This window comes from Miscanthus floridulus, chromosome 18 (genome assembly GCF_019320115.1).
Source record: "Miscanthus floridulus cultivar M001 chromosome 18, ASM1932011v1, whole genome shotgun sequence".
NCBI lineage: Eukaryota > Viridiplantae > Streptophyta > Magnoliopsida > Poales > Poaceae > Miscanthus > Miscanthus floridulus.
The window spans coordinates 124292587-124364675 of NC_089597.1; the positions used below are offsets into that span (position 1 = coordinate 124292587).

A 72089-nucleotide genomic window follows, 5' to 3' on the forward strand; every position below is an offset into this window, starting at 1 on the left:
TAACTTGTTATCTATTTCCTTTGGAAGCAAACATTCAAGGTAAAGCTAATCGCACACTATCTTCAAGCATAGCTATTCAAGCAGCATGGAACAAGGCACTTTGTCTAGCTTCACACAGGAAAATAGTGACATCACATTGATCACAAGTTACTTAGCATTAGAACAAGGTGAGGGAAGCATATTTATGCACAAGCACAATCATGATGCATGCTCGTCCTATTCGTCCTCACGAAATTGCCAGCCTAAGGTGGAATCATGTTCTATGTTGGTGGCATAACACGTACTCTCTCGATATATAGCTAGTCGTCAGCTACATTCAATCTACGTATTTGTGGTTAGCGTACCTGCAGGCAAATTCATTGCAGCCCATCCCCATAAGAGATAAATAAGCGCACAATGAAAACAGTAAACTAAGATACCCTCCATATACACATCCCCAGATATATATATACTTCGGTATCCATAGCTACCCGGCAGATATACCCACAATTAAGTACCTTCATATATACATGTGAGTACCATGCAAATATTCCAGTAACCACAGCTAACTCTCCCCTAGACCGCTAGTTGGACGGTCATGCTCTCACAACTCACACTTACCTAGACGTAGAGGCAATTGATCCATACATTACAATCCAAGCGGATGGCATCCATACTATAGCACGCCGTATGGACGACGAAAGTAAAAACCCCCATGTTAGTACTTAGATAGCCACCTAATAGTCCTTAACTGGGCATAAAGGAGGATGTCGCTAGCATAGTTTTGCAAATAAGTTTTGACAAATTTACCTGTAGCTAAAGTTTTAGTTAAAATAGACTTTTTAAAACCAAAACTTGGCTTTTAAAACTATGTACCTGACAGTATTATGCTTAATCTCGCTCTGATACCAGCTGTGATAGAACCGCCCAATTTATACAAGATCAAGTACGGTTGTCCCCGCTAACACGTTGACACACCCATACTTTCACTCATATAAACCCGGTAGTCCGCCGAGTGTCCCAAAAGACCTCGGTAAATCAACATCACAACCAAGATCGCGTGATTAAGCAAATACACATCACATACATCGGGTTATAGTGGAAATAATATTACAAAGGGGTTAACAAATAATAGTACAAGTTTGGGTTTCAAAACCGCTTAGTGAAAACAACATAGCTTTCAAATGATTACATTAATATAAGTTCCAAATATAATGCTAGCATAGTGACATCATCCGACAAAAGCATATAGATGAGAAGTAAGTATAGAATCACCGAGCCCACCAGCGGTTAGCCACCCTCATCAACAGGTCGAGAACATCACCTGCAACAAGGTGGGATAAACCCTGAGTACTCGAATGTACTCAGCCAGACTTACCCGTCTTAAACCAAAATAAAGCGACACCAAGGATTATGCATGGCTTTCTTTAGTGGGCTAGCTGACTTATTTGCGAAAAGCATAAGCTATCATGAAGAAACCATTTTAAGTACATTGCATCATCTTTATTATAACCTATCCATCTAGGTAAGCACCTGTACTATAGCAATCACTTGATTAACCAATAACATCCAGTTACCAATTTAGATTCAGCATATCCCATACCATCCAGATAACCATCATTGTTCCATAATAATTACTATGATGCCATAACTCGAGTCAAGTGCTCACTATCCAGGAGCGATGGCGATTCGAATCGATTCCTAACCAGCTGGTGATTTATTCCTTACACAAACCTCACTCACCCGCTAAAGTGAGGTATCGGTCACCGAGTCAACTATCCAGGAATCTCGAGTTTGCCAGGAACCACATGTACCCGAGGGCCGACCGACTGCTCTTTGGTCTTATCTTCGCGCCCCCGTGTCCTACCACACCTGCTCCAGTACAGTGCGCTACGGACAATCTACTCGGCCCGAATAATCTCCCAGCTTCATGGTCGAAAGGTACTTTATTCGGCCATCTAAATGTAAGGCATGCGTTCAACATGACTTGAGGCCCAACAACGGTCGGTCCTTAATCGACACAGACGGAAACTAACAGCACCCCAGAACCCTGTCTGGTCGCCTCCAACTTTTTTCCGTCCGGTCTCTAATTATTCATCACACATGGTTAATTCCAGGATATCATTCTTTCCATAGCTAAATTCTTCTAGTAATCACCTATAAATGTAGGTGATCGGATATCACCAATCGCTACCGGTCTAAGCAAGGCTAAGCAGTTATTCGATCCCGACCTAACATGGTAATAAGGTAATAAGGTAGGCAAGGATAGTAGTAAATGCATCAACGGTTTCAAGCAACTCCTACAACTTAATGCAACAATATATAACTCATATATAGAAAGAATTGATTTTATAAAGTAGGAGACTTAGAATGCTCCGGGGCTTGCCTGGGATCCGACACAAGTCAGTTCAGTTAGCTTGCACCATCCTCGGGTTCGGCTCCAACATCACGTCCTTCACGTGGTTCATCTAGCGTACCTAAATGAGATGCAAGATGCATGTGTATGAATATGAAGAATGGTAATACAAGAGGCACCACATAAACATTCAAGACAAACACAAGATTATGCAAGACATAGACACCAATAGCTATTTAACTAACCTCACACAACTAACTATAGAGAGCAAGCTATTCACATCAAACCAAACATCGAGATAGCAAGTGCAACAAGCATGTCATATTAGTTTACTTACGTTCTATTCAAATTACTTTAACTTGCCAGGTTTAGACAACCTAATATACAATTGCTCATCTTCAGTTAAGGCTTGGCACCTGCAACTAACAAGTTATCTTAATTAGCCTAGCATCTAAATCATCACATCAACTCATATCAAGCAAACAAGTTATTCACGGCAATCACAGAGTCAAGGCTGCAAACAGCAGCAGCTAATTTTACTCATAACAGGAGTTGTACTAATCCAAAAGACATGCAACAAGACAATCTGGAAAGGTTATGAAATTTTCTACAATTCATCTTTAATCCTCTTAGCATGATTCTCAAGTTAACTAAGTCAATTATACCCATTTACAGAAACTGGTCCACAATTGACAGAAAGCAGCCATTTCTGAAACCCAACTTTAAACAGGCATAACTCACAAACCACAAGGCCAAATACCACCAAATTTTAACAAAAGCTAGATACATGAATTATCTACAACTTTGTTATTCTCATATTAAGATGATTTTACAGTTAGAAGGGTCAACTAATGCAATAATTGCATCTCTGTCCAAAACATAGACAGAAACTGACATGCCACTTTAAATAGCTATAAATGGAGTTATACATGTCCAATAAATGTGGTTCTAGACTTTTTAGAAATATTAGAAAATTATAAACAACTTTGTTGTAAACACCTAAAGCTAATTCTACTACTAAGAAGGACCCACAATAAGAACAAGGAAACCCTCTCTGGTTTTGGGCAGAAACAGCCACAGAGATTTAAGCAAGTATAACTCAAGATCTACTTAGCCAAAAATCATGATATTTAACTTTTTGGAAATCTTAAGAAAAGTACCACAACTCATGTATTTTCACCAAGTCATGATTCATAACTTAACTGAGCCAATTAATTCAAACATGCAGAACTGTTCAGAGTAGAAGCAAAGCAATACAGGGCATTTGTTATTTTTATAACTCTTAAACCATAACTCCTAAACTTCTGAAATTTTTACCAGACAACAATAACCACCTTAGTAGCACTCCACAAAATTTTCACATTTATTTGAGCATAAAAACTGCAGTTATGAAAAAGACAAGACACAACTAGTATTAAGAACCTAACTGCATAAATCTATTTTTACAGCACAATATTTAAACTAAAACATGAAATATTATAGATCTACTGCATAGGAAATTTTATAAAGATTCCAAAAAGTCCTCATTTACTATTTTACGATTTTTCTACTAATTACTACGAATTTTCAAAATGGATCATCCAAATCTGCCAAAAATCCAAAGAAAAGGATGTACATCTTGCACCGAGGACCATGAAGTTTCTACAAATTAAACACGAACAAATGGATCCTTTTTAGCACTGTTCAACTGAGTCACTGATTCATCACTTAACCCCCTCCCTTCTTCCTTATTCGAGCGCGACGTCCTTCATTTCAACAAACGGGCAGCGAGCAGGGGATGGCCGGCGGGGAGTCCGGAATCCGGCCGGAGGAGGGCCGGCGGCGACGGAGAATGGTAGAACGAGCACCACCGAGCCCACGAGCATCCAGGCGACTGCTCGGCTTGGCCCGAAGCAGCCCTAGGTGGCTTGGCCACCTGCGAGCGAGCGGCCGCAGCGGCACAGCACGCCGGCGGCGGCCCGAGGGCGGCAGCAGCTGGCCTCCTCAGGCGAAAAGGAGCGGCGCACACTGGAGAAGACACCACGGTGCATAGGAGAGACAAAGGGGGCTCGAAGGCAGCAGGGATGCGGCGGCGACAAGCTCGGCCAGCCAGCCATGGCGGCCGCGCTCTGGCACGCGCGGCGGGAGCGAGAGAAGGCAGGCAGGAGGCGAATGGAGAGCGGCGAGTGAGCAGAGGAGGCTCAGGCATCCGCATTTGGGGTGCAGGGGCCGGGCGGCGCGTGGCGATGGAGAGGGCGTGCGGCGGCCTGGTGGGGTGCTCAGCTCAGGCATGGAGGACACATCCAGGACACGCGTCACCCTATGAGGCAATTCTCCGAACAGGTGGCGGGCGACGGTGAGGGTGAGGTGGGAAGCCGATTTGGGCCCTCTCGGGTGCGAATTGGACATTGGGCCTAAAACGAAGTTTGAAGCCCACGAACTGCTCTTCATTTTTCATTTAGAGACCAAGGTCATTAGAGCTCTTCAACAGCGGGTAATTAAGCCACAAACTATCAGTGTCAGCGCCTTGATAACGGTCACGGAAATTCACTTTCGGAAGTCAAAACTCGGTCAAACTCAGTGCAACTTTTTGCATGCTCTTCTCCATAATATAACCTTTAACTTTTATTTTTGGACCAACTCAAGTTGCTTAACAAATTTCGGAGAACGCGGAATGCCAACGTCGTTGCTTAGCGAAACTCCAGACTTAGAATATTTCTAAGTGCTGAAAACAACAGCAAATTCGATCTTGTGACCTTGATTTGACTTACTTCCAAGCTGATCTAGCTCTTAGTCCAAAAACAAAGTTTGTTCTACATGATATGGACTACAACTTTCATTTAAGGTCCAACCTCAAAACTGGTATAGAACCTGCTGTTCTACTTTGACCAAAGTAGGATCACGATGAAGCTTAAATTATCCTTTTTGATCCATTGGAGCATTTTCTTGGCATTTGCCCAACATGAACCTTTCATGACTTTTGTTGTAGAGTTCATCTAGAGTCATTTGGGCAAGTTTGCAAGGTTTGGTTGATGACCTACATTTTCATTCACTTAATAGTGCAATTCAAGCACTTAGCAAAGTCATTCCAATAAGGATATAACTTATCATTTCATGTGACTTTTTTATTCCAAACTTCCTGAAACTTTTCCAGTGATCAATATAGATGGATATGGATGTGAGACACATGAAAGAAGCACATTCAACATTACTTAGGTATATATATCTGAAAAGGGCCAATATACAAGCAGAGGTGTAATATCCAAGTTTAGGTTGGGGCTCAATTCCATAGGTTTGACCTTGACATCTTTATCATCACTTAATATGCCATGTTTGAGCTCAAACCCATTGCTTAACTGGTGGCAAACACCTAGGGTGTTACAGCCGCTACTTACCAGCACGCCCTAAGGGGCAAACTCACCGACCAGATCACCGTCCAGCTCCCGCCAGCTGTCAACACGCTACACTTAGGCCGAAGCCCTGGGGCGCACCTCCAGACCATCTCGGAAGAAACTCCGGGCTCCAAGTCTCAGGGTTCTACGGAGACCCTCGCCGAAACCTTCTCCGATCAATTTCTCCTCCCACCCTTCCGGGGTGGTGCAATTTTCAACATCAGCATCGACAGCCCTCCTCGGAACGGCGAAACCGAGGAGGAGCGCGTTGCTCGGGAGAGCCGAAACGTCAACCGCGCGCAGCGGCGAGAGAACAAGGCAGCCATCACAAGGGCCGAGGCTGCTCAGAATAATTGGCTTGACTCTCAAGGAAGACCGCTCCCGCTCTACCGCGACCTCGACGAAGAATTTCTCCGCGTCGACGGTCACGACGTCTTCAAGACTCCAAGCGCCAATTTGGTAGTAGCCGCCAACGAGCTCGCTCGTTTCCCTCAAACGCCCGAGCTCACCAAGATCGCCACCATGCTTAAAGCGGCTCACTGTCAGGTCAATGAGATCCATGAGGATTAGAGACCTTCATGCTCTACGAGAACGATTCATCGATCAGCTGCGCCGAGGTCCAATCGCCGCCCAAGTCAAAGCCGTTTCGCCGACCAGTCATTACCTCTCCAAGGGGGACCCAAGGGGCATCGCGCTGAGCACCATCGCCAACACGACCAGGAGGTCGAATAGGATGCTAGAGTACATCTTAGCAACCTCCGGGATGCGTGGCGGCGTATCGAGCACCGTCGCTTTGGTCGCCACGAAGACGAAGTACATCGCCGCTAGGATTACGAAAGGGAGTACGGCAACCCAGACTCAGCCCTCGAGCCTATCCCCGACCACAACGCCGCAGATTACGGTGTCGACAATCCTGAGGGGCCTCCGGCTTTCACAAAGGCACTCCGAACGCTTCGATGGCCCCGTGGTTTTAAGATCACCGGGGTTGAGCCCTATGAAGGAAGAATCAACCCAACTCAGTGGCTGCAGGCTTATGCCACTGCCGTCTGTGCCGCAGGAGGAGACACCAACATTATGGCAAATTATCTCCCCATCATGCTCACGCCACTAGCCATGAGCTGGTTCACCAGCCTTGTGCCGGACTCCATCGTCTCATGGGAGGAGTTGAAGAAAGTATTCACCGACAACTATATGGCCATGTGTACTCGACCCGGCACGAAGCATGATCTCAGCCGCATCAACCAGAAGCCATTCGAGCTCCTCCGCAGCTACATCTGGCGTTTCTCTGAGATGAGGAACTCTATCCCCAACATCACGGAAGCTGAAGTCATCACCGCCTTTATCCGAGGACTCCACCATCACGAGCTTCGCTCCAAATTCAACCATAAGCCGCCAACCGGTATCGGCGAAATGATAACTACCGCCAACCAGTACGCTGATGCAGAGGAAGCCAAGGTGTGCTTCAACGAGGATGCAGGCACTCAGCGACCACCTCACCGATATGACGATCGCCCCGACGACCGACGTCATAATGACCGCCACCCGACGACCACAGCTATCATCGCGATAGCGGCCGTGATCGAATAGGAGGACACAGGCCTGGCCAAAATTGCCGCCGCCGGCCAAAACACATCTTCACCGCTGCTAGTCAACCTCGCACCAAGCGTAACTATGACGAGCAGTACCAAAAGATACTCGACGGCACGTGCCCTCTTCACAAGAATGCCAAACACAAGATGAAGGACTGCATTGGTCTAGCCAGGGAGTTCCAGGACAAGAGGCTCGACGACGACGCCAACAATGGAACAAGAGGTTGTCGACCGCCTGGGAACAACAACAACGCCTTTCAGGGCCATGATAAGGTGGTCGCCACCATCTTCGAGGGCCTCGCCTCCACTGAGAGTCGAAGGGAATGGAAGCTTGCCGCTCGACGAGTGCTCGCCGTCGCTTCAGAAGAAACTACCGCCGACCCTAGCTATCGCTCATGGTCCGAGATCCCCATCACCTTTAGCAGGGCTGACCAGTGGGCAGACATACCATATACAGGGCGTTTCCCCCTCGTCCTCGACGCAACCATCTAGAAGGTACTATTCAGAAAAGTCCTTGTTGATGGTGGCAGTGCTTTGAACCTACTCTTCGCTGGAGCCCTAAGGGAGTTGGGCCTCGCGATATCAGATCTCACACCCTCGGACTCCTCCTTCTGGGGTGTGGTACCTGGAAGGGCATTCAGGCCACTTGGAGAGATCACCCTGCTAGTATAGTTCGGCACGGCAAGCAACTACCGCATCGAGCATATCAACTTCTACGTCGACGACTTCGACGCCGCCTACCACGCCATACTTGGCTGGCCAGCTCTGGCCAAATTCATGGTCGTACCGCACTATGCGTATCTGGTGTTGAAGATGCCTTCGCCTGCAGGAGTCCTAGCTTTGCAGGCCAACCTTTCCGTCGCCTACGCCTACGAGACAGAGAGTCTTGCCCTTGCCGAAGCCACCGACCTCTCCATCTAGATGGCTAGCATGGTCGCCGAAGCCAAGGCAGTACCCACCGATGACATGGAGATTCCAGAGCTAGAGCTTCCCCGCGCCTCCGCTAAGTCCAAGGAAATCAAGGAGGTCAGCCTCGGCCTCAATGACGCTTCCAAGACCATGAAGATTGGGGCTCACCTTGACCCCAAATAGGAAAGCGCACTCGTCTCCTTCCTACATGCCAACGCCGATGTGTTTGCTTGGAAACCTACAGACATGCCGGGGGTACCACGGGAGAAGATCGAGCACTCCTTGAATGTCTCGCCGACCGCCAAACCGATCAAGCAGAAACTTTGCCGATTCATGCCAGACAAGAAGGAGGCTATTAAGGTAGAAATAAAACGGCTTTTAGCTGCTGGGTTTATAAAAGAAGTGTATCATCCAGATTGGTTAGCAAACCCTGTTCTCGTTCGAAAAAAGAATAAAGAATGGAGAATGTGCGTTGATTATACTAATCTTAACAAACACTGCCCTAAAGACCCCTTCGGCTTGCCTCGGATAGACGAGGTTGTAGACTCTACCGTCGGCTACGAACTACTCTCTTTCCTTGACTGTTACTCCGGCTATCATCAGATCTCCCTCAAGGAAGAAGACCAGATAAAGACGTCGTTCATTACACCTTTCGGAGCATACTGCTATAAAACTATGTCCTTCGGACTCAAGAACGCTGGGGCTACCTATCAAAGGGCCATTCAGATGTGCCTCGACCAGCAAATTGGCCACAACATCGAAGCATACATTGATGACGTGGTCGTCAAAACCAAGACATCCGACAACCTTATCGTCGACCTCAAAGAAACCTTCGCCAATCTGAACAAGTACCGATGGAAGCTGAACCCTTCAAAGTGCATCTTTGGAGTTCCATCCGATATACTGCTGGGCTACATCATCAGTGCTCGAGGCATCGAGCCTAATCCTAACATATTGTCTACCTTACGGTCTTCTTTGTGCCATCGCAATAACTTTGCATGGTCTTTGTTTCTGAACAGACGTTTCAAGCGTGGTATTATAGGAGCATACCACATAATCTTGGTAGGGATTTTCTTCGTGGGATGTTCACCCTCAACATCATAGGGTCATCTGCCTGATCTTATACCGCGATGCATGACATGCCAGGCATGCATCTAACTTCTCGTACTCCTCGCCATGGGAGAGGATGCAGTCATTAGGACATGCATGCATCTTTTGGATTTCTAATCCCAAAGGGCAGACTACCTGTTTTGCTTCGTACGTAGTGACGGGCAATTCGTTATCCTTCGGAAGCATCTTCTTTTGGATTTTCAGTAACTCCCCAAATCCCTTGTCAGATACACCATTCTTTGCCTTCCATTACAGCAATTCCAGTGTGGTACCCAACTTTTTTTGTCCCGCATCCCAAGTTGGGTATAGCAATTTATTGTGATCCTCTAGCATGCGCTCGAACTTGATCTTCTCCTTTTCACTTTTGCATTCTCTTTGTGCGTCACGAATGGCCTGACCAAGATCATCAGTGGGCTCATCTTCTGCCACTACCTCTTCTTCAGCATCCCCATTGCAGTATCATTGAAGGCACCATATTCAGCAATAATGTCATCATCGTCCCATTGTTCTTCTTCACCTTCTTCCATTACAACCCCGGTTTCTCCATGCTTCGTCCAACAAATATAGTTTGGCATGAAACCCGACTTCAACAAGTGTGAATGAAGACTCCTTGAGCTAGCATATTCCTTCAAATTCTTACATATGGCACATGGGCAGCACATGAAACTATCGTGTTTGTTTGCCTCGGCCACACGTAAGAAAGAATGCACGCCCTCAATGAACTCTTGGGAGCGGCGATCAGCATTGTACATCCAATGCCGGCTCATATGCATTACATGACATACATACCATATTAAAACCTAGAACATAATTAGTTAATTATACAACATGCATGCCAGCACACAAGGTATTAATTTATAAAAGTCTCGCTACAATGTAGACAATCCCAACTACCACTAAAAAAACTAAAGCTAAAATGCACTTCAGCAGCATAAGGATTTCGTGACCAATCCCAACTAAAACAGACAGATCATGTATTTGTTCAACATCTATGGGCTTCTTCCGTAGGATCACTGCCTCATCAGCCGCCGTAGCCGCCTGTGCAAGAGAGTTTTGCACGTGTTCAACATACTCTTCCTCCCAGTACTAGCCTGAACATCTAGTGCCATCCCACTGAAATTAAAACAAAAAATTAGAACTTTAATCACAATCATCATAAAAATAAGTATAAATTAATCATAATCATCAAATGCGACAAAATAACTCACATTGTGATCCGGACACTTGTAGAAGATACGGCCCTTGTTGGGACACTCCTTCCTCACTCGGTACTTCATCACAATCTTCTCCTCACACTTGCCGCATGCAATGAGAGGGAGGTCCGGCCTCAGTCGCTTTGGAACCCGATGAGAGGCCAATGACCCGGAAGGAGTTGCCATCTACTCTCTATACTCATTTTTAATATAATATAAATTTCTCATTTTATAAACAAATAAAATTAAAAAAAAAACTCTAAAATTCTCTATATCTCTAAACCATGAAGTGTGCTATACATACTAGAAATGAAAGCTGAATACTAGTTTTGAATAACTACTTCAACCTTCCTTCATCCAAATATGCAAACTTTAAAGTGATTTTGAGCTTAAATGGCTTACAAATAAAAAAAATCCACCATAAAAAATCACATATATCTAGTCCACAAAATGAGATATGCTACTAATGAAACATGAGAGTATAAAGTTGGTAACCTTTAGAACCGAAGAATCAACGGATGAATCGAAGAAATCTTGTGATTACCGGCGATGAGGAAGAAGAGAGGCCGGCGATGAAGCAAGAACATTGAGCTCGAAGTGGCTCGGGCTCGGAGAGAAACAAGGGCTATATAGGAGGGGACCTTTAGTCCCGATTGGAGACAGAAATCGGGACTAAAGGTCCCTTTCTAGTCCCAGACGGAGCCTCCAGCCGGGAGTAGACTTTTACTCCGGTTGGAGGGACAAACCGGGAGTAAAAGTTAACCTTTAGTCCCGGTTGGTAGCTCCAACCGGGACTAAAAGTCCCTTGCAGCAAAGCTTGCCACAGTAGCCGTTGGGTAGGGACATTTAGTCCCGGTTGGAGCTACCAACCGGGACTAAAGGTTTCTCTAGTCCCGGACGCGAAAAATACCGGGACTAAAGCCAAATTTCGAGCTAGATCAAAGGTCGTTTCTCTACTAGTGTCAGAAATCTACAAAAAATATAATGAGAAGTTGTGATGATAAATTTTCATGTCAAAAGTTACGTACATAAGTTGTGAGTACAACTTTTTAATTTTATAATGATTTTTTAAAAAAAGTAAAAAATTGTGTTGATAAGTTGTTCCGTAAAACCTTATGCACATAATTTATGTGTATAACTTCTAACTTTCCAACAATAAAAATTTATGGAAATATTTTTTTCAAGAAAATAAAAGTTCTGATGAAAAATTATGTTGATAAGTTGTTACATAAAAATTTTATGCATACTAGTTATATGTATAATTTTGTAACTTTCCAAAAAAAAGAAAAAAAGTGGGGATGATTTTTTCCACAAAAGGAAATTATGTTGAAAAGTTATGTTTCATGAAATATTATATATAAAAGTTACGTGCATAACTTTGCAACTTTCTAAGAAAATATGGTGATAAATTTTGCACAAAAAGTTATACGTAAAAGTTCTGAGTATAACTTTGAAACTTCCAAAAACAAGAAAAGTTGTGAAAATATTTTCCCCCCAAAAAGTTGATGGTCTGATGGGATCGCTGATTAGCTACCAGTTCGTGCGCGGCAGAAGACGCGAAAAGAGAATGAACGGCGCACGCGCAACACTATCCAAATAGGGAAAGAGGTGGGAATTATTTTTCGGAAAATAGAACTCGTGGTTGTCCGATTGATCATTGATTTAGAATCGAGTGCATGTAAGCCAATTAGCGAGGTCGCCGCCGCAACCCCAGCACGTAGGGCAGCTAGAGTGGGATGAGCTGGGGAGGGGGGGTGCTTGAGGGCTTGAGCCGCCTACTGTTACAACTCTCACCACGGGGGAATCATTGGTCGCCTTTACGAGCCCCCTACCGTGACAACTCTCGCCATGGGGAATCGTTGGTGGCCTTTACATGCGGCGAAACTGGGAACTACACCACAGAGAGCCTCTACCAGAAAAACATTGTTGTATACGTAGAAGAGGCACGGAAGTAGTGTGCACCCATGCAGATATAAAGGGTCTCATTATTTGTCTGTATTAGGTTTAGTCTACATTAGACCTTACCCAGCACAACCTAAGCCAATATAAATATATAAAGTTCCTACATGACCATGTTCAATAAAATTATATTTGTTTGTGTATATTTTATTGCATATAGTCACTTTATATGTTCTATTACAAGCCTTATGTTTATAGTAAAGATAGAGAATGTAAAAAAAAACATTTTCATTTTTGTGTGTTCATTTGCTTATGCAAATCTACATTTTATAATGCGAAAAGATCCGGCATACTCTAGCTAATGTTGTATTTGTATATTTTGAGCACTATGCAAGCCTGCACAAGAGCTTCTGCAAACAACCAGACATTGACAAACTGCACTACACAAGCCTGGATACAGGATAATGTAAGCAATCGATCAGACCTATAAGTACTCCCTCGCTTTAACATAATTCTCATTTTTAAGGAGTCAAATAATTTTAAATTTAACCAAATCTATATACAAAATACTAATGTCTATGATACCGAATAAGGATATATATGGATGCATATAGCTTATTTTTAGCTCTAACTCGTCTAAACATGGGGCTAATGGGTAGGCTAATTTTTTATCCAAGCATTTGTTAGCAAGTAGCTGCCAGCTAGCCAACTCAACTAATTTGGGCTAGTAATTCTTAGCACGAGGTGATCCAAACAAGCCTTAAGTGGTTGTTTGGATCTCAAAAAATAAAGACAAGTTTTTACAGAAACACGTTTTAGGAGAGATTTTAGGAAAAAACAAGTTTTACACAAAGTAATATCAGACAGGACGCCTGGCTACTAATTAAGCAACGTGTATGCTGTGCCCTGATGATTGTGACGAAGAGCTAGCTAACTACTCCTAACTACTTGTGTCCCGTACGTAACATAACAGCTAACAGCACGATCAGCGTGATCCTGCGTTCCTCCAGGCTCCAGTCCACTCGCCCGTGTGCACGTGCTCACTGGCGGAGCCAAGGGGGCCAGGCGCCCCCCCCCCCCCCCCCCCACCCACCCAATGTTTCACAACAAAAAAAACTAGTAGTATGACTTAATATTTTTTATTTATATTAAGAGATATTATATAAAATTATTGTCATATATACCTATTAATATCTTCTAGATAATATAATCATACAAAACACAGCTAGATAATAAAATTATCGCAATGAAAAAGACCGAACCGGCCCCTCTAAGTATAATTCCTGACGGCCAGTCCCCCTGAGTATAAATTCTGGCTCCGCCACTGCACGTGCTCCGTTCCACGCATCATCTTCTTCTTCTTTTCTGACGCTATATCCGTTATGGCAATCGCAGGTGGGGCCGCTGTTTGCTTTTGTCGAGCCCCGGCCCATGAACTCCTGCGACAAAGGCCCACGGACCGGTTGGGCTGTCGCGACTCCGGTCGTGTGAGAGTCTCCAGCCCCGTCCGTCGGTCCGGCGAGGAAAGCCGCCTATCTGCCAAGTAGTTCGGGAATGGTACGTTGGGCCGTTATCGAGGAGCTGTTTGGACAACTGATGGGCCGGTGCTCATTTTCGGCAGACAACTGATGGACGCGGACGGCGGACCTCTCCTTCGTTCCTTCCGAGCACGATGAGTTCCAAGTTCCAACACGCATCCAGCCGGTTAGCATCGTTGTGCCAGGTTGCGTTGCGTGCCATGGACAACATAGCTGGCTCTGGCTTGGCTGATATATCCAAAGCATGACCGATCGCTGAACGCCGCCGCCGATCGAGACGCCCTGTGGCTGTGATCACGGGGCGCCTGCCATGCATATCTGTCTCTTCCCGTTCCTGTAGGCACTAGGCAGCTGCGAGCTCCCTCCCGGCTTTACACGGCGCCCCAGGTCCATCTGGGACAAATCCGGGAGTTCGCTTGGCTTGCTCGGCGTCATGTTCGCTAGCGGCGGGCTGCCTGTAGGAACGGCCGTCAATCCACGAAACTAGTGCACGCCACGCACCATCTGTGAACTGATGAACTCTGTCCTGAGTAACCCAACTCCTGAACGTGCAGCAAACATAAAGTACAAAACAGTAGTGCTACTAGTCTACTAGTATAGGAAACAACTAACACCAAAAGTAAAATAAAATAAAAAAGCAGTGGCCGTGCCCTGAATGCTGTACGCCTGCACGGGCACCGTTTCAGCGCGCGGACGCGAGCCGCCTCCACCGGCCAATGCAAAGAGGCAGTTCGGTTGTCATCTGCCCGTTCGGTGCTCCTCTACATTGCCAATATGTGTTTTTCTTGTTTTGTTTTTTTTTGTAACTCCAGCGTGCGCCGCTAAAGCCTCATCCAAATATCTTCGCCGATCCGTCGAGAAGATATATATATATATATATATATACACGCAACGACGTACATTAGTTTAAAAATGCGTCAGCGAGGCTTAGCCTTTTATGTGCTACCTGCATAATGTTAAGTTCAGGCGTCAGAGAAGTCGCCTCGCCGCCTGTGAACTGAAGTGCAGATAATTCAGAGCTAGCGCGATGACGGACGGACAGGCCGCCCGGGAAATGCACTGCACGGCCACGAGGCCGCTGGCCGCGCGTGCATGTGCATGTGCATGTGCATGCATCCCTGGGTTTGGCCGCCGCGACAGAGACAAGGAACTGGATTTGCTGGAGGTGCCGTACACGGACCCGAAATCATCGACCAAAGATAGAATGATTGGGCGATGACAGCAGCAGATAGGCCTAAAACGCCGACCTTTGCGTAGCGATGCGACAAGGGACAGCAGCAACCACGGGCGGCAGCGGCGCCGCGCCGCTCCAAGACGGTCACAGGGATTGAGGGATTCAGGGACCGTCGATCGCCTGATTACAGCAGGACTCCAAGACAGACAGGCCTAAATGTCGGCACTATGCTCGTGGCCGATGGTTCACGGGTAGCTAGCGTGGCCCGTGCACGGCGGCGGATAATGCGGACGGACACGATGATTGCTGAGCAGTTTTCTGCCGTTCTGCGGGATACTTTTTCTGCTTCTCTCGTGCGACGTCGTTACGGTTTGTTCCATCAGGTGTCCAAACCGAAGCTCACAGGCCCAACAGTGCGCCCGTGCTGCTGCAACAGCTGCATTCAGAGCTGCAGCACCGTGACCCGGGCGGCGGCGGCGGCGACGGCGACTGCCATCTCCCGACACGATCGAGTGCGCGAGTGGCAAATCTCAGCAAAGATAAGAACGTTCCTCGGTGGGCGCGCGAGAATCCAGGAAAGCCTGCGTTGTCACACGCTCGTAAAACGGCTATTGCTTTCTTATTTCTAATCGGATTCGGATTCAAATACAGATAATGTCAACCATGTCGGATAAGATACGATTGGACGTCGACATCAAAAATATGTGATTTAAGTATCTGGATACGGATACGGTATCAAATGTTTAATATCCGGACTCGAATACGTATAGATCCGAATCCCTCTAAACATATTCGTTATTGAATACAGTCTGAAAATATCCGTACCATTTTCGTCCATACACACGGATAGATGGATGGATGGGGCCATCGGCAAGGCACCGGCGGCGCGAGGGAATCCGCTGCGAAGACGACGCGGTCCGGTGGCCCGCCACCAAAGCTCCCCCCGCGCATCACCCGGCCCGCCTGAGTCATTCGCCGCCTTTCTCCTTTGCACGCGGCGCATGGCCGCATGCATCAGGGCGGCGGGCGCCAAGGACGACCGAGATTACTGATTTTACATGACACAGGCCCATCAACGAGCGCGGCCCATCCACCACCGCGTGAGGCAAGCACGATTCCGAACGGCACCAGGTAATCAGGTACTGTACGTGTCTCTTTTTTCCCTTTCTTATTACATTTCTTTTTCTTTTTTTCTTTTCCTTTTATTTTTCTGTTGTTTTTATTCTTATTTTATTTTCTTTATATTTTAAATCTTTCTTTAATTCTTTTCTGATTTTGTTTTTTTCTTTGTTTCATGTTTTCTTTTTTGTTGATGGGTTGTGAGCTATAGACGCATGTTGCATTTATTTTCTTTTTCTTTCATTTCGTCTGTTTCTTTAGCTTGATGGACTGGTTCATTCCGTGAGATGGTGCCCGTTTTCTTTTTTATTCTTTTATTTTCCTTTTTAAATTTACTAGTGGAAATGCACGTGCGACATGCACGTATCTATATCGTGATTTGTCATGCATTGCGATGACAAAATTTTTGTATTAGCGGTGACACATTTATGTGATAAAAAATCATCTTGACCATTTATGACTTGTTCCTTTATTAGGCATTTATCCTGGTATCTCAACAATTAGCATATATCATACTAAATCATAGAAAACATATATTGGACCATAGTGAGATACAGAAGCATTTGATTATGTATAGTAGATAGTCTCTGATGTACAATGAGACAATATTTTTCAAGCAAATTCAACAAATCCTTCACTATTTTAACAGGGCTCCACCAGTACTGAAGCAATCTCAAGTAGTTTTTCTATGCTATAGCCTTTATTTCAGATAACCATTAATTTGTTTTGGTTGCTAAACAATGTTAAACAGTTCGGATAGCCTAAACTGATGTAAAACATTGCCTCCATCTGACATAGAGTTAAAAGCAGGTTTCAAATGAATTCCTTAGTTTCACCCACCTTCAGACCATGGTGACACCGGTAGAGAACAGAGCTTTACTCCCAGTGGGGAACCCCCTCTAGTCCCGGTTCCCCACCCGGGAGCAAGCATCCGGGATTAAAGGGGGTCCTTTAGTCCCAGGTCAGGAACCGGGACTAAAGGAGGACCTTTAGTCCCGGTGGGTAACACCAACCGGGACTAAAGGTGCCTCCTGACATGCCATGATGGCCGGCACCTTTAGTCCCGGTTGGTAATACGAACCGGGACTAAAGGTTTTTTTTTTCTTTTTTTTTTCTTTTCATTTTTTTGTTTTCTTTTCAAAATAGGTTTTCGAAGTCGTATTGTACGCTGCTAATTATACATTTATACGCGCGTATAGTATGTTTCGGTTCAAGCACAATGAACGTATTAAATCACACAATTTAAGCATGCATGCATCATATATATATTTACATGCATGCATGCATATGTGTATTTTACATTATATTATTTTATGTGCATATATTACAAAAGATTGCATTACAGTTGTTGTGATATAACAAGTTTCCTCTCATCCTCTAGCTTGGCTTCCATGGCAGTGTTGGGTCGAAGTAGAACTCGCCCTTGGAATCGATGACCTGCTCATTAAAAAATCCGGCTATAGACTCTTGAATTGCTTTAATTTGGTCTTGCTGTATGACCTTTTTCTCCAACCATCGAGCCTACAGGTTTGAATTAAAGGAAAATAAATTAATATATGTACACATATATATATATATAAAGACATAGTAACACAATCAATAATAATAATTAAATGAATATATAGTGTATTTTTAACGTACTTTGAGTCTCTCTGTAGGAGTTCTTTGGGAGACCACCTTAATAAACTTGCAAACATAGTAACCACAGTAGTTGTTCCCCTGTTCCTGCCTCAGACACCACTTTACGAGAAAAAGATTTGTCATCCAATCTGGTGATCCGATGAAAGCTATATGTTTAATTAATAAAGATGATGCGATTTAAGGGACTTACTTTCAAAGGGATTACATTCAGTGGCGCTTTGCATTTTCTCATGTGTTGCTTCTCAATAAAGGTTTTCCAAACACTGCCCAATAAAAAATTTGCCACGTCATCAGATATAGTTAATCATCATGTTTGTGTGTATATATAGTTGCTAGAGATACCGAAATTACCTCTGGATAATATCTATCATATCTTGGTAGTCTTGTTGTGGTTTTCTCATCGAGTCATAGATTATCAAGTGACTTTTCACCAGATCGATGTCCATCAATATCCAATGATTGCTGCATGTGTTTATAGGATATAACGCATAATACTCATTAATTAACTAGAATCAACATATGAGCCATTAAGGATGATCGACATTATTAACACTCACTTGAAGTTGTAGGGAAAGAGTATATCCTTCTTGTGGCGTTGGTTCACTAAGAAGTTCATGAGGTTACTCTCTGACTCAGACTTCCAATTAGGCTCTGGAGTAACTGGGTCTTTGAATACTATATGGGGATCAACAAAACCAATTTCATTGCAGCCTTACTTTCTGAGCTCTGTCATTGTAAATCTGCATATATATAGTACTTGTTAGGATAATTTATATGCATATACACATATATGATGAGTTTAATAATAGATCGAAAGAATTATTACTTATAGGCAATAGCAGCTAATGATAACTTTGTCCAGAGAGGTCAGGTGGCATAGTTGATGAAATTATGCAAAGTCAACATACATAACATCATCGCCACGGAACCAATGTTCGTCTCTAATTCTGACACCAACGCAGAAGTCTCTACCGGTAGACGCCTGCATGTACCACTTGTTTAGCAGGTACATTTGCGTCCCCAGATCACATAAGGCTTGAGGGTTTTATAGACTCTGGCCTAGTACAAATTTTTTCTTCCAAATATCAACCTCCGCCGCACTCTCAATGTTTCCATCACCAAACATCTGGTAAAGGTCGAGACCAGTCTCTTCAATAAATTCACAAAGGTGATCCAAATCGACATCCGGAGGTATGTTTGCCTGATGCATTAATCCTAAATTCGAACTATATTCATTACCAACAACTAGCGGGGGGACTGATTGGTGCAATTGTTGTCCGAGTTGTGCAACTCCTTTCCCTTTCCGCTTCTTTTTCTATGCCGCCTCAATTGACTTGGTGAGAGTGCGGTCATAGTCCGTTAACGTTGATTTGGACGGCTTACGAGATTCCCGCTGTTGTTGCTGGTAAGAAGCCACCTTTTTTCTTAGAATATCTGGAGCTACGAAGAAGTACGGTTTCTCCGGGTTTCTCCTTGCTTCTTGACCCTTTTTAAGTTTGTCATAGAATCTGGACATATCTTTTTTATATGCATCAGTTACTTCTTCCTTCTCTTCAGATACTATTTTGGGAATAGCCCTTGGTTTCACGGTGGCTTTCTTTGCCGGCGGGGACTGGTTCTTCGTTTGCGGGGCTGGCCTCTTGCTAGTACTTGGCTTCTTGGTAGGCGGGGGTGGGGGAGGCATTGGAGACCTCCTTGGAGGTGGTGGCAGCGGCGTTGGAAACCTCCTTGGAGGTGGTGGCTGCGGCGTTGGAGACCTCCTTGGAGATGGTGTGGATGCAACCTCGCTTTCCAACACAATGTCATCGTACAGAGCACTATGATGATCTGGCGATTGAACAATTGGATTTAGGTTGGAGGAGGATCTGCTACAAAAAAAGGAATGACATATTATTATGAGCAGATTGTTAATTATTTAAGCCAATATAAATTAATGATGTAGTGTTTTCATCCGCACCTATGGTGAGGTAGTTCAGGAGGAGGTGGAGCCGACATCCTGGGAATGATGATGTAGCGCTTGCACCATAGAATGAATGTCTTCTCTGCTTCTCCTAGAGTCTTCTCGCCATCACCTCCAGGAATGTCAAGAGGCAAATCACTAAAACCTTTTTCAGCTTTATCTACCGAGATGGTAGCATATCCTTCTTGGATTATATTCCCATGAATCCTTGGTGTCTTGGTTCGGTCGATAGGATTAACAAGACTGATAGCCACCTTGATTGTGGAATTCCCCTTTGGAATGTGTAGCTCACACGATGTATAAGGTTCAGTGACATCATCCACAGAGAAGCGCAGTCCTGTGTCCCCTTGATTTGGTATCTCCGTGGAAGCACAGCTGCTTTTCAACTGAACAGATTGGCTAATATTGATTCCTGGCTCTGATGCCTGCTTGCTTGCACTCACTGCTATTTGCACTTGCCTTCTGATTTTCTCCTGCATTCTCGCTTCAAGGTTTTTTCCCCGCTCCTGTGCTTCACGCACCGCTTCCTCCAACCTCTGGAGCCGCTGTGCCTCTTCTTCCTTCTTTCTCTAGCGGCTTCTATAGGAAGGTCTGTCCTGAGGGAATCCATGCTCCCACGAGACACTTCATTTGCCTCTAGTTCGGCCACCGTGTTCAATAGTCCCGATGGCGTATGTCAGCTCATCCTTCTCTCTATTGGGCCTGAACGCACCACTAGCAGTAGCTCTCTGAGCATAAAACAATCTTTCTGCTGCTTCTTGTAGTCTTGCACCATAAACGCACTTCCCTGTCTCCTGGTCCAGTGTTCCCCCATGAGCGAAAAACCAATTCTTTGCACGCTCTCCCCACTCGAGTGATTCTGGTGTGATACCCTTGGCAAGAAGGTCTGCTTCCATTTTGTTCCACTTCTGAATGGCAGTCTGGTAGCCACCTGATCCCAAGTTATGGTGGTATGTCTTCTGTTGGGCATTACGTTGGTTCTTTATCACCCGACTCACACCCTCTTTCGATGTCTTGTACTGTACAAACTCATCCCAATAGGGCCTCTGCTTTGAGATTAGGCCTGGGACAGTAAAATCTGGTGCTATGTTCTTCTTGACATACGTCGTGTATAGGTGTTTCTTCTAAGTCTAAAACTGGGTGGCCATCTTCTTTATTGCCCAATCCCTAACTCGCTCCTTCAATTCATCACCATCTATTATATCATCATAACCATCTGTTTGGAGCGTGAAATGTACCAAGACATCTTTCCAAATTAACGTCTTGTCATGATCAGAGACAAAACTGATATGAGGAGCATTGGTCTTCTTCTTCCATTCGCGGATACTGATCGGGAGCCGGTCCCGTACAAGGTAACCACAGTGGTGCACGAATTTCATTTTATTTGCCCCCCCCCCGGTTCGCCTGTATCCACATTGAACTCCGAGATGATGAAGCGGCCCTCCAATGGCTTTTTGGGACCTCGAACATTTTTACTCTTCGTTGTAGTTGTTGATGTCGATCCAGAGGGCTACAAAACATAAACATTATTTTTAATGTCATGAGCACACATAAGACATATGATAATATATATAGCTAATAATAAAAAATATATACTTGGCCAATATGTTGTTGCTCATTTTGTTCAAGAGCTAAGTATTGACTCCCGTCATCTGCATCCTCTTGCACGTTATTTTTAGCACCATCGTCGTCGGCAACTTGAGTGCCAGTGTTGATCAAATTCATCATCAACTCCTCCTCATCCATGTTTCTCGGGTCGGCCATCTAGCTTCAAAAAACAAAACCAATATATAGTACGTCAAATCTTTGCTTACATGCGTAAAATCTACGAACAATATGCATTATTAAATCTTGCCCCTCGGTCACGGACGCAATTCTAGGGCGGCGGTGCTCCGCCGTATAAACCCTAAACCCTAAACGAGTAGGTTTTGGCGGGTGAAGGTTGGTTTGTATGATAAGAAGAATTAGGAAGCGAGTAGGTTTTGGCGGCGGTCCCGCCTGAAACAAAAGGGGGGCGTCGCTACGCATTAGGTTTTATTAAACGGAAAATAGCGAGCCTCGGCTGAAAGAAAGGGGGCATCGTTGCGCGTCATGTTTCTGAGAACAATAAACGATGAGCCTCGCCTAAAAGAAAAGGGGGGCGTTGCTGCAAACCAAAGTGACAACAAAATCGCACTGCATCTTGACTCGTCGAGTAAATAGCTCCAAATAATGTTTACAATGATTGGAACCCTCGAAGAGGTTCACAACAACACGCCAAATTTACAACAAATACAACAACGCATGTTACATCGATACAAAATAGACATCAAGTCGACCCTTGGCGTTGGAACTCCCAGACATCGGGAGCATCCTCTTCAAAATACACCTCGCATGCCATATCCCTCGCCATCTCCATAACTATATTTTCAAGCACACTCTCAACCACTTCATCTGCTACACCCTTCATAGACTCAGCTATATCATCCACAACCACCTGCAAACCCTCACCCTCGCCTAGCCCCTCGACCCTTACAATTGGCTCCCAAAGAACGGGTGCCACGGGAACCAAAGGCAAGTCACCTTCCAAAACCCTCACGTGGTACATATGCCGATGGTCACACTTATCAAGCTCCAATGGCTCAGGCTTCGACACAATATTTAGCTCCCCCTCAGCATCCAGACTCAGGCGCCCTTGCCCAAAAATAAAGTCTATAACATCCTCATCATCAACATCGTCCAAAACCCCCAAAGTAGACCCCGAACCAAAAAGCAAGCACTCGGATTGACGATTCATAAGATCTGCGTTCCGCCAAAACCTACTCGCTTCCTGATTCTTCTTATCATACAAACCAACCTTCACCCACCAAAAATGATCGAACGAGGGCGGCGGAACCCTAAACCCTAGGGCGAACGAGGACGGCGGTGCTCCGCCGTATAAACCCTAAACCCTAGGGCGAACGAGGGCGGCGGTGCTCCGCCGTATAAACCCTAGGGTGAACGAGGGCGGCGGTGCTCCACTGTATACATAGAAACGCATGGCGCTTATAGATGGCGCGTATACACTGGAAATTTTTTCTGTTCCTTTGGCGCTTTCTTTCTTATAATAGTTAGCGCGACAGAGAATAATACATGTCTAAATGCCGTGTGCGACGTGCCATGAAAATTAGTTAAGTATATCCAGTGAAGTGATTAGTACATTTGGGTTTGTGATCGATACACACATTTGTTGACGTACATACGTATGCAAACCAAAGTGACAACCAAACTTTTAGTAGCTACTGTATCAATAGAGGTTTAGGGTTTCATGCATGGAGATGGAATGGAGCAAGCACAGCCTGCTCCTCATCATCGATCTGTTGCGGTCACGATAGCCTGGAGATGGAATGGAGCAAGCAGCGTACCTTGGGAATGGAGGAGAGGAAGCCATGTGCGTTGGCGGCCTCGTCGTCGCGCCGTGTCAACGCGCGAGGGTACGGTATACCAGTGTGGCCCACGCGTCTGGCCGGGGCGGTCGGGCAGCAGCTGGCACCGCGAGGTCATCAGCGCGCGGGGTGGCGTGGGGACCGCGGACGCGCGTGAGGCGGTGGCGACGACCGGCGTTGGGCGGGGTGGCGGCGGCGTCCTCGGTGTGGCGAGCCGAGTGGCATGGGTGCAGGGGGAGAGGAATCGGCGAAGAACGCAAGGAAGAAGATGGCACTGGTATATATATATATATGCCACGCCCCTTTACTCCCGGTGTCATCCCCCCACCGGGAGTAAATATCCTTTACTCCCGGTGCGTGTTACCAACCGGGAGTAAAGGTATACCTTTACTCCCGGTTGGTAACACGCACCGGGAGTAAACTCCCGGTTGGTAATAAGCACCGGGAGTAAAGGTTTTTTTGGCGGGCCACGAAACTGCAGCCCACCTTTACTCCCGGGTGGCTTCCAACCCGGGAGTAAAGGTGGGCTGCAGTTTCGTTTCCCGCGTGTTTTAAGCAAATTTTTTAGTAGAAATGCAATAGTCTTGTTAAATACATAGTAAATTAAATAAAAGGCATAAAATTATTTTGTTAAAAATATGGATTTTCTTTTTCTTTATTGCACATAGGAAAAATCTATAACCTAACTTTTTTTATTTTTTGTTACAATTATAAAACATAATGTAACTAATATTTATTATTTTGTTAATGCAAAAATGTAGTGTTTAATTAAAATTATTAAAACTATTGGTTTTGGACAGGAAATTTGTTTTCACATCATTTTAACGTTAATATTTTAATTTTTCATCACTCAATATCCTAATTTACCTTTTTGAGAGAGAAATCCCACCAAATCAAACATTGATTTAATTTGAAATATGACATAATAAACATCTGAATTCACAATTATTACATAATATCTCAAACACACACTACATTAATCACTATATCATCAAGTGGGCACAGCAGTGAACTTCTTCTTTATGTATGTCCCTTGGTTATGATCGCGTCGTAACCATGGAGTGTCCTCATCATTTACCAAGATGCTAGGGTCTTTGTTCACTTTGAAGGGCGGAATTCGGTCATCCTTTTCATAATCTTCTGACATGTCCGACTTGTCCTCAATTCCCACGATGACTCTTTTCCCTGAAAGAACTATGTGGCGCTTTGGCTCTTTGGTTGAGTCATTATCGTTTTCCCTCTTTTTGGTTTGGTAGACATATCATTGACATAGAACACCTGATTCACATCCTTGGCAAGGACAAATGGTTCGTCTTTATACCCAATATTACTAAGGTCTACTGTTGTCATTCCATACTCGTTGTCTACTGTTACCCTGCCTCCAGTCACCTTGACCCATTGGCACTTGAACAATGGGATCTTCAAAGTAGGTGCATATTCTAGTTCCCATATTTCATCTATGCGTCCATAATATGTCTGCTTATTCCTATTCGGGTCTATGGCATCTATGCGGACACCACTGTTTTGGTTGGTACTCCTTTTATCTTGGGCTACTGTGTAGAATATGTTCCCATTTATCTCGTACCCTTTGTATGTGACGATATGCCATGATGGTTGCATAGCCAATAAATACAGTTGCTCATGGATGCTCTCATCACCTTGACATTTTTTTCGCAAACAACCGCCGAAAGTTTCCATGTGCTTACACGTAATCCAAGCTTCAGTGTTCCCTGGAAACTCGGATCGTAAGAGATCCTTGTGTGTCTCAATATACGGATCTACCAAAGAGGAGTTCTGTAGAACTGTGTAGTGCGCTTTATTGAAATAATCATCATCCATACCAATATATGTTTTCCTCCCTAGTGTCCCCTTTCCGCTTAGTCTCCCCTCATGTCTCGATTTAGGAACACCAATCGAGTCAAGGTCGGGAATAAAGTCAACACAGAACTCAATGACCTCTTCTGTTCCATAGCCCTTGGCGATGCTTCCTTCTGGGCGAGCACGGTTGTGAACATATTTCTTCAGGACTCCCATGAATCTCTCTAAGGGGAACATGTTGTGTAGGAACATAGGACCGAGAATGAAAATCTCCTTGACTAGGTGAACTAGGAGGTGTGTCATGATATCAAAGAAGGAAGGAGGGAACACCAACTCAAAGCTGACGAGACATTGAACCACATTATTCTATAGTTTAGCTAGATCAGTTGGATCAATTACCTTCTAAGAAATTGCATTGAGGAATGCACATAGCTTCACGGTGGCTAGACGTACACTTGGAGGTAGAATTCCTCTTAATGCAACTGGAAGTAATTGCGTCATGAGAACATGACAGTCATGGGACTTTAAGTTACAGAATTTCTTCTCTGGCACATTTATAATACCCTTTATATTCGAGGAGAATCCAGATGGTACCTTGATGTTGTTTAAGTATTCAAACATGATTTTCTTCTCCTCTTTGCTTAGAGTGTAGCTGGCAGGACGTAAGTAATGGCGTCCATCATCTATCTTCTCTGGATGTAGGTTGTCTCTTTCTCTCAAACAACGCAGGTCCTATCGTGCTTCAAATGTGTCCTTAGGCTTTCCATACACACCCATGAAGCCTAGCAGGTTCACACAAAGATTCTTCATCAGGTGCATCACGTCGATCGAGCTGTGGACCTCTAGGACTTGCCAATAGGGTAGGTCCCAAAATATGGACTTCTTCTTCCACATGGGTGTGTGACCGTTAGTGTCGTTCGGAACAAGTTGGCTGCCATGTCCTTTTCCAAAGACGACTTTCACATCATTGACCATATCGAGTACATCCTCACCGGTTCGGTTGCGAGGCTTGGTCAGGTGGTCTGCCTTCCCTTTAAAATGCTTGCCTTTCTTTCTTACAGGGTGATTTGCAGGAAGAAATCGACGATGGCCAAGGTACATGACCTTTCGACATTTTTTCAAGAATACACCTCTAATATCACCGAAGCAGTGTGTGCATGCATTATATCCCTTGTTTGGTTGTCCTGAAAGATTACTTAGAGCAGGCCAATCATTGATTGTTACGAACAACAATGCTCGCAGATCAAAGTGTTCCTGTTTGTACTCATCCCACACATGTACACCTTCTTTATTCCACAAAATGAGAAGTTCGTCAATAAGTGGTCTCAGGTACACATCGATGTCATTGCCAAGTTGCTTCGGGCCTTGGATGAGCACAGGCATCATAATGAACTTCCGCTTCATGCATAACCAAGGAGGAATGTTGTAGATACTTAGAGTAACAGCCCAAGTGCTATGACTACTGTTCTGCTCTCCAAAAGGATTGATACCATCTGTACTTAAAGCAAACCTTAAGTTTCTTGCATCATTTGCAAACTCCAGGAATTCTCTGTCGATTGCTCTCCACTGGGACCCATCAGCAGGGTGTCTCAACATATTGTCTACCTTATGGTCTTCTTTGTGCCATCGCAACAATTTTGCATGTTCTTTGTTTCTGAATAGACGTTTCAAGCGTGGTATAATAGGAGCATACCACATAACCTTGGCATGGATTTTCTTCTATGGACGTTCGCCCTCAACATCACTAGGGTCATCTCGCCTGATCTTATACCATGATGCATGGCATACCGGGCATGCATCCAATTTCTCGTACTCTTTGCCACGGTATAGGATGCAGTCATTAGGACATGCATGTATCTTCTTGATTTCTAGCCCCATAGGACAGACAACTTGTTTTGCTTCGTAGGTAGTGGCGGGCAATTCATTGTCCTTCAGAAGCATCTTCTTTTGGATTTTTAGTAACTCTCCAAATCCCTTGTCAGATACACCATTCTTTGCCTTCCATTGTAGCAATTCTAGTGTGGTTCCCAACTTTTTCTACCCTGCATCACAAGTTGGGTACAACAATTTCTTGTGATCTTCTAGCATCCGCTCGAACTTGATCTTCTCCTTTTTCACTTTCACATTCTCTTTGTGCGTCACGAATGACCTGACAAAGATCATCAGCCGGCTCATCTTCTGTGGCTACCTCTTCTTCAGCTTCTCCCATTGTAGTATCATTGAAGCACGCACCATCAGGAATAATATCATTGTCGTTCCATTGTTCTTCTTCACCTTCTTCCATTACAACACCGGTTTCTCCGTGCTTCGTCCAATAAATATAGTTTGGCATGAAACCCGACTTGAACAAGTGTGAATGAAGAGTCCTTGAGCAAGGACATTCCACCGTATTCTTACATATGGCACATGGGCAGCATATGAAACCGTCGCGTTTGTTTGCCTCGGCCGCACGTAACAAAGAATGCACGCCGTCAATGAACTCTTGGGAGCGGCGATCAGCATTGTACATCCAATGCCGGCTCATCTGCATTACATGACATAAATACCATATTAAAACCTAGATCATAATTAATTATTTATACAACATGCATGCCACCACAAAAGGTACAAATTTATGAAAGCATCGCTATAATGTAGACAATCCCAACTACCACTAAAAGAACTAAAGCTAAAATACATTTCAGGAGCACAAGGATTTCGCGACCAATCTCAACTAAAACAGACAGATCCCCCGATTGTGCAACATCTTTGGGCTTCTTTGGCTGGATCACTGCCTCATTAGCTGCCGTATCTGCCTGTTGTGCAAGATATTTTTGCATGAGTTCAACATACTCTTCCTCCCAGTAGAAGCCTGAACATCGTCCACTGCCATCCCACTGAAATTAAAACAAAAAATTAGAACTTTAATCACAGCCACCATAAAAATAGGTATAAACTAACCATGATCATTAAATACGATAAAATAACCCATATTGCGATCCGAACACTTGTAGAAGATACGATCCTTGTTTGGACCCTCCTTCTTCACTCGGTACTCCATCACAATCTTCGTCTCATCACAACACTTGCCGCATGGAATGAGAGGGAGGCCCGGCCTAAGTCGCTTTGGAAACCCATGAGAGGCCGAGGATCCGGAAGCAGTTGCCATCTACTCTCTATACTCATTTTTTAATACACTATAAATTTCTCATTTTATAAACAAATAAAATTAAGAAACTATAAAATTATCTATATCTCTAAACAATGATATTTTTAATGGTCATTGTGTTCTCCTCTTTTACTGCGGTAGGTAAGTAATTCACATGATATTTCCGCAAATTAACAGAAGAATGGGAGTGTACACACATAACAATCGATTATCGTTTATATTTATATATATATATACTACGTTTGGGTACGGTGATTGACAGACTACTGTGACAATATCGGGACGTGTGAATAAATAACCATCCGTACTAGTTGACCTTGCTTACGTGATCATCTCGGCGAGCATTTCTCCACCGGACGGCATCGTACTTGGCCACGGAAGAGCTCCAATTCTATGAGGAAGGGAACACGGTCTTCCACGACCGTTGCCGCTCTCCCTCGTAGAATCAAAGCTCCTCCTTGACGTCCGTTACTGCTCGGCAGAGAACATGCTCGCCGAAATGAACACGGTTCGCTAGTTCAACTAGCTACTTTAACCTTCCTTCATGTAAATATGCAAGCTTGAAGTGATTTTGAGCTCAAATTACTTACAAATGAAAACAAACCATAATAAAGAACCATATATATATATAGTGAACAAAATGGGATAAGACAATGATGAAAAAAACCACAATAAGTTATTTTGAACTTAAGCTCTCGGGCGGGCTCGGGGAGGAAGAAGACGGCCAGCAGGATTTATAGCTCAAAAACATGTTTTAATAAATAACCATCCGTACTAGTTGACCTTGCTTACGTGATCATCTCGGCGAGCATTTCTCCACCGGATGGCACCGTACTTGGTCAAGGAAGAGCTCCGATTCTACGAGGAAGGGAACACGGTCTTCCACAACCGTTGCCCCTCTCCTTCGTAGAATCAAAGCTCCTCCTTGATGTCTGTTACCGCTCGGCAGAGAACATGCTCGCCAAGCTGAACACGGTCCGCAAGTTCAACTAGTACAGATTTTCTATAATTTTCTAACTATTTTCTAAGTTTTTCATTTCATAAAAAGTTAAAATAAAATGTTTAGTCGCGGAGTCCATAGAAATGACCATATTTTGACCTAGCAACGCATTATCAATTGTCATTGCGTTGCATTGCACCCCGGACCGGACTCCGGACAATAAAATACTATGGTCGATCGATGGCGACGGCCGACGAACCCGTTCAACCACCAAATCTGTCAGGCCCGGCTGTTCGGGCATATCGTCAAAAGAGAACGGATTTGCTTTCTATTGCACGGCCTTGCATTGCATCTGTCATACCAGTCGGAGGCACTAGTCCCTATACTCATTTTTTAATACACTATAAATTTCTCATTTTATAAACAAATAAAATTAAAAAACTCTAAAATTCTCTATATCTCTAAACAATGAAGTGTGCTATGCATGCTACAAATGAACGGTGAATACTAGTTTTTAATAGCTACTTTAACCTTCATTCATGTAAATACGCAAGCTTGAAGTGATTTTGAGCTCAAATTGCTTACAAATGAAAAAAACCCACAATAAAGAACCATATATATATATAGTGAACAAAATGAGATAAGACAATGGTGAAAAATTAGAGTATGAGATTGGTAACCTTTACAACTGAAGAATCGACGGAGGAATCGAAGAATGGATGGAGGAACAATAGAAGGAGGAAGCAAGAACACTAGTGCAGTGAGCTTCAAAATGTGCTGAGCTCGGGCTCAGGGAGGAAGGAGACGGCCGGGATATAAAGGGGGGACCTTTAGTCCCGGTTGGTGGCTCCAACCGGGACTAAAGGTCCCTCCCAACGGCTACTGCGCCAGACAGAGGTGGCAGAGACCTTTAGTCCCGGTTGGAGCCACCAACCGGGAGTAAAAGTCTACCTTTAGTCCTGGTTGGTGGCTCCAACCGGGACTAAAGGTCCCTGCCACCTCTGTCTGGCGCAGTAGCCGTTGGGAGGGACCTTTAGTCCCGGTTGGAGCCACCAACCGGGACTAAAGGTATCTCTAGTCCCGGGCGTAAAAAATACTGGGACTAGAGCCCATTTTGACCGAGGATCAAAGGTCTGTTCTCTACTAGTGTGAATCAACCAGCAAAAATCAGGTAAAAGTGGCACACACCGAATACAATAGGAATAGAAAACAATTTAAAAAGGGAAATTAGGATATATATATATATATATATATATATGAATATTTGAAATTAGAAATAAAATCACCATGGTTAAGGGGCTTGCAGTATTCTTTTTGGAATCTAAACGAAGATCGATCCTTCTGCATGGTCTAGGGAAAATCTCAAGCATTGACCCCAAGCATTCATGGCCAATCTAAAACCTAAAAACACAAGAGGGGATAGAGGAAACCTGGAAAAAGCAAACACCAAAAGAACTATCTGGACGACCTAACTTGAATAGAGCTTTACTAAGAACAGAAGATTGTGAAAAACTGAGTGTCGTCGAGGCGTTGAAAAGCACCAATTCTGCACCTCTTCCTCATCCATTTTGATCAATTCTAAACGCTATGCTCTACCGCTGAACATCTTCCCTGATTTGGTAGGCCACTTCAATGGGGGTTGTAGCTCCTTTTGTTGAAATGTTCTTCGATCCCGTTCTTTCCATAAGTTCCACCAGAAATAAATTAGGATCGCATCAACCTCTTTTCTTCTATCCTTGTCAATTCCTCTTCTCTATTTTCTCCAACATTTAGGTTTGTATTCGTCTGTGGTAATAAATCCATCATGTTATACAATCAACCTATCACTATAGCATTCTAAACAGAATCAATTCAGTATATGTTTGGTTGTGTGTTTATGTGGGTTGTATTCTAATACTTTCTTCTCTTATGCAAAAATATTTAGCTAGGTCGTACCTGTCGGGTGTTTGTGTAGACTCCAAAGGTTTCTTTTAACGTATATTAGACCTCCAAAGGTATTAAGGGTATTATATGGAGATTTGAGCAAGGATATAAACTATAGTTCAATCATTAAGGAACTCTGTTTTATTTACATTCGTGTAAACTAAAGAAACCAAAAAAGGTCAATTTTTTGGTGGTGAGCTATCAATCTATGGGAAACCAGAACAAAACTTACTTGTGGAATGTACCATCTATCAAATGAACCACATTTCTTATATTTTTTCAGAGACATGTGCCTTTTTGATCGCTTTGGATAAATCAGCAAAGATCTTGCTTGGGCGTCCACTAATCTAGGACCCCTCCGAACATAATTATCCAAAAGGGTCCCTTTTTCCAGCTTTAACTTTTTGGCTCCCATTGTAGTTTTCCCAGCATCTCCACCTTTCTGAATTATGTCATATATAACACTATGAACAAACTCTATGCCATCCAAATCCTAAACCAAAGTTTGCCACAGTGAATATCAGAGGTTGTAAAATAACATAGAACAATAAATTTTATATCGAGAACCCATATGAGAGGAATATTTACCGAGACACCATCTTTGGACAAATTGTCATGAAAGGCACAAGAAAGTTCAGCATACACAGGTTTGTTTTCTTGACCTACAAAGTTCAAAGTATTTGTTACATAGTTACACAGCCATACACTTGATACATGTGCACACATAGAGAGAGAGAGGTAGGGAGGTTACCTGAGGACGAGGAAGGCTTTTGTTGACAATGAGAACTGGAAAATGCTACACCTAAAAAGCAGCAGGATGATGGAAAATGCTACACTAAAAAGCAGCAGCATGATGGAAAATGCTGATAAACAAAACCTTGGCTGGTTGCATAAAAAAGAAAATAAAGAAAACAAAACTTTTATGAGGAGAAGGCTAGGAATATGTTTGACGAGGAGTAATTTCTGGACCTTTGCCTTTCCTTGGTGCATCAAATCTAGAGTTAGGGGTATTGAAGTTGCTCTTCTTTTGACTATTAACCTGTTAATCTTGTAATTTCTTAGCTTTTGCAGCAGTGTATTGTTGCTGAAGGGCTTCCAACGTGCATTTCTTCTAATAAGAGATAGTTGACATTGATCCTTTAGGAAGCCAATACTAGATACTGAAACAACAGAAACAAAAAAGGTAATACCTTAACATGGCAACATCCCAAAATTTTTGAAGCTGCACGAGAGTCATGCCTCATTAAACCAATGTGCCTTTTACGAACAAATGAATGAAAAGACTGCTCTTTTATCAGACAAGAGCTCGTAGGACCAGAGCTTATGAACTAATGAATCTGAGCAAAACTGCTACAAATAAAGATGAATTATCTCTCACCTTTATTCAACAGCCTGGCGTGAATTGGGAGCAAATAAATATGTCCTCTAGAAGGCCATAGTCAGCTCGTTTGTGTGGGCAAACTAGATCAGGAGCTTCTTGATTTTTCTACATCAAAGCAATCAAGAATTGACATTATGAATATTAAGCAGAATTAAAGCAAATCTTATTCAACTTAGCTATTTCATATGCAGCATAACAGTTTGGTACTCGAGCATTACTTTATCTTATGAGGCATTTTCAATGTAACTTTTCCCTGATAAATATGGTATGATTCAATACATACCTGTTTATAATCATTCATGAAGTAACAGTAAGGAAGGTGGACAAGCTTTTCTGAGTATATATGAGAATATTTCAACGGAGAGACAAACTGCCATACCAATGAATTTAAATTTAATATGAAGGAAAAGAAATGCCTTGCCATTCGAATAAGCTAGGGCACAAGATTTCACTATTTTACCTCATCAGTAGTCATTGTTCTGCAACAACTCCTCCAGATACTGACTGCGCCGCCACAATCCAATCCAACCCCATGAAATCAGCACAGAAAAGGACACGATTCAGATGACTATTCAAGAACACCAATAACATGGGGTCATAAAAAAGGAGCATATAATTATAAAATAGAATCTAGGTGTCGTCTTACCTAGCAGGGTTCAATTATGAAGAGGGTCGCGCGCCGCCGAGGAGGCACCATGCCATGCTGGAGGCGGCAGTGCTGCACCACGCCACGTCGGGCCGATGGTGGCGAGGTCGCATCGGGCCAGAGGGAGGCAGGGTTGCATGCACCAGCCAGAGGAGGGTCGTTCCATGTCGAAGGGGCCAAGGCTACAGTGCACCATGCCGGGCCGAAAGTGCCCGCGCTGAGCGAAGCGTGGGGTGGTTTCCCAGACAAGGCCGGAGTTGGCGGCAAACTAGGCGATGTCACCCTTGTTGCTGCAGTAGAAGAAGATGGCGATGAACCACACCCTACTGGAAGAACGCCGCTGCCTCGTCCTTGTCCCCAGCCCCGAGAAAGCTGAAGGTGTGCGGCGGCGTGGAGGAGTCTCCCCTCGGCCTTCATGGTCCTAACCGCCGAGGCACCTCAGATGGGTATGCATGGGCGTCGCTTGGCTCGAGGTTGAGGAACCACCGAGGTGCCCCAAGATCGGTACTATATTTTTCCATTTGGCACTAACACGATTGGCCGACCCAGGCACGGCATGGAAAAGCACGGCCTAGGCTCGATCTGGCTCGGTTAGCATCATGCCTGTTCTTGACATGGCTCGGCTGTAGTGTCGTGCCTAGGCCGCCATTTTGGCCCATAGTACCGGCCCAGGCATGGCATGGTTAATAGGCCGGCACAGCTCAGAGCCGTTGATCTGCCTCCCCCACTCCTCTCGATCATTGGATCTGCCCGTTGGAGGGGAAGAGGTATATAAACCACCTCGCCCCCATCGCCCCATATCCCACCTAAACCCTAATTCATTTTGAGCGCCGCTCTCTCTCTCTCTCCTGTTTTGCTATCCTCTCTGGCTCTCTCCGCTGCGACGGTGACTCTCCTCTCTTGCCTCCAACCTCCTCTCTTCTTCTCCCCTCTAGTGGCCTCTTGAGCCACCGGTGGTCGGCACTGGCACATGGTACGACATAGTACCCCTATTCTTGATCTCACATCGTTGATGTTGCCTCGACCTCTCCTTGTCATCCTCCTCTTCGTCTCCGTTGACCTCACCGGATGCCGGCTGCTCTGGTGCTCTGGATTTGAATCCATTGAGGAGCCAGAGCGATGGATCCATGTTTTGTCAATGTCGTCGGTGATTCTGGTGCTCCAGCTATGAAGGTAAGCCTAACCCTAACCCTAACCCTAACTTGCTAATCCTTGCTAACCCTATCCCTAGATCTATATTGATGCTTCTTTTTTGTAGCTATTGAGGAACCGAGGCACCGACAAGTGATGATGCTCAGCTCCGACGATGAAATAGTTGAGGTCAGCGCCAACGAAGAGAGGCGGTTGTGCGGGTTGGCCGGAGATGATGATGAGGATGACCTGTGCGAGGATGTCAAGGAGTTGTTCGACCGTAGCACTCAAGCTCCCATTGATGTCGGCGATGGCCAAGAAGGCAGGGCAGCAAACAACGAGGAAGGTGAAGAGGACAAGAACAACGCCAAGCGCTCTCGTCCCTCCACCTTGGTAGTGTGGCTGGATTTTAAGAAGCTCTTAAAAAAGTCAATGGAAAGAAGGTCAGGTATGCCACTAAGTGCATCCATTGCTCTAAGCAAAATTCTGCTCTGTCTAGTGGTGGCACTGGTCACCTCATCCGGCATAGGGACAAATGCCCTAGGTGGCGTGAAAAAAATCGCATGTCTCAGTCTCATATCTCTTTTAATCCTGATGGTAGTATGCATAATTGGGAGTACTGTCCTATGGTTGCATGTACTGAACTTGTTCGATTGCTTGCTAGGCTAGATGTTCCTATCAGTATGGGTGAAACTGATGCATTTGAAGAGTACATTATAACTGCTCATAATCCTAAATATGTTCATGTCTCTAGGCAAACCACCACTAGAGACATGGTTAAATTTTTCACTAGTTGCAAGGCTAAGCTTGTTGAGAATCTTAGTTCTTCTACTATTAATTGTATGTGATTGACCTCTGATATTTGGTCTGGTAATGCCAAAGAGGACTACCTTAGTGTTGTTGATCATTACATAAACTCTGATTGGCATCTAGAGAAGAGGGTGCTTGGTCTTGTGCTTATTGATGTGTCCCACAATGGACAAAACATTGCTGACCCTGTTGTATCTGTGCTTACTGATTATGGTTTGACTAAAAAGGTGTTTGCTATTACTTTAGACGATGCATCATCTAATGTTTCTGCCATGCGTAAACTTAGACCTGTGTTGTCTAAATATCTTGGTATTGAGGTTGTAGATGATCCCGTTGAATCACAATTAGACAATGTATCATCCCTTACTGCAGTTAATTCAATGTTCTTGCATCAGCATTGTGCATGTCATATTATCAATCTGATTGTTAAGGAGGCCCTTGAGGCTCTTAAGCCTTTGATTGAAACATTTAAAACTACAATATCATTTTAAACTCATCTAACCAGAGAATTACTGCATATAAAAGTTACTGCATTACTGGTGTTAGGCCTAGAAAATTTCAGCTAGACATGGAGGTAAGGTGGAATCCTACATATCTGATGCTTAAACATTTATTTTCTCATAAGGTCACATTCACTACTTTCATGCATGCTCATTATCCCAGGATTGAAGGTGGTCCATTGCTTTTAACTGATGAACATTGGGCTATGGCAGAAAAAGTGCTTAAATTTCTTGAATTGTTTTATGATTCTACAATTGCATTGTCTGATGTGTACTATCCTACATCTGCACTTATAATTCATTATCTTGTTAAGATTGCTATACACCTAAAGAATTATGCTAATGACAGTCACATCAGACCTGTGGTTCAACCTATGATAGACAAATATAATAAATACTAGAGGGACATACCCTTGCTTTATTCTTTTGCATTCATCCTGGACCCTAGAGCTAAAATGAAAGGTTTCAATAGAGTGCTTAGGAGGTTGGGTAACCTTATTAGTACAAATTATACTACTTACCAGCTTGGCACTAGAGCTCAACTTACTGATATTTACGATAAGTATGAGGAGAAATATAGAGCTGTTAGGTTGAGGAGGACCGTCCCTCCTAACCTGTCTTGTAAGAAAAGGTCTGCTTGGGATGAAATTTATGATGATGATGATGATGTTGGTGGTTCTACCGGTGGTATGCAGCCTCTAGCTGCTACTCCAAGCATGGCTAGAGATACCTCTGCAACTGCCCTGCAGCAGGCTGCAACTTCTTCAACTTCTAATGCTTCTGAATTTGTTTCTTACTTGGACAGAGGAGAGCAGACAGAGGAGACAGAGCAGGCACCTCAGCCATAGTTATGCCACTCTAGTCGTACCCATACCCAGGTGACACCGAGGCCAGAGACACAGAGGAGGGGTTCTCATCCGCCTCCTAGACCACAGGGTCCACCTCCAGTGACTCATCTAGATTTGAGGGCCGCCATGGCCAAGTAGGTGCAGCAGCTTAGGTTTGTTCAGTTCGAGGACTGATTCCCGCCGAGGAGGAATGAGCGTGCTTAAGAGGGTTTCTATACATCACTGTAGGAGGACTTCTACAATGCCTATCTAAATAGTGGTGTGGCTTTTAGATCACAGAGGGTTTATTCCATTGAGGCCATTGTAGCAGCAGCTGGAGAGTAGATCCGCCCTCATCTCTCTTACTTGTCAGGGCTGACAAACTTACTTGGACAGACAGATAGATATGTTCCATCTTGGGTCTGTGAGTTCTATGCTAGACTTTGGATTGACCCAGCTCACAGGTTCATACACTTTGCATTCAGAGGCCATGACTACAGGCTAATGAGCTTCAGGGTTAGAGAGATCCTCAGGTTATAGGAGTCACCCATCCATCTTCATGAGGTTTGCTATGGACACATAGAGCCTCCTAGATGCCCTCATGGCAGTCTTGTGCCTCCCACAGATCTCATCCGACCTTGCTTCATAGAGCCTTTCGGCGAGGGGTCGAGCAGGACACCCAGAGATCTTACTCCTATAGCTAGACTGCTTGATGCTATCATGAGGAGGACCCTGCTACCGAGGATGGGATATTGTGAGGGATTGACTCGCATTTAGTTGTGGCTACTGAACTCCCTGATCCAGCAGACAATATTTGGTATATGGGATCTCATTCTTTTTGAGATGGAGGATACACTTGCAGAGGGATTTAGAGGTCACAGGCAGCTGTCATATGCTCACTGGATCACTTTTTTGATTCATAGGGTAGTCACAATGAGGCCTCCAGAGATGTTGGCAGAGTATTCAGGAGCTACTATAGAGTTTCCAGCTTATAACATGACTTAGATGCTCCACCACAGTGCAGCGAGGACACCTAGTTAGCCGTGCCATCGCCCAGAGGTGCCAGAGATTGTAGCCCAGCAGGATGAGATCATCAGGGGTGTAGCAGCTACAGAGGAGGAGGAGCTAGATGCTAGCAGGAGGGTATGGTCGAGAGCGACCCCAGCGATAGTTCAGATGATGACTATCAGGATATCCCTTAGATGCCTCCACGACAATATGATAGTAAAGCGAATGGCTCTAGCTCAGCTCCAAATGCATCACAGACAGACCCCGCTCTTCTTGCGATTCTTGAGCAGATGAGGCAGGATCAGGCTCGCCAAGCCCAGGAGACCGCAGCTGCTCTAGCATAGGTTCACGCTAGATAGGATGAGTTCTAGCGACAGCAGCAGGCTATCCAGCAGCAGCAGCAGGCCATGCAGCAGCAGTTACTTGGATTCATGCAGCATGTCATCTCTGCTATTGGGGCTCCACCGCCATAGCTTACACCTCAGCTCGGCCAGCCTGCCACCACTACAGTGACTCCAGGTTTTCAACAAAGTGGGCTTCAAAGTCAAGGACAGCCAGCTACCTTGTTCACTTCAACAACAAAGCAGGTATCCCAATGGTTTGCTTCGCTAATGCTAGCCCAGGGACTTTCCTTCACACCTTTACATACGGGCTTCACACTGGCTCAGAGTTTGTCGATGCTTGTGACAGACACCCCTGTTTCTAGGAGCCTTGGTGCTACATTTAGTGAGTTGATAGGGCAGCCTACACCGCTAGAGCTATATGTCCCTGATCCTTCCACAGTTGCTCCTATTATTGGGACTATAGAGATGCTCCCATCATCAGTTGCATCATCAGAGCCACCTGCTACAGTCATACCTATAGAGTCACAGGTCGCACCAGTTCTAGATCCGACCCAGACCGCTTCAGCGTCACTTCCAGTGATAGAGGATCAGACTGCTCAGAGCTCAGGATCAGATGATGATGCTACCTAGTTTTAGATCGCTCACTATGACTCAGCGCCCGACTCGTCTGCTCTAGCCCCATCGACCGACCCTTAGGTTTTGGTGTTTGACGCCAAAGGGGGAGAGGGATCGAGTATGATAGACATAGGGGGAGCGATATATCTAGGGGAGCTTATCTATTACATTTGGCTTTTTATGTGTGACACATTATTATGCATTCATGTTTACTTTCATGCATTGAACTTCATACTTGTGATCGCGATATTTATGTGATCGTGATATTTATGTGATAGTGATATTTATGTGATATGTGACATGTGTGCTCTCTACTTTGATATTTATATATGTCATGTCACTTGGTTATGCTCATTTACTTTGCTTCCGCATTTTACTCCGATGCAAATGAGCTTTATTTCTTGTACTCATGCTTATTTCATATCTATTGAGTACATCATGTTGGCTTGGGTCATATAAGCTTGCCTAACTCTTTTGTTCGTATTGTCAAAAACTTATATGAACCAAGCATGTTGAAAACCTCATCTCTTTTACATACTCGAGGTTGTATTGTCATCAATCACCAAAAAGGGAGAGATTGAAAGCATCTACGCCCTAATTGGGTTTCGGTAATTAATGACAATATGAGATTATTATGACTAACGTGTTTTTTGTAGATGCAATTAAGTTAGGTCATGGTAATGGCAATTGATTGAGCAATCATGGTTGTCATGCCCCTACGATGAAAATCATTTCGGTTTTCAAAGGATGGACGACAAGGTTAAGGATGGACTAGTTCTAAGTGTCGTTTGGTGTTGAAGAGAAACTTAGAGTAGTTTAGGACTTTGTTTTTCCTTTGGCCATACTATTAAGGGGGTATGGACTAGTAGCTTGACCTAGGTGAGTCTAGTGGGTTAGGTATGGTGCACACTTGTCAAATCTAGCACAAGGTACCTCCGAAGTAGCCCTTAGATCAATTGGAGAAAACTTCATTCACATATGATTTCGAGTTGAAAGCGAATGGAGGGTCAAATGTTGACCGGACACTAGTTCTGGTCTGACCGGACGCTGGCAGTAGAATCCGGTCAGTTCATTTGATCAAGTGAAGTCATCTAGATGCGACTAGACGCTGAGTGAAATGTGATCGGACGCTGGGTGCCAGAGTTCGGTCAACTCCAGTAAGGTTCTAGAGAGGGAGAATCCTAATCGGACGCGTCTAGTCAGTGCTTACCGAACGCTGGTCAGGTTCCGATTACTGACCGGACACTGAACAGTGAAGTGATCGGACTCTGGGCTCCAGCATCCAGTCAACATCAGTAAGGTTCTAGAGAGCAGCTTTTGTGACCAGACGCGGGTCAGAGTTTGGTCACAACTTAATGGCTCAGTGGCAGGGAGAACTGACCGGAGCTTTTGGTCACCTTGACCAGAGCGTCCAGTCACCCCGTAGAATGCTGACTCAAGCACATAATGGTTCGTTTTGAATGAGGGGGTATAAATACTTCCTCTATTCATTCAAGGGAGTACTCTAGCCCATTTCAACAGCTAAGAAACACCCTTGAGAGTGCCAAGGAGAGCAAGAGCCTAGTGAGATGATTGAGATTTGAGAAACCAAGATTAAGGCCTCATTAGTGAAAAGAGAGTAGCAAGTGTGCATCCACCCTTCTCATTAGGCTTGTTGTGGTCAAGTGAGAGTTCTTGCTTGTTACTCTTGGTGATCGCCATCACCTAGATGGCTTGGTGGTGATTGGGAGTTTAGTGATCATCCGACGGAGCTTGTGGATGACCCAACTCAAGTTGTGAGCGGTTGTGGGTGATTCACCATGACGGAGTGTCGAAGAATCAACCCATAGAGAGCACTTGATCCTTGCACGGATCAAGGGGGAGATACACCCTTGCGTGGGTGCTCCAACGAGGACTAGTGGGGAGTGGCGACTCTCCGATACCTCGACAAAACATCGTCGCGTCCCTTCTCCTCTCTTTACTTTAAGCATTTACATTTGAGCAATTCAATTCTTGTCTTTACATTCTTAGAATTGCCATGCTAGAGTAGGATTGGAACTTAGGGTGCTAAACTTTTGTACGCTAGATCAATAAAATCACTTTCTAGGCACAAGGGGTGAAGTGGGCTAAGTGTAGGGTTTAATTATTGCAAAGAATTTTAGAATTAGCCCAATTCACCTCCCCTCTTGGGCATCTTGATCCTTTCAATTGGTATCGGAGCCTCGTGCTCACGTATTTAGGCTTAACCACCTAGAGAAAGATGTCTCATAGGGATGGACCTCCTCCTATCTTTGAGGGAGATGATTTTCCTTATTGGAAAATCCATATGGAGGCATATTTAGAAGCTCTAGATGTTGGAATTCTTAGAGCTACCTCTCAAGGTTTCCCAAAACCTAGGGATCCTACGCACCTTCAAGGCGATGAAGTGAATTACAAAAAATGGAAAGCAAAGTCTAGAAACACCATCTTTAGAGGCCTTTGTAAAGATGTGTTTAACCGGGTGAGGAACCATAAAGATGCCCATGCACTATGGTCAGATATTTGTGCGCTCCATGAGGGAACTAGAGCGAGTGTGAAGAACGATATCACCTTGTTATGAAAACGCTTAATTCATTTGAGATGCTTCCGAAAGAAAGTGCTAATAAAATGTACTCACACTTAAATGTTCTTATAGAGGAAGTCAATGGGCTTGGACTCACTCAAATGCAACCATCCGATGTTATAAGAAAAATCTTGAGTGTCCTCCCCATTGACAAATATGGGCATATTGTGACCGTGCTTCATCAAGGTGATCTTTCCACCACTACACCAACTCAAATCTTGGGAAAGATCAATGCTCATGAGATGTATATGCACATCACACCACAAGATGGCTCATCCTCTACCAAGAAGAAAGACAAGGACTTGACATTCAAGGCTAGCCAAGAGAAGGGCAAAGCAAGAATTGAGTATGAGAGCTCAAGTGATGATGAAATTGATGATGCAAGTCTTGCTCTCATGGTGAGAAGAACCACCAAGATGCTAAAGAAGCTCAACAAGAATAGCATCAAGTTTGATGGTAAGAAAAAGAAGTTCTTCACTAGCACTAGAAGGAAGTCAATCTCCGAGATGGATTGCTATAATTGTGGAAAACTTGATCATCTAGCACATCAATGCCCCAAGCTTAAGAAAGACAAATACAAGAAGAAGAACAAGGGCAAGAAAGATGACTCAAGTGATTAAGATGAAGATGAGAAGAAGAAAAACAAGCCATACAAGAAGAAGGATGGCAAGAAGAAGGACTTCCACAAGAAGAAGAAAAATGGCAAGGCATACATCGTCGGTGATTGGCTCACGGACATTGATTCATGAAGTTGCTCATCCAATGATGATAGTGACAACGAGAAGGTGGCCGCTATTGTGATTGACTCTTCATCATCTTCACCGACACCACCGTCATCATCCTCTACACACCTATGCCTTATGGCCAAGGGTGAACATAAGGTATCAAATGATGATGAAAGTAGTGGTGATGAAAATCCTTGCAATGATGATAGTGATAGTGATGATGATGAATTTGAATCACCTTCATATGATGATCTTGTTAAATTGCTAAATCAATACACTAAGATCATTAGAAAGTCAAGAGCTAAGAATGAAAAGCTAGAACTTAAGAATGATTCTCTTTTAGCTAAATGTGACATAGCGAAAAAGGCTAGTGTTGAGCTTAGAGAAGCAAATGATGCTATGTCATCCAAACTCAAGGAGCTCAAATCTTCTAAGAAAGAGCTTAAAGATAAACATGATAAACTTGAGGGGATACATAATGAGCTCATCACTATCTATAACATGCTAAAAGAAGAGTATACAAATCTTAAGATCAATCATGATAATATTGTTATCTCTCAAGAGTTTTTTATCCAATGAGCCACATGATGCTACTAACCACGTTGTTAAGATTGATATAGCTACATCATGTGATGACTTGATTATTGAGAGCATTGAGCAAGGTTCTAGTAGTAAAGGCAAGCAAGTCGTTGAGTCCGATGACTATGATGAGTATGTCAAGATCAAGAATGAGAATGAGAAGCTAAAGAAAGATCTTGAGAAGCTACCATCCACCAACACCAATGTGTTAGAGAACCTTGACCATGATAGTGATCTAGCTCTTGAGAATGAGAAGCTTAAAGAAGAAAACAAGAGACTCAAGAACGAGAAGAATCATGATGAGCTCAAAGAAGAGAACAAGAAGCTCAAGCTAGAAAAAGAGCATCTCAAGACCGAGTTGAGTAAGTTTACAAGAGGACAACATCTTCAAAGTGAGCTACTCATGAACACCATCATGAAGATGGATAGAAGTGAAATTGGATACTTGGCAAATCAAGAGAAGAAGGCTCAAGCTCAACAACAACAACACAAGTCAAAGCCAAAGCCAAAGAGGTGTTTTAAGTGTGGACAAGAAGACCACTTTGCCCATGAGTGTCAAACTCCACCACCACAACCCTTGCCCAAGCATGCTAGACCCTTTGCTTTCAATGCTCATTACATGCTCAGAAAGGACTCTAATGGAAAAATGAAAGTTATGTTCTTAGGACCTCCCAATAAGAATAGGCCTAAGAAAATTTGGGTTGCAAAGTCACTTGTTGTGAAAGTCAAGGGCCCTCAACAAGTTTGGGTCCCTAAACAAGCTTGATCTCTTGTGTGTAGGTGAACTACAAGACCGGTGGAAGTCATTGGGTAATTAATAGTGGTTGCACACAACATATGACCAGTGATCCTCGTATGTTCACCTCACTAGATGAAGAAGTAGATGGCCAAGAAAGAATTATATTTGGAGATAATTCAAAGGGCAAAGTCAAAGGATTGGGCAAAGTGACAATATCAAATGATCACTTATTTCAAATATGCTATATGTTGCTTCTTTGAGCTTCAACTTGCTATCCGTTGGACAATTATGTGATCTTGGCTTCCAATGCTTCTTTACCGAGAAGGAAGTGGTTGTACCTAAGAAAGATGATGATCAAGTTATATTCAAGGGATTTAGATACAACAACCTATATTTAGTGGATTTCACCTCCGAAGATGCTAACTTGAAGATATGCCTATTCACCAAAACATCTCTTGGGTGGCTATGGCATAGACGACTTGCTCATGTTGGGATGAGCTCACTCAAGAAGCTTATGAAGAATGAATTGGTGAGAGGGTTGAAGGATGTGAAATTTGAGAAGGACAAGCTTTGTAGTGCATGTCAAGCCAGCAAATAAGTTGCAAACACTCATCCTACGAAAGCTTTCATGTCAACAATAAGAGTGCTAGAGCTTCTTCACATGGACTTATTTGGACCAACAACTTATAAAAGTTTGGGAGGAAATCTTTATTGTCTTGTGATTGTTGATGACTACTAAAGATATACATGGGTGTTCTTCCTTCATGACAAGACCAAGGTTGCTTCATGCTTCAAGGAGTTTGCCAAGAGAGTACAAAATGAGTTTGAAATGAAGCTCAAGAAGATTAGAAGTGATAATGGAAAAGAGTTTGACAACACAAATATTGAAGCCTATTGTGATGAAGTTGGGATCAAGCATGAGGTCTCCACAACATACACGCCTCAACAAAATGGTGTAGTTGAGAGAAAGAACCGGACACTTATCACTCTAGCAAGAACAATGCTTGATGAGTACAACACACCCAAAGCTCTATGGGCAGAAGCTATTAACACCGCATGTTATGCATCCAACCGCTTATTCCTTCAAAAGTTTCATAGCAAGACACCTTATGAGTTGCTTAATGGGAAGAAGCCAGACATCTCCTTCTTTAGGGTGTTTGGCTGCAAATGCTACATCTACAAGAAGTGGCAATACCTAGGGAAGTTTCAAAGACGTTGTGATATTGGTTTTCTTGTTGGTTACTCATTAAAGTCCAAAGCATTAATCATGCCACCGGCTTGGTTGAAGAAACATATGGTGTGGAATTTGATGAATCTAACGGCTCCTAAGGAGCACATGAGAATCTTGATGATATAGGTGATGAACCATTGAGGGAGGCTATGAAGAACATTCTGGTTGGAGACATCAAGCCTAAAGATGATGAAGATGATGTACAAGTGATTGATCCACCTTCTTCATCAAATATGCCACAAGATGGTGATAAAGATGGGAGAGTAGAAAATGAAGATACTCATGTCTCTCATGATCAAATGGTGGCACAAGCACAAGATGTTGATGCTCCACAACCTCCCCCTCAAGTGGTTGATAGAAGAAATTCACCTCTACTACAAGCTCATCCACAAGATCTCATCATAGGGAGTCCATCAAAGGGTGTAATGACTCGATCTCAAAAGCTTGCTTCTTTTATTGAACATCACTCTTTTGTCTATTGTGTTGAACCTAAGAATATAGAAGAAGCTCTTCAAGATTCTGATTGGATAAATGCCATGCATGAAGAGTTGAACAACTTTGCCCGCAATGAAGTTTGGACTCTTGAAGAGCGACCACAAGGTGCAAGAGTCATTGGAATAAAGTGGGTGTTCCACAACAAGCAAGATGATCAAGGCATTGTTGTGAGGAACAAGGCAAGACTAGTTGCAAAGGGGTTCTCTCAAGTTGAAGGGTTGGATTTTGGAGAGACCTTTGCACCGATTGTAAGACTTGAAGCCATTCGTATCCTCCTTGCATATGCATCGCATCATGAAATGAAATTATATCAAATGGATGTTAAAAGTGCATTTTTAAATGACTTTATTAATGAACTAGTCTATGTTGATCAACCTCCTGGGTTTGAAGACCCTAGATATCCTAATCATGTTTATAGGTTGTCCAAGGCGTAATATGGGCTTAAGCAAGCCCCAAGAGCATGGTATGAACACCTTTGGGATTTCCTCATTAAGAAGGGTTTCACCATTGGGAAGGTCGACACCACACTATTCACCAAGAAGCTTGATGGGGAGATCTTCATTTGTCAAGTATATGTTGATGATATCATCTTTGGATCATCAAATGAAGATTCTTGCAAAGAGTTTGGTGAATTGAAGTCGAAGGAGTTCGAGATGTCTATGATTGGAGAGCTTACATTCTTTCTTGGTTTTCAAGTCAAACAAATGAGAGAAGGAATTTTCATCTCTCAAGAAAAATATACCAAGGATCTTCTCAAGAGGTTCAATATGGATGAATGTAAGCCAATCAAGATACCAATACCATCTAATGGACATCTCGACCTAGATGAGGGAGGTAAAACGGTTGATCAAACTCTCTACCGCTCTATGATTGGTAGCTTGTTGTATTTAACCACATCTAGGCCCGACATCATGTTTAGTGTGTGTATGTGTGCTAGATTTCAAGCTAATCCTAAGGAAGCTCATTTGATTGCCGTTAAAAGAATCCTTAGGTACCTTAAGCACACGCCAAGCATTGGCCTTTGGTATCCCAAAGGAGCTAGATTTAATTAGTTGGCTATTCCGATTTGGATTATGCCGGTTGCAAAGTTGATAGAAAAAACATATTCGAAGGGTGCCATTTGCTTGGTAGATCACTTGTGTCTTGGTCCTCCAAGAAGCAAAATAGTGTGGCTTTGTCCATCGTCGCAGCGGAATACATTGCCACGTGTGCTTGTTGTGCACAAATACTTTGCATGAAGCAAACTTTGCTAGACTATGGTGTAGTTCTAGAAAAGGTACCTCTTTTGTGTGACAATGAGAGTGCGGTAAAAGCTTGCTAATAATCTGGTTCAACACTCTCGCACCAAGCACATAGATATCCTCCATCACTTTCTTAGAGATCATGTTACTAAGAATGATATATCATTAGAAGGTGTAAGGACCGAGGATCAATTGGCGGATATCTTCACTAAACTGCTAGATGAGGCTACTTTTTGTCGGTTGAGGAATGATCTCAATGTGCTTGATTTTAGTAACTTCACTAGAAAATGAGCTTGTGTTGTTCCTTGCATTGCATTGCATTGTAATATACAACATGTTTAATTTTTGGTAATGCGTTTAGGGCTTGTCTAACATGGTTAAGATAACCGTCGAAAAGCGTGTGAAGAAGCTTAACCTTGGATCAAACTTGACAAGCAACTAGAATTACTTTCAAGTATTGCATTGCATATGCATGTATGTTGTTTTGTCATTTCTCTTCAATTACCCTTTTATTGCCTATTTTCTTAAAAAGAATTATAGCCTAAGGCAAAATACTTTGAAAATTTTGAGGGTTTGAGAGAGGTCACTCACATTAGTCCCAATTGGTGTTTATTTGGGTCTTATTGAAGTTGGGACTTGATTAGGAACAAGCAGCACGAAGGAACTTTGAAGATTTGCTAAAAAAGAGTGACCGGACGCTGCACCGGACTCTGAAGTACAGCGTCTGGTCAGTTCACAGGAGGTGAACCATTGCTACGAAGGAGCGACCAGACACAAAAATAGTACCTTCCCTGCGTCCAGTCAGATGGTGTTCCTACATCCGATCAAGCAAAGAAGAAGATCTAAGGATCGACCGGACTCTGGCTGCGTTCGGTTAGTTGTGATCAGACACGTTCGGTCGTGACTTGGGAGGTTTTGGACCTCTCTGTTGTCGATCGGACTCTGGGTGGCAGCGTTCAATCATTGCCACCAGAGCGTCCGGTCAGTAGAAGTCGTGTGGATCTAAAACTCTTCTCTGTTTCCTTATCCATCACGGGTGAGCCACCATATAACTGCGCCGCCTTGACCTAATATCACACGCCCATGCCGACTTCGCCATTCTTGAGCCAAGCCGCCGCGCCATCTTCACCAGCGCCGCATTGCTTTGCCGCATCCGTGCTGTACCACGTAGCTGAGCCTGTGCCACAACCGCATCGCTACCAGCCCATGCCGCCTACCTATGCCGCGCCCACGCCTCTGCTCAGCGTGGCCGTGCCTTAATCCTCGCCGCTGTCCTAGCACCGCTGTGCCTCACAGCAGTCACTGAGCCCATGCCCTAGCACCACCACGTGCCCGAGCCGCAACCACCTCCATTGCCGCACCAGCAACTCCAAGCCCCATCTAGTGCCGCATTGCCTCACCGGAACCCTAACCCTAGGCGATCCTTGGTGGTTCTCCATGATCCATTCCTTACTCTTCGGTTCACCGGTTCGTCAGGTAGCAAGCCCATGATTCTAATTTCATATCTAATGCTTGCTTCTTAGGGTTTCGTATCTCTAGATGTATATTGTAATTATTCATATATCCGATCTATTCTATCGTGCAGTGAGTTGGTGGGTTTGAGGTTACTTTGGCAGTTGACAGTTAACTCGGGGCCAAGCTCATGAGTATGGATTGAGGCCAAGCCTCGGAAGTGACAGTTGGCAGTTGATTCTTGTCAGTGACAGTTGTGCTTTTCAGCTCCAGCAATGGCACGTGTCAAGAACGCCGGAGGAGGTCCATGTGATGAGGATCCGAGGGCTCTGCCTCGCTTGCCTGCTGAGGTGAAAGGTAAGGGGACAAAGAAGACTACATCAAAGAAGCGAAAATTTTGCAGATGCTGATATAGCAAGAGCAGCAGCAGTAGCAGACGTTGCAGAGCATGCAGAGAGAGGAGGTGCTCAGAGTGGTGTTGTTATTGCAGATCAGCTTTCACCAGCACAGAGGGCAGCCATTGATCAGGTTGAGTGTCGTCATGGTAGTCCAGCTGGGACTGTCATGCTTGAGGGACGGTGTGTTGTTTTGGAGGAGACTCAGCCTTAGGGGGAGCCATAGTAGCAGACACAGCCACTAGTGCAGTCAGAGGGTGCTGAGCAGACTCAGGAGGGAGAGCAGATAGAGGAGACAGAGTAGGCCCCTTAGCCATAGTTATGCCGCTCTTGTCATACCCGTACCTAGGTGACACTAAGGCCAGAGACACAGAGGAGGGGTTCTCGTCCGCCTCCTAGACCATAGGGTCCGCCTCTAGTAACTCATCTGGATTTGAGGGCTGCCATGGCCAAGCAGGTGCAGCAGCTCAGGTTTGTTTAGTTCGAGGACTGATTCCCGCCAAGGAGGGATGAGCGTGCTTCAGAGGGTTTCTATACACCACTACAAGAGGACTTCTACAATGCATATCTAAACAGTGGTGTGGCTTTTAGATCACAGAGGGTTTGTTCAATTGAGGCCATTGTAGCAGTAGCTAGAGAGCAGATCCACCCTCATCTCTCTTACTTGTTAGGGCTGATAGACTTACTTGGACGGACAGGCAGATATGTTCGATCTTGGGTCTATGAGTTCTATGCTACACTTTGGATTGACCCAGCTCACAAGTTCAAACACTTTGCATTCAGAGGCCGTGACTATAGGCTGATGAGCTTCAGGGTCAGAGAGATCCTTAGGTTACAGGAGTCACCCATCTGTCTTCATGAGGTTTGCTATGGACACATAGAGCCTCCTAGATGCCCTCACTACAGTCTTGTGCCTCCCACAAATCTCATCCGACCTTGCTTCATAGAGCCTTTCGGCGAGGGGTCGAGCATGACACCCAAAGATCTTACTCCTACAGCTAGACTATTTAATGCTATCATGAGGACGACCCTGTTATACCTTTACATACGGGCTTCACACTGGCTCAGGGTTTGTTGATGCTTGTGACAGACACCCTAGTTTCTAGTAGCCTTGGTGCTACATTTAATGAGTTGATAGGGTAGCCTACACCGCCATAGCTACATGTCCCTAGTCCTTTCATAGTTGCTCCTATTACTGGGACTATAGAGATGCTCCCATCATCAGTTGCATCATCAGAGCCACCTGCTATAGTCATACCTATAGAGTCACAGGTCACACCAGTTCTAGATCTGACCCAGACCACTTTAGCATCACTTCCAGTGACAGAGGGTCAGACCGCTTAGAGCTCAAGATCAGATGATGATGCTACCCAGTTTTAGATCGCTCACCGCGAGTCAGCGCCCGACTCGTCTGCTCCAGCCCTGCCGATCGACCCTTAGGTTTTAGTCTTTGACACCAAAGGGGGAGAGGGATCGAGTATGATAGACATAGGGGGGAGTGATATATCTAGGGGGAGCTTATCTATTACATTTGGCTTTTTATGTGTGATACATTATTATGCATTCATATTTACTTTCATGCATTGAACTTCATACGTGTGATCGTGATATTTATGTGATCATGATATTTATGTGATATGTGACATATGTGCTCTCTACTTTGATCTTTATATATGTCATGTCACTTGGTTATGCTCATTTGCTTTGCTTTCGTGTTTTACTTCGATGCAAATGAGCTTTATTTCTTGTACTCATGCTTATTTCATATTAATTGAGTACATCATGTTGGCTTGGGTCATATAAGCTTGCCAACTCTTTTGTTCTTATTGTCAAAAGCTTATATGAACCAAGCATATTGAAAACCTCATCTCTTTTACATACTTGAGGTTGTATTGTCATCAATCACCAAAAAGGGGGAGATTGAAAGCATCTAGGCCCCTAATTGGGTTTCGATGATTAATGACAATATGAGATTACTATGACTAACGTGTGTTTTGTAGATGCAATTAAGTTAGGTCATGGTAATGGAAATTGATTGGGCAATCATGGTTGTCATTCCCCTACGATGAAAATCATATTGGTTTTCAAAGGATGGACGACAAGGTTAAGGATGGACTAGTTCTAAGTATTGTTTGGTGTTGAAGAGACACTTAGAGTAGTTTAGGACTTTGTTTTTCCTTTGGTCGTACTATTAAGGGGGGTATGGACTAGTAGCTTGACCTAGGTGAGTCTAGTGGGTTAGGTGTGGTGCACACTTGTCAAATCTAGCACTAGGTAGCTCTGAAGTAGCCCTTAGATCAATTGGAGAAAATTTCATTCACATATGATTTTGAGTTGGAAGTGAATGGAGGGTCAAATATTAACCGGACACTGGTTCCGGTGTGACCAGACACCGACAGTAGAGTCCGATCAGTTCATTTGATCAAGTAAAGTCGTTTGGATGCGACCAAACGCTGAGTGAAATGTGACCAGACGCTAGGTGCCAGAGTCCGATCAACTATAGTAAGGTTCTAGAGAGGGAGAATCCTAATCAGACACGTCCGATCAGTGCTGACCGGACGCTGGTCTGGTTCCGGTTACTGACCGGACGCTGAATAGCAAAGTGACTGGACTCTAGGCTTAGGCGTCCGGTCAACATCAGTAAGGTTCCAGAGAGTAGCTTTTGCGACCGGACACATCCGGTCAGTGCTGACCGGACACAAGTCAGAGTCCGGTCATAACTTAACGGCTCAGTGGCAGGGAGAACTGATCGGAGCGTCCGGTCACCCCATAGAATGCTGACTCAGGCACATAACGGTTCATTTTGAATGAGGGGGTATAAATACTTCCTCTATTCATTCAAGGGGGTACTCTTGCCCATTTCAACAACTAAGAAACACCCTTGAGAGTGCAAGGAGAGCAAGAGCCTAGTGAGGTGATTGAGATTTGAGAATCCAAGATTAAGGCCTCATTAGTGAAAAGCGAGTAGCAAGTGTGCATCCACACTTCTCATTAGGCTTGTTGTGGTCAAGTGAGAGTTCTAGCTTGTTACTCTTGGTGATCGCCATCACCTAGACGGCTTGGTGGTGATCGGGAGTGGTGATCATTCGGCGGAGCTTATTGATAACCCAACTCAAGTTATGAGCGGTTGTCGGTGATTCACCGTGATGAAGTGTCAAAAAATCAACCCATAGAGAGCACTTGATCCTTACGCGGATCAAGGGGGAGCTACACCCTTGCGCGGGTGCTCCAACGAGGACTAGTGGGGAGTGACGACTCTCCGATACATCGGCAAAACATCGCCGCGTTCCTTCTCCTCTCTTTACTTTAAGCATTTACATGTGAGCAATTCAATTCTTGTCTTTATATTCTTAGATATGCCATGCTAGAGTAGGATTGGAACTTAGAGTGCTAAACTTTTATGCGCTAGATCAATAAAATCACTTTCTAGGCATAAGGGGTGAAGTGGGCTAAGTGTAGGGTTTAATTATTGCAAATAATTTAAAATTAGCCCAATTCAACCCCCCCCTCTTGGGCATCTTGATCCTTTCAACTGTGAACCAGTTAAATGATGATTTTAACATCTTGAACTGGTGGTATCAGCACAAACTCACATATATAGTGATGTCAATCATGGATAAAGACATTTTAACTGTTCCTGTGTCTACCATATCTTTAGAATCTACTTTTAGTATGACTGGTAGGATCATCGAGGAGTGGCGGAGGAGGCTGAAGCATGAGATGGTGGAGATGCTGACCTACACCAAAGATTGGGAGGCTGCTAAAGCAAGGCTGCAACACATGATGGAGGACAAGGAACTTGAAGAAGCATTTGAAGAACTTTATCTTGATTAGTGTCTTAGTGATCATTTATGTAATGGGACTATAATATTCTGGACTTGTGAACTTTGATGTAAGGACAATGAACTTCTATGGAGCTGGGCTGTACTCTTTTTCCCTGTCTAGGGTTTCTCGCAAGGGTAAGTTTTACCTAGACAGATTTTTAATGAGGCAGCCATTGCACTAAAGCTCCTAATAAATTGTAATGTTAAATCTTCGATAAGTTCTTTGAACTTAACTTTGAGTCTGTATTGTATAAGTTTAAGATGATAAAGTTATTGTCCTTGATATTCTAGTCATTTTGATGTGTTAGGCACTTATAGTGCCAGTGCGGGCACGAGCACTATTGTAACACCTCGGGTGTTTAAAATACTAAAACTGTCATATCATCATATGCATTGCAAGGCAATTGGTCATATTAAAAACTTTGAGATGCATACACTAAAACAAGTTTATATTCATGTGGTATGTGTTGAATTGTATTGTGTGACTCAAGTTCAAAGTTTGTTTGGATTTTGAATTTTTCGAGAAAACCCTGATTTTCAGCATTTAAATCCTACCCTAAAAATCCATTTCAAAATATAAGCATATTTTGGGGTTGAGCCCAAAAGCAAAAGTGTAGAGCTTGGCAAGTTATACAAAGTTTGTTTTTGGAGTTTTTCAAGTTGTTTAGAAAAATTTTGAGTAATTCGAAAAGGCGTAATTCGTTAAATTTCCATATTCCAAATTCAAAAGTTCATTTCAAAATCTAGACCGAATTAGGAGATGGTTATAGAAGCAAAGTTGTAGAACTTTTGATTTTGAACAACTTTTGTTTTTGGAGATTTTTGAGTTGTTATGAAAATTTGAGAGTAATTTGTGAATTTTGGGCAAATGGCATTTCTGTAATTTGAGTGAACAGTGTCCACCGCCGAAGCTACATTGCCGGCGAGCTTCGGTTGGCTTCCAGTCGCGTGCGTGGCCGTCTGGGCGTCGCGCTGGCGTGGTGAAGGCCACGACGCAGTTCCCTTGAGTTTCCTAGCCATCCTTTTTAGCCTGAGCCGCCATCGTCGTTGCCCTTCTCCCTTGCTCTGTTTTCCCGTCGCCGCTGCTCCACTCCGGCGAGCCCGTGCCGTCGTTGTCGTGCTCCACCATCGCTGATAAGCTAGTCCCAGCTCCGCCTTAACCTTATGCGTCCAACCGACCCACCAATTCAGTTTATCTCCACCGAAAATTCGCTGTCCACGTCTTTCTTCTTCGTGGCCGGCGACCTTCCCGTCGCAAGCGCATCTCCGTGGCCAGCGCCCTCCGGTGAGCTGCTGTCCTTGCTCTGTGTACCTATGGCTTCGTCTCGATACTATGGTGCTTACTCCATAGTTGGTTGTTCATTTTGACCACTGCAGTCGCCGGTACACCATCGCCGACGACGTTTTGCTCCGTCGTGTTCGCGCTGAACGTCGAACCCCCTTGCTGTTGCTCCTCCGGCTCGGTCTTTGGCTCCAACGCGTTCGGGGTGAGCTCCTGATGCTTCCTATGTCCTTTGTTTAATCACTACCGCACTGGTGTCGCCGGCGTAGCATGGCCGTGCCGTCGTGTCCGCCATGGCCGCCGTGGTGCTTGGTCCAGTTAGTGTCGAGGCTCGTTTGTGCCACCAATCGGAGCGTAGTGGTGTAGGGGACGTGGCAGTGCTTTCACCATCACCGTTAGTCTCACCGGCGACGAGAATTCGCCGGTCAGAGCCGTCGCTGCCGTGGTCAACGTCGGAGGTTGAAGATGACATGTGGGACCCGGGTGTCAGTGACTCAGCGTTCTAAGTGGATTTTCTATTTTTCAGAATTAAATGAATAGTGCTATAATTTGTTATTTTTGTGTAGATTTATTTAGAGCTCCAAAAATTATGAAAATTTTTGTGTGAATTCTATATGATGTATATTATATAAAAAATTTGAAATATTGATTTTCAGTATTTTTGGGATATGATAAAAATTGCTCAATTAATTAATAAATGACTTTCCATGATTTTTCTAGGCTTAATTAATTATCCAAAATTTATGAAAATTGTTTTGCCACTTAGTTATCATGTAATGAACATTTACAAAAAAATTTAGCTCAATTAGAATAAGTTGATTTATTTCATAATTTTGAATTAAATAATTAATTCATAAAAGCAAATAGTAACATTTAATGATTTAGGTTTTGTTTGAAATTTTGGATTGAGTGATGACCTTGGGTCATTAGTTGATAATAATCCTTGGCAATTGATGTATGTGTTACGAAAAAGATTTAGTCTGTTTGACTTGCAACTATACCGCGAAGGAAAGTTGTATTCAAATTCTTAATTTTTGTATCCATCATCGAGCATCATGTTTCGTATTCCGCATCATGTTAAACATGGCATTGTTATTACGTGTAGTAAACGAAGGTGAACACGTGGTAGTTAATCAAGTTGTTGAGGAGGTTAATCCGTCTGTTGAGGTCGGATCGAATACTTGTGAAACGTCGCAGGAGCCGGACTTTTCCGTCAACGAAGGCAAGCCCCGGATGCATACAACCCTACCTTGTGTTTTACAAATTAATTTCGTTTTTGCTTTCCGTTACTGCATTAAGTGATTAGGAGTTAAGTAAGAGCCTAATTGGTGCATTACCACCCTTGTTATTCCATATTTACCATATTACCAGTTTTAAACTCGTATATGCCTAGTTTTGCTTAGCTATGCGTAGAACGATGAAAGTCGGGTGATTACCTGCCACCTGCAAGTTTTAAATGGAACCTTGGTTACTTATGTTATCATGTGATATGGGAATGTGGAGTAATAATTCTAGACCGGGCAGACTCGGTGTGTGTGAGCCACAAGACATAGAGGTCTTGTGAGCGGGTTCTTTCCGCCTGTGTCAATTAAGGCACGTCCGTTGTTGAATTGCATGAGGTGAGAATTTGTAGTACTAACCACATACTCCGGTAAGCCTTCACTTGGCGATTCTATTACGAGAATGGCTACTCGCGCACTGGGAGTGGAGAGATGGCGGGAATAGCGTGTACCCACGTGGCAATGGGCTGGATTGGTGGAGTACTGTATTCTCGGGTGGCGCGGACCCATTCTTGCTTTAGAGGATCCGAGGGTAGGTTGATATATGTGAGTCGGGGACCTGCATATGTCGTGTGGTCTAGAATCCCCAGTTGGGTTTAATCGGTTCAAATCGTCGTTGCTCCTCGGTTATGGAGACTCAACTCACTGTTCATCATCGTAGTACTAATAACTAGAACTCAAATAAGGCTTGTGAAGGTGTTGGATATGAAGTTTCATGATCTCATCATGGATCGTGTCAGCTTTGTATATGATTTTATGAAGCTTTCTATATAAAGAATTTTGTTAAAGAGCTTTTACGCAAAAGAACTTTGATTATTGTTAAAGCCATATCTTGAATCCCATAAACCGGCATTCCTTAGTTCTATCAGTTTTATTTCGGTTAAGTCTTGTTGAGTACTTTTGTACTCAGGGTTCGTTGACCCTTGTTGCAGGTGAGCCTCATGAGCAGATCTGTTTTGGATCGTGCTGCATGACAGTTGTACCTTGTGATGACGATGAGAAGTAAATGTGTGGCCTTGGGCAGGGCAATCTCCTTGTGTGTTTTGTATTATATTATAATGCCACTCCACTATTTCGTTTTGTAATAAACATCAAACCTAGTTACGAGGTTTGAAACTACTATTTTGTAAATTATGTTATTGTAAGACTTTCGCTGTTTTTACTCTGGTATTGATGTTTGAATAAATGTTGTAATACTGCAATGACTCTGTAACGTGATCCTGCTCGGAAATCGTGGATGATTCGGGGTTCCCCGAGGACACCCGACAGTCTTTTTAAGTTATTGGGAACATATGCATTGTTGTCAAAGGTCGTTGGACAGTGACAAGTGCATGTGGGTCCTATAATTTAGGAGGTTCTACCACAACTATGGGTTGTCGTGCCCAGTGGCATGGCACGGCACGCCTAAGTCGTGATAGTGTCATGTCTGGGCCGCTAAGTCAGCACGGCGGCACTATCAGGCACGACACGGCTAACATGTCGTGCCACATAGTGCCGTGCCTAGCCGTGCCATGCCTGGCCGTGTCTGTGCCAGTGCCGTGCCAGGCGGCCCGTTTGGCCAACTATAATGTGTACACGTGGGCGGGTAGGTAGATTTCGGCTGAAAAAAAATTACGTGCGGGATGGGTGTGGAAGAAGTTTTGTACGACAGGAACGCGTAAGACGTAAGATGTGTAAGTGTAAGATGGCAGATGGCCCACCGATGAATTGATATAGAGCGTTAGATCTAAAGACTTAATTCATCCAACGATTCCTATGTAAGTTGGGTAAGCAAATTTTGGGTGAATGATATTTTCAACTCCTTCGCTCTTTTATAATATAGATATATTTTTATTTTTGTTTTTTTCCTTTTTACTTATTCTTCTTTTCTTTTCTTTTTACTTTTTTATTTTCTTCTTTTATTATTCTTTTTTTGTTTCCTTTCTTTCTTTTATTTACTATTTCTCTTTCATTTTATTTTTTTTTGTAGTTTTTTTATTCTTTATATTTTATATTTTTCTTTCATTATTTTCTTTTATATAATTCATTATTTCGTTTATATATTTTTATGTTTTCTTTTTCTATTTCTTTTCCTTTCTATCTCTTTTTATGTTTCTTATGGATTTTGTTATTGTCATTTTGATTTATTTTCTTATTTTGATTATTTTAAGTTTTCTATGTTTGTGAGATACATGTGATGTTCACGTAGCATACATGTAATGTTTACGTAGTATATGATGTTCTATGATGTACTCTGTGATGTTGAAAGGTCCTAATATGACTAGAGGGGGGGTGAGTAGCCTATTTAAAATTCTACAAATACACTAGAGCAATTTAATTAGTAAAACAAACGGCGAAATATAAACTTACTCTAGCTCTACAAGGGTTTCAAGCCACCTACCCAATAATTCTAATTGTTATGATCTCTAGTCACATAAGAGACTAAGTCACTACTCACTAAGAGCTCTCAACAAGGCTACACTAAAGAGCTCCACTAGATGAAACTAAGCTATAAGGCAAGCTCTCAATTCTAACTACACTAAAGAGCTTGCTACAACTAGTTTGCGGGAAAGTAATAGAGTAAGGTGATTATACCGTCGCGTCGAGGAATGAACCAATCACAATATAATGACAACCAATTCACCAGGAGAATTCCAATCACACAAGAGACACAAGATTTTCTCTCGAGGTTCACGTGCTTGCTGGCACGCTAGTCCCCGTTGTGTCGACCAACACTTGGTGGTTCGACGGCTAAGAGGTATTGCACAAACCTCGTCCACATAATTGGACATCACAAGAACCTATCCATAAGTAAGGTAGCACAATGACACGAGCAATCCACTAGAGTTACCTTTTGGCTATGCGTCGGGGAAGGTACAAGACCCCCCACAATCACCGGAGCCAGCCATGAACAATCACCAATACGTGCCGAAGCACCTCCGCTGCTCCAAGCCATCTAGGTGGTGGCAACCATCAAGAGTAATAAGAAATCTACAGTCACAACGATCCTCAAGTGCCACTAGATGCAATCACACAAGCAAATACACTTAAAATCACTCTCAATCTCATTATGATGATGAATCAATGATGAAGATGAGTGTGAGGTGTTTGCTTAAGCTCACAAGGATGTCAAGTATGTCAAAGTGCTAAGAGAGCGAGTCTAGGGCCGACCAACACACTTAAATAGGGAGCCAACCATGAAGAGTTGTTGGCCCCCCCTGCCTGTTTTCCTAAGTCGACCGGACGCGTAGATGGGAAGTGACCGGACATAGACCCCCAGCGTCTAGTCCTACATCGCCATCCACGTGTCACAGCCTTTGAATACCGCGCGTTGATCTCCAACGATCACTAGACGACTTTGATCGCGGTTAAAGAACGACTGGACACAACGCTCAAGTCACCTGACGCACAATCACGTGGCATCCGATCATTTCTAGTAACCATCCAGAGGCATTTTCTACGGACTGGACACGTCAGGTCACTAGGGACCGGATGCACACGGGAGTCAGGTCAGTTCAAGCCTTGCATAGGGCAGTGACGTCAATGTACGTCAGCGACAACCTGACGCACCCCTTGTGCATCCGATCACAAGTTCCCAGCAGAGTCTGGTCGCGAGGCCACTCTGCTTCTTTTCTGCTCGCGATGATCGGACGCATGGCCAGCGTCAGATCGTTGCGTCCGGTCACACCTCGCTCTCGACCAGACACCACTTCTCCCGCTATAATTGACCGGACACGCAAGTCACTCTGACTGCAGCGTCCGGTCGAGGACTTTCACCTCCTTTTCTTTTTCTAAGTCCTCAACTGCTTTACCCTTGCTTTCAACTTGCTAACCATAAAGTGTAGAACTTGTGTGCACATGTGTTAGCATTTTTCAAAGTGTTTTCAAGGGTCAATTGTTAGCACACTTGGTCCCTAAATGCATATGCAAGAATCATATCACCTATTGGCACTCGATAATCGCTTAGCCAAAGATTTCCCCTCTTTATAGTATGGCTATCGATCCTAAATGTACTTACATCCTCTATGGTGTCTTTAAGTGCCAAAACAAAAACATATCTTATACCTTTACCGTGATCTTCTTGGATTTTGTTTTTCTTTCTTTTTTTCCAAGTTGAGCACTTGATCGTCATCATCATATGTCCATCTTCAACTCCATGGACCTCATCTTGCTCCACCACTTGGCATAGGACCATCCTTTCATGTCTATACACTAAGTACAAGGATTAGTCCTAGGGTTTCATTAATTATTCAAAACCAAACTAGTGCTTTCAGATGTTCACGTCGTATACATATGGTGTTCTATGATATATTTTGTGATGATGTTCATGTAGTATACATGTGATATTCTATGATGTTATGTTCATGTAGTATACATGTTGATGTTCTATCATGTTTTATGATGTTCACGTGGTATACATATGATGTTCTATGATATGTTTTCTGATGTTCACACAATATACATGTGGTGTTCATGTAGTATACATAGAACATGTGATGTTTTGTGTTGTTTTATGATGTTCACATAGTGTACATGTGATGTTCTATGATGCATTCTTACGATGTTCATGTAGTATATAAGTGATGTTTATGCAGTATACCTATCATGTTCTTTGATATATTGTTCGATGTTCACATTATATACATGTGATGTTCTATCATGTATTTTGTGATGTTCACGTAATCAGTTGTTTTAGTAGTGTTTTTGTGATGTTCTATGTGTTTTTATCATGTTCCTTTTTATATGTTGTTTTGTATTATATTTTATTTTTTTCTTCCACTTATTTACAATCAATTATAATTTTCTTTTTTTTATTTCACTCTTTCTTTGTGTATTTCATTTTATTTTCTTTGTTACTTTCCCTTTTTCTTGTATTTTTCCTATTACGTAGTTTTTTATATTTCATGAGATGTTGATGGCATATTTTGGTCTAGAATATTTTTTTTGCAAGGTGAAATACTTTTTTTCCCAGACTTAAATAGTTCCGTCCACGGTAGACATGGACGTCTACGACGGCATCTTCGTCGACCAACTCAACCCCTCGCATGCTGAGGCAATGTGAGAGCTCTTTCCGGACCCACAGGGAGAGCGGCCGAGGCGTCGCGTCTGATCGTCGGTGATGGCTAGGTAGCGTGATTAGTGAGTAATAGCATATGACCACCTTCTGCTAGGGAGGGCAAAGCCGATTGTATAACACTTCTCCCCTAGTGTGCAATGTTCATGGCGCATTGTCATAATATTCACTATTTCTCGATCTTAATACAAAGATACGCAAATATTTTGCGTATTCGAGAAAAAAATAAATAGCAAAAAAATCGCATGGCGCAGTGGTACGAAATGAATTTCTTAGACCATATCTCCCACACATTATTTTTGCTCCTCCTATTTTCTAATTTTTATTTCTGATCTCCTTTAGATCTATGTGCGAACTCCTATTTTATAGTATTTTATTTATTTCACCTCTACTTGACATCTATACATACGTTCACGTGATGATGTCATCTCTCGAGCAAAAATCAGCGCCTAGCGGCCGTGCGGAGCGGGCCGGCCCATGGGCAGGAGCAGCGGAGGCCCATGCGCCGTGATCGGATTGTAACACGCCGTGGAAACCATGCAGGAGTGCTGTAGGTTGGCTTCCGTCCCGCGCGCGCGTCCGAACGGACGGACCCTAGCAGATCCCCCGTGCGGGAGCCGAGCCGAAACCTTGGGCCGTCGCGTGCATGCGCGCCCCGGGATCAGCACGTCGTCCAGCTGCGGGCGCGACGTGCGTGCCAGTGCTGTGCTGGCTGGCCTTGCCTTGTCTTTGCCTGGCTACGCTGGTCAACCCGGCCGGGCGGCATAGGCTGGGCGTACGTACGCGTAGGCAGGTGCCCGCTGGAGTCACGTCACGTGGAAACGACTTCAACCACCACAAGAACTCAGGAGGCCCTACAACCAAACTTCGTTTTTCACCGGCGTTCCCTCTTTTCCAATCCAGCGAACGATCTGACCGAACCAACAATCTCTACCATACATATCCACGCCATACGTTGCTCCTTCTCCTGTAAAAACTTCCGTTGTTATTTGTCTTCACTTACCTCTTTCTGTTATGCGGAGCGGAGGCTAACGAGCCGTTCGAGTTGGATGTGCGCGGTGCGCGCGTCCATCTTTCTCATTTTTTGTTTTCTATTCTACTTTTTTTCTTTTACCTTTTTTATTTTTAAACATTAACCTACCTATTTTACATGATCATATGTATTCATATGCCAGTTGGTGTACTATGTTTTTTTTTCTTTTTCACCATTTTTTCTCTTCTTTCAATCTAATTGAATCTTATGATCACAATCTACAAAAGTTATAATGAGAAGTTGTGATAATAATTTGTCATGTAAAAAATTTATATACATAAGTTGTGAGTATAATTTTGTAATTTTCTAAAAATAGAAAGGTATGATTTTTTTCCAAAAAAAGAGAAGTAAAAAAATTATGACGATAAGTCGTTCCGTAAAACGTTATGCACATAATGAAAAGTTGTGCAAATATTTTTTTTCAAAATAAAAATAAAAATTATGATGAAAAATTATGATGATAAGTTAATACATAAAAAGTTATGCATACCAGTTATTATACGTATAATTTTGTAACTTTCCAATAAAGAAAAAATGCGGGAATGATTTTTTCCTAGAAAAGGAAATTGTGTTAACAAATTTTGTTTTGCAAAATATTATATACAGAAGTTATGTGCATAACTTTGCAACTTTCTAAGAAAATATGGTGATAAAGTTTATACGAAAAGTTATACGTAAAAGTTGTGAGTATAACTTTGTAACTTTCTAAAAAAACAAAAGTTGCGGAAATATTTTTTTCCAAAAAAAAGAAAGTTGTTGGGTTGGTGAGATCGTTGATTAGCTGGGTCTCAGAACCAGCGCATGGCAAAGCGCGCGAAAAGAGAATGAATGGCGCGTGTGGCACTGTCCAAATGGGGAAAAGGTGGGAATTCATTTTTTTCGAAAAATGAAACTCGTGGGACGTGTCAGAATGATCACTGATCTAGAATTGAGCGAACGTTCGTGAATTAGTGGGGTTGCCGTATAGCTGGCCGCCGCAACCCGCACGCACAGGTCGAGTAGAATGAGATGAATTGTGGGGGCTCTAGCTTGACAGCTCTCACCACAGGGGAATCGCTTGTGGCCTTTACATGCGGGGAAAGCGGGAACTGCACTACACTAGAGGGAGTGTGTACAACACAAATCTTGATAAGCTCGCCCGTGTTCTAGTCAAAAGCACACAAGGTTTCACGACGACCGTTGTCGGGTCTATACCCAATATGGTCTATGGAGCTGGGCTATGTCAAGGGGACGTCAAGCGGTCAAACTGAGCAGATTGCATCACTATAGCTTTTCAAGATGCATCGCCAGATCTGCATAGGATACAAAGCCGCTATCTTCTTCTACGCGACCGATGCATCGTACAGTTCAAATCAAAAGTTGAACCCCTCCTCCATTAGCATCATCATCAGTTGCAATTTATACAAGTTCAACATTGATGAAGTGTCCCCGCAGATGGTAGGGCGATTACGGGGCGCGTGTGATGGGTGTGGGGCGAGTTACAGTGAGTAGTGGGACGAGCAATGGGAGGGCTTGAGCCCCTGCCGTGACAACTGTTACCATGGGGGAATTGCTAGTGGCCATTATATGTGGGAAAACCGGGAACTACACTAGAGGGAGTGTCTGCACCACAAATCTTGATAAGCTCGCACGCCGTCGAGTCCATACCCAATATGGTGTATGGAGCAAAGCTATGTCGAGGGGACGTCAACCCGTCTAACTGTGTAGACTACATCACTATAGCTTTTCAAGATGCATCGCAGATCTACATAGGATACAAAGCTGCTATCTTTCTTCTACGACCGATGATACAAAAGTCAAAAGTTGAACCCCTCCTCCATTAGCATCAAACAACGGTCTCTACAATTTATGCAACAATGATGAAGTGTCCCCGCAAATGACCAGGGCGAGCATAGGGCCGTTCTTGGTTGAGCAGAGAGGCGTGAGATGAGCGTGTGATGGGAGTGGACGGGCTGCAAGTAGTGGGATGAGCAGTTGGGGGGGCTCGAGCCCCCCTACTGTGACAACTCTCAGCACAGGGAAACGTTGGTGGCCTTTACATGTGGGGAAACTGGGAACTACATAAGAGGGAGTGTGTACAACACAAATCTGGATAAGCTCGCAAGTGTTCTTGTCAAAAGCACGATAGGTTCCACGACGACTATCGTTGGGTCTATACTCAATGTGGTGTACGGATCATGGCTATGTCGGGCAGCGGCGGATCCAGGAAATATTTTAGGGGGGACTGAACAACACTGCTGCTCGATCTTAAGTCTCAGTCCCCCTACACTATAGAATTTTGCCTAAAAATTCATAAGGGCTCTACAGTAATTTGCACTGCTTCGGTTTGGGTAGGGGGGCTTGAGCCCCCCCCCCCCCCGCCCCACTGCTGGATCCGCCCCTGATGTCGGGGGACGTCAAGTGTTCTAACTGCGCGGACTGCATCACTATAGCTTCTCAAGATGCATCACAGATCTGCATGATACAAAACTGCTATCTTCTTCTACGACCCATGCATCATACAGTTTTCAAAATCAAAAGTTGAACCCCTCCTCCATTAGCATCAACGGTCTCTACAATTTATACAAGCTCAACAATGACGAAATGTCCCCGTAGATGATCATGATTTTCAAAAACGCCATTTTCGAGTTTCTTAGCGTTGTAGATGAATATGCAGCTACAGCCTCAAGCAAGTTTGACATCGGAGGAAATCTGGACTATTTTCTAGAGTGGACTTTGTTCTTTAAATATATAGGAAGTAAATCCGGGCTATTTGTCAGAGTGAGGAGATTTGACAATTTGGGAACCCAGAGATATATACTTGGGTTGATAGAAACTCTAGTTAAGGGGTTGCCCACCTACTTTTCTTTTTATCGACCATGCCACACATTTTTCTTAAGAGACAAAATCTTGGCACTAACTCAGGTGCGTGCAGTTTGTGGTTTCCCTAAATGACTGTATACGGAAAAAGGCCAACAGGATGTCTTCTATTTGTGGTTGAGTCTTATTAAAAAAATAACTTTTACATTTCAGATTTGAACATAATTAAGAAAGGGCATGACATTAGCATGCTGATCTAACGAACTATGCTCAATGCACATCATCCGAAAAAATATAAAATATACATTCAAAATTCCATGGACAACTACAACATGTCTGCTATATTTTTTAGGAGGGAATAGTAGGTGAATAAAAAAGAGCATGTCAGTCGTATGATCGAACTTGTTTTTGAGCCATACTGGGTACGTACGTGTGTGCCATGCAGCCGCGCACATGCGCACAGCCTCACCGCATGCGCGCGTCGTATTCCGACACTCCGTCACGGCTCTCTCCTCTCCCCCGGGCGCCGGGGCGCCGGGAACGGGAAGGAAGTTCACTTGCCGCTGTGTGAGCCAGCTAGAATAGCACGCCGTCTCCGCCGGAAACCCCCGGACCCCAATGCGGCTAGCTCACATGCTTGCGTACGTCGCCGAGAGAGACCGACGACGACGCAGGCGTGCTCGATCGCGTCTTCCTCCACGGGCACGGTCCACCGCTGCACGGCACCGTGGCTGGTGTTCGCACATGAAAACGTTGCCATCGCGCCGTGTTCGCAAGGCAGTTCGGTACGTGGCTCTGTTGGCAGGCCTTCTAGCCACATGGGAGCGCCGTGTTCTTCTGGATCAGACGACAGACGCCCCTGCAGGGCGAGCCGACGCAGAGTCGCCATCCGCCAAAGCCGTCGTTGTGGGCTTGTGGCCGGCGCTGCCCGTGGCCTGGAGCTGGGAGCCTAATCATCATCGTCGACCGATTCGGTAACTCAATCAATCATGGTTCGCCGGACTTTTGCCGTCGAAGCTACGTCAGTACGGATTAGGATTACCATCACGGGGGCGCTTTGTTAGTTTTTATCTATCTTTTTGTACTGTCAGACACGCTTACCGATGAGATAATCGCGGTCGAACCACCATTGATCGAGTTCCTGCCGGCAAGCAAGCAATGATCTCCACCTGGTGTGTCGCGTTCCGGTCAGGGTCAGGCTTTTTGCAAAGCAGGTCTGCCGTTAAAGCGGATACGTTTCTCCTTGTGTCCGGCCCACTCGCGGGCCTCGAAAGCTCACACGTGTTACGAAACGTGGATGAGTCACCTGCTCTTTTTGCACCACCATCATCATCGTTGGCATGGCTTGGCACGTACTTCTATGCATCCGGCTGGGCGGCCAGCGATAGACCGTAGCAAGCATGAATGATTGATGAAGCACAATCCTGCGAGACCGTAGCCTGAAACTACTCCGTCTCAACCAAAATAACCGCACACAAATGATGGTTTGGAAAGGGAAGCAGATATTACTCCTGCCTTGGAGCTGAAGGTATATTATTGCTTTTACACTTTGGATGTTCAGTTCACACGCGCGTGCAGAATCTTTTTCATGCGGAGAGCGACAACTGACAAGAACCGATGTGTGTGGATCTGACACGACCATGATGCTCATCGCCCTCCTCGAAGTCAGGCAGTGTACGTAGTGCAGTACAGTCACAGATCGTGGACAAGACAATAACCCACTCGTGTGTGTGTGCTGGTAAAAGCTTGAAAGCTTGCCGCTCGTTAAGCACCAACCACAGGGCCAACGTTCGAATCAGACAGGAACAGGATGATTGATACATTAAGCTGAATTTTATATCGCCTGTCATGGTTTACTTAGCGCTGGAGATCGGGCTAGTGCAGGGCCCTGTGTTGCGCTTTGGAACCTTGTGGCTCTCCCTTTCTACCAAGCACTTAGCATTTTTCTTTTTTTTCAGTAAGCATTTGTGGGCAGGCCCAGGGGGTTCCGGTTGCAGACGCGGCAATCCAGCACGGGTAGGACGGTAGGAGGCGAGCAGCCTAATTTACAACCGACCTCGTAGTCGTAGGACACAAGCATGTGGAAGGGCAAGGGCAATCCAGCACGCGTAGGACCGACCAATCCTTTCCCGTCCACGTACAAACTGACATGTACAGAAACGTGGAAGAAGAAGAATCTGGTCATTTGCGATGGCTTCTCTCCGTCGTCCTAACACGGCCATACGGGGCTCAGTCTGTGCGGATATTCAGCTACCAAGGACAGAACAGCGACCAACCAGAACCCAGAACCAGACCAGAGCTGCTGAAGTACGCACATTCCTGCATCCTGCCGCTGCAGGATTGCATACGCGTACACCGTTCCATTTCCAACAGGACACCGATACGCACCCAGCATCGATGTCCTTACCCATTAATGGAAACCGGTTTATTCTGCAGTTAAAGCCAGAAAATAGTACCTTCCCTGCTCTGAAGTCTCGAACGTCATCTGCATCTCCAATTCTCCATTCCGTGCCCTCTTTCGGCGGCACCACGGACACGGATGCCTTGCCTTCGCCCCGGCCCGGAGCGGCGGTTAGCATCATCGGAAGCCCTCAGAAAACGGCAAAAAGGATCAATCAGAAGAAGAAAAGAAAGAAAGAAAACGTCGCTTTGCTTCGTCTTGAGCCACAACGGGCGCTTTTGGTAGTGGAAACATTAAAGAAACCCCAGCAATCTTTCGGGAATATATGCGCGCAAACAAAAAGAGAGAGCGCTGCGCGCGCGTCCCTTTTTGACTCTCCGCGGCTCGGCTGCCGCTTTGCTTCCTCGGCTCCCCGTCGCCATCCATGCTTTGGGCGCTGGTCGCTAGCGCTCGCCACGAGTCCTCTTCCTCTCCCGGCGCCTCGCGGGCCCGCCGCGCCGTATCTAGTAGACGCACGCGACGCGACGTCACTGTAGACTGTAGGGTTACCCATGGATGCAGCAACCAGCAAGCCAGCAGGGGCCAGGGGCCATGGATGCCATGTCCGTGTCCTGGGTTCTCTAAACCGGCGACCTTCTCGCCGCGGATGTACTCCCGTCTCGGACGGTGCTCCGAGAAACAAAACGTGCCGAATGGCGAGACGAGATGAACCAGATGAGCTGGATGGCGGGGAACTGGAGATGGAGATGGAGATGGAGATGCTTGCTGGTACTGGTAGCTGGGACAGGCTACAGAGTACAGACTGCAGATGCAAGCTGCCGAGACAGGGGTCAAGGTTTTAACGGTGCTGTCCGTAACATACTGGTAGTAGTTTAACGGTTTCGAGGCTGCTCAGTGCGAGAGACTGCGAGCATGTACTACATGGATGTCTGTACACACTCGCGTCAGTTATTTAATCCTCCCCTCTCCCCGTTTCTACGCCCCTCTAGAACGAGCGGAGGACGAAGCAGTGACAACGGGAGCGATGAGGAGCAGGGGAGGCCAGCCCGGTGCTAGTTGGCCGCGCGCGTCGGGCATTTGTTTGTTTACCTCGGGATGGGATGGGATGGGATGGGATGGGATGATGGACGATCAGCGGGAAAGAGAGTCTAATCTGTGTGCGCGTCCCCAGGAGGCCCATGCTGGGGCCTTAATATTCCCCCGTGTCCGTCTCCGTCAACAATTCCCCTTCGGCCGCGTGAAATTTTTGTATTTTGGCTCCTTTTAAAAACAATTTTTATAAAAAAAAGACCTACGTCAAAACGTTTTATAAAAATAGACTATTTTTAGGCGTCTTAGAACATGACGCCGAGGTATGGGGGTCGGCGTCGACTGACACGACGCCGATGTATTGCCACGTCACGGACGACCCCGGTCGACGGCGACACGGTGGCGCGTGGGGTCCGAGACGTCGGCGTCGTGTCAGCAAACGCCAAGGGCCCAACCTCGGTGCTGTGGGGAGTCACGCCGAGCTATTGGTGCGCGGTCCAGGCGGCCCAACAACGCTTCGTGGCCCAATAGCTCGGCGTGCGATTATATGACGCCGAGACGCTAACCTCGGCGCGGCCCGACTCAACGCCGAGGTTCGGAGAAGCATGCATGCAGCTCGATCGGTTTCATTCCACTAGTGATGGAGAAATAGGTCATGGCGCCGACCACTAAATTTAACCTAACACCCTAGTTTTACCGTGAGATGGATATATAAAATTGTCTTTAAATTTACCATGAGATGGACACGCTGAAATTTGAGCCAAAATTTTATATATCCATCTCACGGTAAAACTAGGGTGTTAGGTTAAATTTAGTGGTCGGCGCCATGACTCATGGCACCGAGACGTTACCTCGGTTTCCCGCAATCCCGCAACAGGCTAGGCAGCGGGCATGCACTACCTCCGGTAGCATCGCCTCTGCCACTCTGAATGGTCTCCCGGCACCCGCAGACGAACATGCCATGTCTCCATCACTAGCGGGCATGCACTACCTCCGGTTTCAGAATGGAGGGAGGAAGAAGAAGGGGGCCTCTGCGCGGCCTCAAGGGACCAGACCTCGGCGTTGAGTCGGGCCGCGCCGAGGTATGTGACTCGACGTTAAGTGACCCCGCGCCGAGCTACTGGGCCACCGTGATGGTGCCAATAGCTCGGCGCGCAGTCCAGCCACGCCGAGGTTGGGCCCTTGGCGTTTGCTGACACGACGCCGACGTCTCAGACCCCACGCGCCATCGTGTCGCCGACGACCCCGGTCGTCCGTGACGTGGCAATACCTCGGCGTCGTGTCAGTCGACGCCGACCCCCATACCTCGGCGTCATATTCTAAGACGCCTAAAAATGGTCTATTTTCAGAAAACGTTTTGACGTAGGTCTTTTTGTAAAAATTATTTTCAAAAGGGACCAAAATACAAAAATTTCACTTCGGCCGCTTCGCTTGCTTAGGTGGTGTTTGGCATGCTAAAGTTCGGTCGTTGTCTCGTCAAATGTTTGGAAGTATTAAATATAGATTAATTATAAAATTAATTATATGATTTACGACTAATTTATGGGACGAATCTTTTAAGTCTAATTAGTTTATGATTTTGACAATATGGTGCTACAGTAATTATGTGCTAATGATGAATTAATTATGCTTAAAAAATTTATATAATTTATTTTTTTATTAATATTCGAACATCTCATACAATATCCTTCTAACGTACCGACGAATTAATTTATTTTTTTTATTAGTCACCGGATCCCAACGTCATCGCCTCCCCCGGCAAGGGCAGGACCAGCCGCGAGAGCAAGCTCGATCACCTCGTGCCGAGGCATCAGTCAGTCGCAGCTCATCTATATAAGCGCTGGCCTCTCTCCTCACTTAAAGCAAGCACCCAGTGTTAGCTCCGCAGTCCGCACGCGCACGGAGGGAAGGGAGAGAGGAGCGAACGAGAGGAGCAGCAGGCGAGGCGAGCAGCTGCGGCTGCGGCTGCGAGCGGGGAATTAACGCCAGACAGATAGGTGGTAGAGGTATAGAGAGAGAGAAGACGAAGAGAGGGGAGGTTGGCGAGAGAGCCGAGAGCAGGTTGCTAGCAATAGCATATATAGGCAGATAAGCTCGGGGCCGGCCGGCGCAATGAGGTCGTGGCGGCGGCAGAGCGTGGTCGCCGCGGTCGTCATAGCGCTGCTGGCTGCGACGTGGTGCGCGGCGGCGGCGCAGGCGCAGCTGAGCCAGAGCTACTACGCGTCGACGTGCCCCAACGTGGAGACGCTGGTGCGCGGCGCCGTCACCCAGAAGCTGCAGGCGACCTTCAACGCCGCGCCGGGCACGCTCCGCCTCTTCTTCCACGACTGCTTCGTCAGGGTACGTACGGTCCATTCCATTTGCATCCGTCAGTCACCATATGCGCAATCCAATCGATCGATTAACGTCCCCCGTCCTGACCCTTGTTCTTGGTTCATTCCAATCCCAGGGCTGTGACGCGTCCGTGCTGCTGTCGGGCCCCGACGACGAGCACAGCGCGGGCGCCGACACGACGCTGTCCGCGGACGCGCTGGACCTCGTCACCCGCGCCAAGGCCGCCGTCGACGCCGACCCCAAGTGCGCCTACAAGGTCTCCTGCGCCGACATCCTCGCACTCGCCGCCCGCGACGTCGTCTCCCAGGTACTCTACTTCTTCTGGCCTCTCATCGATTCATCCATCCATCCATTCAAGCTGCAGGTCGCAGCTACACACACACGCCCCTCTCTTCTTCCTCCCAAGCCAGCTCCCGTATAGAATTCGTTGGCGCTGTCGTTTCTCTCTACGTCACTTTCGGCGCCACAGACGAACAGAGAGGAGGGGGGGATGGAAATGGAAACAAAAAAGAACTTGCTTTTTTTCCAGACGGTTATGCCACTTTGGTCGATGGGGGATTAGCGACAGGGAGCTTACGCTTAAACCCTACGCCATTAGCGCACCATCGTATATAATAAACTAATAATTAATCACCGATGCTAGTAGTGCTTTGGAGTGGTTTCCGCCGCGCCGCGGGCAGGTCCCGGCGACAGCTATGATGAGGCTGACATGCCCCGCGGCCAGGCCACTGCGCCCGCGCGCGCATGGGCAAGGCGAACGGCTCCGCCGCAGGCCGAAGCGGCAGTGCCTCGTGCACGCTGCGAGTCGCAATCACTGACCCTGAGCTGTGCCGCAATCATCCTATCTAGTCCGTCCGGGCGCGTCATGTCCAGCCCCCCTGTCGTCTTCCTCCCCTGCTTCTCCCTGAAGAGAGCCCAGGAGGCAATCAGGCACGCCGCACGCGCAGGAACCTTTTACATACTCCTAATGCAAGCTCAACGAGGAGTTTAGGATCATCACGAACCATTGAGGTGGCCGCAGAGAGGAGGTTCCAAAAAAGAAAAAGAAAAGTTCGAGTCCCGTTTGGCGCTAAAACAGGGGATTGGGTTTTGGGGGTGTGGTCCTGCCGTGTCCTGGTACTGCATCCTGTCGGAATTCTGCTGTCCCCGGCTCATTCACTCGGAGCAACAGCACGCACGCGGTCCAGAGGTGGGACGGCGGCAAGGGCAAGGCATGGCGCGAAGAGGAGATGCGAATGCGATGAAGCCGTGGTGGCCTGGCCTGGACGGGGGCTGAGCGCCGGTGTCACTGCTTGCTCTCGGCTCCCCCTCCTCGCTGGCTCGCAGCTGCGTCAGCCCGTGCTGCCTGCCGGCCTTTGAATTCTTCTCTGACGCGAAAGCGGACACGGTTTGGCGGCGTAAATGAGCCGGTACGGCGTCGACAGATACGGGCGATCCGCCGGGCCGTGCAGTATTGCACTGCCTGGAGCCCTGGACATGGACGGACAGACCGGTGCTCGTAGAGATAAGTACACGGCTACGGCCATACGGGCTTTCAGTTATTGTGCCGAGCAACTCGGCCGAAGTTTCTGATGCTCGTATCCATATTTCGCACATACGCGAAGCGTGCTGCTGGTACCGCGTCGGAGGACGTCGCAGCAAGCCGCTGTTCTCGGATAGAATTTTTTGTTTGGGCACTGCACTGGTAAAAGATCTCACTGCCGGAGTGTACTTATGGTTGCAAACTTGAAATTGTTGACGCAGACGGGCGGACCGTACTACCAGGTGGAGCTGGGGCGGCTGGACGGCAAGGTGGGCACGCGCGCCGTGGTGAAGCACAGCCTCCCCGGCGCCGGCTTCGACCTGGACCAGCTCAACAAGCTCTTCGCCGCAAACGGGCTCACGCAGACCGACATGATCGCGCTCTCAGGTACGTCATCACGTCACGCCCGCCTCAACACAGACGCCTCCGTAGTAGTAGTAGTAGTATACGATAGGAGGATAGCTTCCGTTCGGTTGGGTTGTCGAAAGCGCCCGACTGGTTCGGTTTGGTTGGCAGCTGCATGCGGTTGCGGTCGCGATGCCGGCCAGGCGGCGGACGCGGCTCATCATTGCGCCTCGCCCACTCCGCTCACTCCCCACCCTGCTGCTGGCCTGCTGCTCGTAGAAACGCATGTCCTTTCCAGGCTGGCGCCGGGCGTGCCCACCCTCCCCGGCTTCCTCCCGCTGCAGCGTCGCGCGCAGGCCTTCTCTCTTGGCATGGTCCCGTGGAGTATGGCTTGCTGTTGCTGCTACACGTTCTGGGTGTCAGCCTGTCTGTCGCTCGCTCACACACTCGTGACCACTGACGAGATCACCACGCACCGTCACGTCACGGTCGTAGCACTAGCAGTAAAACCTTAGTAGGCTGCACGTCAGCGGGTCAGCGACCACGGCTGCCGATCCGCCGCTGACGCTGCCAGCTGCCGCTGCCATCCACAGCGTCACTGACGTACGTGGCGCTTGCAATTGCAGGTGGGCACACGATCGGCGTGACGCACTGCGACAAGTTCGTGCGGCGGCTGTACCCGTTCAAGGGCAACAACGCCGGCGCCGGCCCGCCGATGAACCTCTACTTCCTGCGGCAGATGCGGCAGACGTGCCCGCTCAACTACAGCCCGTCGGCGTTCGCGATGCTGGACGCCGTGACGCCGCGCAAGTTCGACAACGGATACTACCAGACGCTGCAGCAGATGAAGGGCCTGCTGGCCTCCGACCAGGTGCTCTTCGCCGACCGCCGGTCCCGCGCCACCGTCAACTACTTCGCCGCCAACCAGACCGCCTTCTTCGACGCCTTCGTCGCCGCCATGGCCAAGCTGGGGCGCGTCGGCGTCAAGACCGCCGCCGACGGCGAGATCCGCCGCGTCTGCACCAAGGTCAACTAGCTAGCTTAGCTAGCCCGTACATTGGGACATTGGGTGGGTAGTACCGTAGTTGGGGGTTGAGAAAGAATGTCCATGTCCATCAGTAAAGTCCATCCATGATCCATCACAGTTCACAGTCACAGTCACAGTGTACTATTAATTTGTTGATGATCCGCCGATTCTTTTCTTGATTATTATTGTGTAGTAGTAGTAGTAGTAATTAAAACCATGTAACAAGAAGAGGGAGCTCCATGTATCCTAGGATATTTTCATGCCTTACCATGTGAATGTGATAGAAGGAGAAGAGGAAGGTACCATACTTTTACATCCATGTAAATGAATGCTACAGTTCGTCCAAGTATATGCCCTTTCTTGCTCTTTTTTTTACTGTTGCTGATCAG

The 72089-nt window shown here is 45.2% G+C and overlaps 1 protein-coding gene and 1 pseudogene across 1 annotated transcript in view; one reads left to right on the top strand and one right to left on the bottom strand.

Annotated features, from left to right (window-relative positions):
* Positions 1-31299: 31299 nt before the first annotated feature.
* Positions 31300-32203, bottom strand: LOC136524584 (ribonuclease MRP protein subunit POP4-like; annotated as a pseudogene).
* Positions 32204-68333: 36130 nt separating this feature from the next.
* The window catches only part of LOC136520217 (peroxidase 16-like), a 3807-nt gene continuing 51 nt past the window's right edge, over positions 68334-72089 (top strand). Inside the window, exons 1-4 of the mRNA XM_066513665.1 lie at positions 68334-68812; positions 68922-69113; positions 70550-70715; positions 71300-72089. The exon at positions 71300-72089 is cut by the window's right edge and continues 51 nt beyond it. Of these exons, the coding sequence (XP_066369762.1) occupies positions 68585-68812; positions 68922-69113; positions 70550-70715; positions 71300-71709 (996 nt within the window). The 5' untranslated portion in view covers positions 68334-68584 and the 3' untranslated portion in view covers positions 71710-72089. The remainder of the gene's footprint in view (positions 68813-68921; positions 69114-70549; positions 70716-71299) is intronic.